The sequence below is a fragment of the Lygodium microphyllum genome, chromosome 1 (genome assembly GCF_053477565.2).
Source record: "Lygodium microphyllum isolate KBCC chromosome 1, Lygodium_microphyllum_v1.1.10, whole genome shotgun sequence".
Classification (NCBI taxonomy): Eukaryota; Viridiplantae; Streptophyta; class Polypodiopsida; order Schizaeales; family Lygodiaceae; genus Lygodium; species Lygodium microphyllum.
The window spans coordinates 177,490,906-177,562,994 of record NC_141135.1 but is presented as its reverse complement, the minus strand read 5'-3'; the positions used below and the strand labels follow the sequence as shown (position 1 = coordinate 177,562,994).

Below are 72,089 nucleotides of genomic sequence, written 5' to 3'. Positions count from 1 at the left end.
TAAATGGAAGTAGAGAAAGAAATGGGATTTTCATTTATGATACAATCTTATTGTATGTTGATTTAGCAAACTAATGTCTCCAAACGGGCCTTCATTCCGAAGCGCTGTAGGCTTGGTCCGGCATGCCCGGACATGAAATTTATTTGGCTGGCATTACGGTTTTCACGCCCTTCGGGTGGATGGAGTCGAGTTGACTTAATTAGGCTAATGGATCATAATGTGCTCCATTAACTTTTTTGCGAAACCGTCGCACCTAGCCTTGTCTATTCACAAGGACTTGATTTTCCATTCAAAAATTACATGTCAGCGAATAGAATCATCAGTAATGATATTGTGCTTAAAAAGGCAAATAAATGAAACTACTTAAGACAGAAATAAGAACCCAATAAAGAAAATGGAAAGTAATTTGTACGGATAAAAGGAAAAATACCTATAAATTTCTTTGATTGTGCAGAAAAAAGGCTGGACAGGTACATGTTAATCTAAATCGTTGGTACTTTGAGATAAAAAGAAAAAAACCCATACCTACTAAAGATATGGCGTTGTGGCTTAAGACATTGATTTATGAGTCAAATAATTAAGTTGTCTTGCTCCGAAACAAATTAAATACACATCATTATCGCCAATACAAAAATCAGAATTGCCATGAAATATAGAGCTTCAGTTAAGGATATTGCTCATATTTACTATGTTTACCTGATAACAGTAAAAGCATTAAAGAAAGCAGCTTTAGGAGTTTAGATTCAATTTATTCCTTTATGGGTAATCATTTGTTTTGGCATGAAAGACCTCCTTTCAACCATATTTTCTTTAGCCTTTGATATAAGTCCTATAATGATTCCTTGGGAAACTGAAATATTTGATAATTTCTTTTTCGAGGATAGGGTTGTCTACCTTTTTTCAATTATTAGACCCCATCATTTCTAATAATTGGGTAGAGGCACAAAAACAAAATCTTTCTTTATATATGAGAATACTCTATCTCATAACTAGGCTTACACCTATGAAACTGCGGAGAGTAAATCTAAGCCCGAGGGACCGTAGAATTTTGCGTTATAGATTTAACGTGTAAACTAAACGATTTCAATACTGCACTAATGGTTACATCAAATAACCAACTTAGTGAGAATGTACGTTATCATGGCGCCGGGAAACCATTGAAGCCATAGATGGAATGGCCTACTATTACCACTGTCCTTATTTGTAGCGATGCTGTAGCTCAAGGGAGGACCCCTTCCCATTGCCAAGGAGATCCTTCCACCCACACCAATAGCTTAATAAGGAGAGCACCTGTTGATGGTTAAGAGTTTGAATCTCTTTTGGTGGGCAAAAACACGTAGCAACAGTGACAATCTGAAGCTGATGGCTAATTGCTATGAGAATTCAATTTATTTACATTGTGTAATATAAGACTAGTGGCATGGCATGATTTATGACTGTCCATATGACTGTTTAAGCTTCTATTTCAATTTGCCATTGTCGTAGCTTATCTAATTCATAGTTAATCAGGCCATATGATCCCTGCTCGCGGCATTCTTAATTATTCAGTTAGCATAGATGTTGAGTGTTGAAATGACTTGTTGTTTGGCTGATTTTTGTTGTTTTTGAGAGCTGAATGGTTGATTTTATGAGATGATTGATTGATTTGGAAGTGGTTTGAGAGTGTTTTGGATGATATTGATTGTGTTTTGGAAGTTCATGATGTTTGTTGATGGTTCTGTGATGTTCTGATAGGTTCTGAATGGTTCTGTATACCTTCTGTTTTGTTCTGTTTTGTTCTGTTTTGGTCTGTTTTTGTTCTGATTGTCTTCTGTAAGGAGGGATGGAGTATAGATTGATGAAGAATGAGATATTGTGAAAGCTTAGTGAATGTTTTGTGAGAGTTTTGAAATGGTTTGAGAGTGAGTTATGAAGTTTTGATGACCTTCTGTAACCTTCTGTAGGTCTTCTGTAGAGCTTCTGCTTCTGTTCTGCTTCTGTTCTGTTTCTGTACTGTAACTGTTCTGGTACTGTTCTGTAGACTGTTCTATAAGTGTTCTGTGGAATGTATGTGTGATTTTGGGAAAGTTTTCTAGCCTTGGAAAGAGGTGAATACAAGTGCAAAAGAGCTGAAGGAAGTGGAAGAAGTAGCTGCTGAAGACTCAAGAGAAGACTAGAGTGAAGTGACAGTAGTGAGCTGTGAAGAGACACTGTAGTGGCTCTGGTGACCTTTCATATCAGACATACCTCTTGGGAGGGGTATCCACGACCTAAGAGTGATTATTGAGAGTAATTTTTGAGAGATTGTAGTGAGGATATGATGTATTATTGATGGAGTGTGTGAGAGAGAGTCAGAGATAGCCAATTCTATTGAAACAAAGTGATTGTATATGAGAGATTGAGAGAGAAGACTATGAAGATATTGAAGATGAATACTATGTGATGTATTTCCATTCAAAGATGGTGTACTTCTTTGCTTTCTTTGTGATATTGATGGATTTTATGAAGATGTTGAAGAATATGGTTGATTCTATTAAAAACCGTGGGAGATTTACATGATGCTGCATGAAGATTTGTTGTGCCTGGTGTTCTTTTCTTCATTGTGATCATATGAAACATGAAAAACAAGCTTGTTGATGTTACAAGATAGACTTTCTTGCAAGAGAATTCCCTTTTCCTTGGTGTTTCTCTCGGGGCTCCATGTTTTTGGTGCGCAGCCGGGGAAACTTGCCATCAACAAGCACCAAAAGAGGCTGAAAATGAAGGAATTGGCATTGCCAAGAAGAGAAGAATTCAATGGATGTTTGTAAAGTTCCTTCTTCCACTGAAGAGTTGGAATTCCTCATAATCAAAGCCACTTTTCACAAGAAGTTCATCCCACAATGGCGGAAACACATCACCATCATGATGCATGCTCTATGTAGTGGACAGTTTCCTCTTCCTATTGAAGCAGCAGAAACTTGCATCTTGGTGGCAAACTGTTTGGGAACAAACTGAAGAGCAGAAACAGAGAGAATGACCATCCATGGAAGATTTGGCATTCATTGAGAAGTTTCCAGACAACATCAAGTGGGAGATTGTGAAGAAGCTTCAGGAGTCTTGGTCTGTAGAGGTTCACAGGGACAAGAAGGAAAAGAGTTGGAATTTGTTCGTGGATGCTCAACAGCAAGATACATGGGATGCTTGGTGTACTGATAATCTTCTGTTTGTTCAATTAGCAACCCACTGGAAGTTGGTAGACAGAGTGTTTTTCACAACATACACTGTTGAAACCATCAGAAGCTGGCATTACTATGATGATGGCACCACCACAATGCTCAGACGTATGCATTTTGACACCTTTAGAACCGAATACCTTCCTCTGTGCAGTGGCATGAAAGCAGAATTCAGGGACGTTGAAAAGAAAGAAGTAGAAGAAATGTTGGCAAGAGAGTCCTCCAGAGACTGAAGCCTTCTGTTAATCCTCTGTGGAGCACTAACAACATAGTGGAGCCAACCCCCTGATGAATGACGCAATAAAAAGGCAAGCGTTAGAACGAGTCCAGAGGTACGTGAGAAGAGAGAAAGTAAGAATCAGAGCCGAGAGCGAGCTCGCAGCAGAAGCCGCCTTTGACGCCCTTGCGGAACTCTTTACAGAAGTCCCAATGGCACATCAAGCCCTTCCTCCTCCTGCTGGAGGTCCACTTCCAAGCCAGATCCGTCCTGGAAATATTGATGACAGACCAGCGAATGTAGTCCCATTGCCAGTGTTTAAGGGAGAATACAATGAAGACCCCGATCTTCATGTAGCAGAGTTTATGGTAGCATGTGTGGCTAACAATGCCAGAACCCCTGAGCATTGGTTAGCAATATTCCCCGCCACTTTCAAGGGCGCGGCGTTTCAGTGGTATGAGAGACAAGCAGCAGGAACTTTTGGCACATGGGATGACCTGAAGTTGGCCTTCCTCACTAAATTCAGGCGTGAAGGTTTTGAAGAGCGGATGAGAGAGGAATTCATGAACCTAAGTCAGTCCTCTGGAGAAAGAGTAGAAGCCTATGTCTCACGAATGGAATCCATCTTGAAGAGATGGACTAACCATAATCTAGATGATGGCATTCAGAAGGGAGTGTTTCTCAGAGGATTACAACCAGAAGTCCGTAAGTTTGTGGAGCTACAAAGACCAGCCACCCTGCAAGCTGCAACAGAAGGTGCAAGACTGTACGATGAAGTGGAAGCTAGATTAGCAATGAATACAGGAAGAGGAGTCCTACCTCCTCTGGTGCCAGGAATGATGTATCCACCAAATGCAGTCCCAGGGATTGTTCCCTATCCCTACCAACAGATGCCCCCGGTATCACAGTACAGTGCACCAAATCCACAGTGGCCACAATCCATGCCTCAAATGATGGTTCAACCACAAAAACAGTGGTCTCAACCAATTTCCTCAATGACAAATCAACAGCAACAGTGGAACCCTACCAACTGGAGTCAACAGTCAACAGTTCAAACAGGAGCCCTGAATCAGAACCAGAACAGAGACCCCTCTGTACCAGCCCCACCAGTTTATGCAGTGATTACAGAGACTCCTCAAAACCCTCCTGCCAGTACGTCAGGAGGAGAAAGCTTGAAGGATTATTTATCCAACTCAGTTGCAAACATCAAAAAGGAGTTGATGGATGTGATTACAGAACAACTACAGACGCTGAAAGTGAATACCGCTAGCATATCCAACGTTGCAGGAGCAGGAAGAGATGTGATGCGGTCAAATACTTGGTGTGGTAAGTGTCATCAAGCAGGCCATTTAGCCACTGAATGTACACGAAAACCAACCATCCCTGGAGCCTTCTGTTCCTACTGTTTGCGGAAGAACCATACAGAGGACATTTGCTCCCTGAAGGAGATGCATGATAGGAGAAGAAAGGAAGAAGACGCAAGATTTAACTTGCTGGAATCCAAAATGACAACACAAGATATTGGACCCAAGCCTAGAGAGTTTGGTCCTAATTTCGGACCCAGAAGATTTCCTTCCCAAAGTTACAGAGGAAGACAGTCTGGCGTTGGTCAGAGATCAGAAGTGGAGTGTTACAGATGCGGAGAAAAGGGACACATCTCACCAAATTGTCCAAATCCTCGAAGGTCAGTGGATTACAAGCCCTTATGCAGTCGTTGCAAAGGAGAAGGCCACACTGCAAAAGACTGTCCAAGCCCAGCCCCAGTGAAAAACAGTGCTACTGATAGTCCGTCTAAGGCCCAAGAGCCTACCTCTAATTTGGTGGAATTGGAAGTTGCTGCCATCACGCGTGCAAAGCAGAAGGAACCACCTATCCAGAAAGAAAATAACCCTCCTGCCAGAACAGTGAAGTTCAATCTTCCACCAGAAGAACAGAACAGAACAGAGCCTAACAGTGCCGTACAGAGCCCTACAGTGCCACAGAGAGTTACAGAGACAGTTACAGAGGCAGGACCAGAGGTCCAGGATACAGAAGAGGAGGAAGTGCCCCAATTGGCAGAAGAAGTTCCTGTAATTCCTCTGTTGGAAGAAAGAGGGAAAATGAAAATGGGTGTTGCCCCATTCCCTAACCGATTAGAAAAGCCAGTGGATCCTATTAAGGAATACGATCTGGTCAGAGATCTAGATACCTTTAAACCAAACCTCACATTCCGACAATTATTGATGTTGTCTCCCAGTTGCCGGAAAAGATTCAAAAGTATACTGACGAAAAGACGTGGTTTAAGGATTGCTCCCTCAACAGTGACAAAGTCCAACAAGGTTCCAGAGCCTGTAAAAGAAGTGGATGTGGCTAATGCTTTCCTAGATCCAGGTACCCCAGAGACTGGCGTATGGATAGAAGGTTGCTTCATTGCAAATGCACTGATTGATGGTGGTTCATCCGTGAACATTATGACGGATGTGACGATGAAGGATCTAGGCCTACAAGGTGTGCAACCAACCCAATGGCTCATCAGACTGGCGGATCAGAGTAGAATCAAGACTTTGGGCATTCTTCCATATGTGAAGACTACAGTGGTTGGAAAAGATTATTGGCTAACCTATCTGGTGGTGAAGCCAAACTCTTATGGTACATCCTATCCTCTGTTACTGGGCAGACCATGGCTTTTTGAAGCCAGAGCAAGGACGGATTGGTTTAAAGGAACTTTGACCCTGGGTCGAGGACCCAACAAAGTGGTGCTGAAACTGTATGGTTCTCAAAAAGGACATGCTGGGTCGAGGACCCAACAAAGTGGTGCTGAAACTGTATGGTTCTCAAAAAGGACATGGCTCCACCTCCTTGGAATTATCTTCTGATTCCCCTAACGAGGCTACAGATGGAACGTCAGCAGACGAAGATGCTGTCAAACAGATCCTTCCTAAGAAAACAGTGGCACATTCTTTAACAGTGGATACTGTAAGCCGACTTCCAAAAGATGCAAAGCCATTATCAATGGGTGAATACTTCTTGCCTGAACCAGGAATGTCTTCTGAAATCACTTCTGACAGTGAGATAGAAGCATGGATGTACTGCTCTCCCTGTTACATGGTCACAGCAGAAGCAGAAGCAGAAGCAGAGACAGCGGCAGGAGAGGAACCCGAGAATCTGTTCTTCTGTTACAGAGCTCCTACAGAGACAGAAGCAGAAGCAGAAGCAGACGCAGAAGCAGAGACAGAGACAGAAGAGGATGAATATGATATGGACGAAGAGAATGATGAAAGCGAGCCAGAGGGGTCTATCCCACCTGAAGAGGATACATTTGGGGAAGAAGTTCCAGAAGCATCAGAAGCCGATGAGCTCATGCTATGGGACAGAATGGCGATGGTACCATTTGGTCTGGTAAATGGATCTTCTCATATGCAAAACCTTTATAAGAAATGGATGAAGAAGAACAAGCCGTCTTTCAAGTGTGGCTCCTGCCGTCCTAACCCATCCTTGCCAAAGAAAGATGATGATGATGCACCGTGCCAACAAGCACCAGTCCCACCAACCCAACAAGCATCAGAGGGTCCCTGTTATGTGACGTTCCTGGATGTATCATCAGAAGATGAGTCTTCAAGTCAAGACGTAATTAATCTTGAAACCAAACCCGAAACGACGCTTATCCCATTCCAACGTCTTAAGGAGCAACCTAAGTCTCCACCAAAAGAGGAAGTTGGTTCTAGTGGGACATCAGAAGAGGACACCACTCCCTTGAAGGAGTCGGAATTGTATCCAGAAGTAGTCCGCGGGACCTTCATCCGTGAAGTAGAAGGTGAAAGGCAGTTAACCTTTGTGGATTTAGAAGGCACTGAACGCCACTTGAAGGTGGGTAGCAGTCTCCCAGAAGAGGAGTTGTCAACCTTGTACCACTTGTTGAAAGAAAATTTGGACGTGTTTGCATGGTCTTACAAAGACCTAAAGGGGATTGATCCCACAATATGTCAACATCATATTGACTTGGAGCCTGATGCCAAGCCAGTACGGCAACGACAGAGGCGAATGAACCCGAATTATTCCACATTGGTGAAAGCAGAGCTGCTGAAGCTTCTGGAAGCCGAGTTCATCTATCCAGTGGCAAACAGTGAATGGGTTTCACCCATCGTGGTTGTACCCAAGAAGAATGGAAAATTGCGAATATGTGTGGATTTCCGAAAGCTTAATTCCAAGACGAAGAAGGATCACTTTCCAATCCCTTTCACAGACCAACTGTTGGACACAGTGGCAGGACATGAGCTTTATTCTCTTCTGGATGGGTTCAGTGGATACAACCAAGTGCAGATCGCAGAAGAAGACCAGTCCAAAACAACCTTCACCACAGAATGGGGGACCTACGCTTACCGAGTGATGCCATTTGGGCTCTGCAATGCCCCTGCTACTTTCCAACGAGTCATGATGGCTGCATTTCAAAATCATCTGCACGACTTTATTGAGGTATATTTGGATGACTTCTGTGTCTATAGTTTGATCAGTGAACACTGGGACCACCTGGAACAATGCTTTGATCGATGCCGGGAGTATGGGATTTCCCTTAACCCCGACAAATGCATCTTTGGGGTCTCTTCTGGAGTCTTGTTGGGCCACATTGTCTCAGCACAAGGGATATCAACAGACCCTGCAAAGATCGAAAAGATTGCAGCTCTGACAGCACCCACCAACCTCAAACAGTTGAGGGGATTCCTAGGCCATGTGGGTTACTACAGAAGGTTCATAGCCCATTTTGCGACAAAGGCAACTTCCTTGCATAAGCTCCTAAGGAAAGATGCAGAGTTTACTTGGACAGAAGAATGTGACAAAGCCTTCCACACTCTGAAGCAGTGTCTGATAGAGGCACCCATTCTGCAACCTCCTGATTGGACGAAAGAGTTCCATGTACACACTGATGCATCAATTGAAGGCTTAGGTGCTGTCCTCTGCCAAAAGGGCTCCTCAAAGTTGGATCAACCGATCTATTATGCAAGCCGAAAAGTCACTGATAGGGAACGGAACTATACAGTGACCGAGCTGGAGTGCTTGGCCATGGTGTTTGCCCTGGAGAAGTTTCGCCATTACCTCCTATCCACCCACTTTAAATTTTATGTGGATCATGAGGCCCTGTCCTTCTTGATGAACAAAGCAGATGTGAAAGGACGAATGATGAGATGGCTCCTTTTATTCCAAGAGTTCGACTTTGAGGTGATTACTAAGCCTGGTCGTTCCCATGTCCTGGCTGATCATCTGTCGCGTATCCCACAAACTGCAGACGAGGAACGAGATGATCCAGACCTCCCTGATGCTTCCCTATTCTTGGTAGAAACTGTAACTCCCTGGTATGCAGACATTGCCAATCTACTGGCAACCCAACAATACCCTCCTGGTATTTCTAGTCGGGAAAGGAAGAAGCTCATGCTAGAATCAGCCCCATACACCCTGCTAGGTGGTGCACTGTACAAGAAAGGCAAAGATGAAGTACTCAGAAGATGTGTTGCAGGAGAAGAGATTGGGATTGTTTTGAAGGCTTGCCATGACGAGCCATGTGGAGGTCACTTTGCAGGAGAAGCTACAGCCAGGAAGGCTCTGCTAGCAGGATATTGGTGGCCTACCATTCACAAAGATGCCTATGATTACTGTAAAAGATGTGATGCTTGTCAAAGAGTGGGGAAACCCACGAAGACAAGTGCCATGCCATTGCAACCTATCCTTCCTTTAAAGCCGTTTGAGAAGTGGGGCGTTGACTTCGTCGGTCCAATCGATCCTCCTACCAGAAGGAAACAGAACAGATACATCCTCGTATGTACAGATTATGTCACAAAGTGGTGTGAAGCTAAAGCCCTCAAGCGGGACGATGGTAACAGCGTGGCCCTGTTCATGTATGAGAATATCATCACCCGTTTTGGCAGTCCCTTAGAGCTGGTAAGTGACAGAGGCACGCATTTCCTTAACAAAGTCATGGAGGAGTTGACAGAATTGTATAAGATCCGCCATCGCAAGTCCACTCCTTATTACCCCAGAGCCAACGGCCAAGTCGAAGTTACCAATCGCATCCTCTGCTCGATTCTGACAAGAACAATTGCTGCACATCGTCGTGATTGGGATGATCGACTTACAGAGGCCCTCTGGGCGTACAGAACCTCCCATAAAGTAGCAACGGGACAGACACCTTTCCAGCTGGTGTATGGTACAGAAGCAGTTTTCCCTGTTGAACTGGAGCTACCCTCGTTGAGAGTGGCTATCAAAGAGCGTTTGGGGGATGACGATTCACTGCAACGCCGTCTCCTGCACTTGGAATGTTTGGACGAAATTCGTAGGATGGCTCTACAGTGCATGGAAGCCATGCAAGCTCGACGTAAGGCTTACCATGACAGTTTCATCAGGCATAAGGAGTTCAAAGAAGGTGATTTGGTCCTAGCTTATGATTCACGCTTTGGCAAGTTTCCTGGCAAGCTCCAACAGCGGTGGATGGGCCCCTATAAGGTACTTGCCGTCAACCCTAATGGTTCTGTCCAAATACAGACCGTTGATGCCTCTGATGATCCCTTTCTGATCAATGGATATCGCCTAAAGAAGTACTTCCCTCCTTGGGGATCTTGACAATTACGGTCACTTGATCTTTTCCCTCATTGGCGCAGCACTGTACTTCTTATGATGCTACTTCTGATAGCCGTTCTTCAATCACTCCTGATGAAGTGGACGCAACCCTCTGTCCCCTCCAAACCCCCTTCCAGCCTTGATCTCTTATCCTCTATTTTCCACCAGCGACAGTGGCGAGGTGGGTTCTGACACATGGTCTTTCTACCATTCCCTTGTTCAATTTGAAGAAAAGAGAAAAAGAAAGAAAGAAAAAAAAAACGAAAAAAAAAACAAAACATATCGGTCATGGGAGAAAAGGACTTAGGTCCCTGTCATGCCGACCTATTCTTCGAGAAAAGGTGGAAACACCCTCGGGAATAGGGGAAAATAAGAAAAAAAAAAAATCAAAGAGAAAAAAAAAACAAAACAAATCTGTTATGAGAGAAAAGGAAGCAATTCCCTGTCATAGCGGGCCTCGTTTCAAGGAAAGGTGGTAAACACCCTTGGGCGAGAAGCTGGCTGTGGAAAAGGTGGTAACACCCAGCAGTCCAGAAAGTGGATTCATTGATTGATATCCCTAGGATCCAATTCCGAAGCTGCCTCCCTTGGTACGCTGGGTCTTGGGTCTCTTTGCAAAATGACTAACTGTCCTCTAGCAGACGACATATTCCTATCCACCACAATGTTCGAATTTGATGGCTACCTCCCTGGGTACGCCTCCTCAACAACTGATGACGCGATCTTCATCGACAACCCCTTGAGTGATGTGAGCTTTCATCCTAACCGGATGAGGAAGTGAGTATGGTTGCCCTCTGTATCTATCAACAGAGCGTGAGACAGAGGGTGGGGCGAGAGACCAGTCTTTTCCCTTCAAATCAAATGAGAGGTGCGAAGTATGAATGAAGTGTTGCACGCACGGGATGGGCCTCTCAATGCACAAAGCACGATTTGTTTCTGTGCACTGCACCATAAGGCTCCCTGGCCTTCCTTCTCGCACCGTATGCCGGCACAGGGCGGGATGCACTGTTGCACCATCAAATGCGCACAAGGCATACAACCTTTGCACAAGTGACTGTGAGGATTACATCAATGGGTTTCAGGAAAAGGCTGCCCTTCTGTATCTATCAACAGAGAGTGAGACAGAGGGTGGGTTGAGTGTGACTGGAGTTTCTTCAATCAAATACCGAGAGGTGAAGATTGAGGGACGTTACGACACTTGGAGTCAGGTAGGTTCCCGTTTCCCTATGCACCCACGGGATGGGTTTTTGCCATCATCACAAGACACATCACCCTGTTCTGTACACGGCACCATAAGGCTCCCTTGCCTTCCTCCTTGCACCTATGCCAGACGGGTTGGACGCACTAATGCACCATCAACCGTGCACCCTGGCATACTCCTTTTGCACCATTCCCCCTTGTCGATTCCTCCACCGGGTATGAGATATAGGTTTTAATCATTCTTCCTCGAGTGATATTAGTCATGGGGCGAGTGACTGTTCTTTCATTTCGTTTGAGTGACTGTGAGTTGAGTGCAATATCCCTCATCATCGACGGATTTCTTGCGATTCCTTCCATCAGCTACCTCCCTGGGTGCTGTGGCGTGGTCCCTGCCATGATGAACGTGTGCCAAGAAGATGCCTTGGTCCCTCCAGCGCCGACAACAACACTGGACGTGCCATCGATATTCAACCTTGATTCTTGACGCACCGGGCCAAGTTTTTCTAACCCTACAACTTCTGTCTCTTAGTGATGTTCATGTTTTAAGTGTGGGGAAGTTAGTGGATGGTCTGTGGCATGGTCCTAGGTCCTTGTTGATCGGTTAACCCTATCCGTTAAGGTTTTAAGTGTGGGGACGCGTCCCTGCGCGTCTACATTGCATACCCTTCTGCATATGCCTTATCTTGCTCATGCATGAATGCCTTGACTTGCTTTTACCCTCCTGGGGTCCCTTTCCACCCACCCTTGGGGCTGTTCCTTTGCAGTTTTCCTTCATTCCCTGATTTTGCGGTCCTGCCCTGTGAATGCATCCTACGTTCACCAAAGTCCAAATCCAACCTCATAGCCCTGTTCCTCCTGTTGAACTGACCATTTTTCCTTTTTACCTACCCCTGTTCCGGTGCACGGTTTTTGAGTTATTAATTTTTGACGCATTTTCCGCAATTTAGCCGGTTTTCCATATGAACGCGCTTTTCTTGCTTCAGAACCGTGATTTGACCTCATAGCCCTGACCAAATCTTTTCCCCTGACATTTTTTTCTTTTTATTCCACATCATTCTGATACACGGTTTGTCCGTTCTTAATTTTCCGGGTTTTTAAGCCTTTTTCGTGCGTATTTTTGACATTTTTCTATGTGAACTTGCCCTATTGGCATCGGACTTCCAATTTGATTTGACAGTCGTGTCCGCTGTGCCTTCCCCTACCTTTTTCCTTTTTCCTCCATCCTTTTTCGACTTCCGGATTTTTACTTATTAATTTTAAATGAGTTTTCGGGAGTCTTTTTGGAGTTTTTCACATGTTAACCCCTCCTATTTCTGTCGGAACTACGTTTTAACGTGATAACCCTGTGCCACTCCTTCCTGCACACATTTTTGCTTCTTACTGTATGTCATTCCGGTGACCGGTTCGTCCGATATTAATTTCCGATCCCATTTTCGGGTTTGTTTTTTGGGTTTTTCCCATGTGAACGCGTCTTACCTCAGTCGGAATTATGTTTTGACATGATAGGATTGTCGGACACAACTTTCTGCACCGTTTTCCTTTTTTCTGCACTTCCTTCCGATGCACGGATCTTTCGATATTAATTTTTAAATTGCGTTTTTGGTTCGTTTTTTGTGTTTTTTGCACGTAACTACCCTTAACTCTTCCCGGAACCCCCGTTCCGTATTTTCCTTGTTTCCCCCGTGTCGTCCTGCCCACTTTTCGTTTTTACGGTATTTCGTTTTGACATCCGGATTGGGAGTTATTAATTTTTCTGTATTTTTGTGTTTTTTCTCTCGCGCTCGTTTTGCGCGTGAACGCGCCCGTTTTCGATTTAACGCGTCTCCACGCGCCCCGGTCGTGTCCGCGTACCCCGTACCGTCCTCCCCGCGTCCTTTCCATCCCGTCACGGCAAATTTTTTTTTCCCGCCCCGCGCACGTGCGCGGGACGGGGATCCGTCCCCTCTTGACCCCGCCCATCCTCCCTAGCCCTTGCTCACCCCCTCCTGCCCGCCCACCCATTTTCTTATTTTTATTATTATTATTTATTTTCTTTTTATTTTTGTTAAAAAAAAAAAAACAAAAAAACAACCCCCCTCCCGCCTCAACCGTCTCTCTCTCTCTCTCTTTCTTTCTCTCTCTCTCTCTCCCTCTCTGCACGTCTTCTTCCTCTCTCCCTTCTTCTTTCTTCTCTCTCCTCTCCCTTCTCTCTCCTTCTTCTCTCCTGCCACCATCGCCTTTCCTTCTTCTTCCCTCTCCCTTCTTCTTTCTTCTCTCCCCTCTCTTCTCTCTCCTTTCTTCTTTCTTCTCTTTCCTCTCCTTTCTCTCTCCTCCTTCTCCCTCCCTGCCCGCCATTGCTCCTCCCTTCCCTCTTCCTTCTTCTTCCTCCCCTTCTTCTTCCTCCCCTTCTCCTTCCTCCCTCCGTCGCCGCCGCCCGCAGCACCTACGTCGTCGTCGCCCGGCCGTCGTCGCCGCCGCCTGACGCCATTCGCCCGCCCCGCCACGTCGCAGTCGAATCCCGCCACGTCGCAGTCGTACGCCGCCCGCAACGCCGTCGTCGCCCGGCCGTCGTCACCGCCGCCGTCGTCGTCAGCTGCAGCACCGACGCCGCGTCCACCCCGCCGACTCCACCTCCCTTCTCCCCTCCAGCCTCCACCTCCTACCCCACCTCCTTAGGTTAGATACTAACCTAAGTTAACCATTAATTAACTAACCTAAGTTAACCATTAATTAACTAACCTAAGTTAACCACTAACTTAACTAGACTTAAGTTAACTAACTTAACTAGACTTAAGTTAACTAACCTACCTGACTTAGGTAAACACTAACCTAACTGACTTAGGTAGACTTCACCTAACTGACTTAGGTAGTGTAGACTTAACTGATTAGCTTGACTTACGTGACTAATGTGACTTGTTACTTATGTGACTTATGTGATTTATGTGATCAATGTGACTTACTTAATCACAATATTCATTTTTTCATAAAAAAATTTCAAAAAATTTCAAAAAATTCCTTCTGCCAGTTGCCAATTTTTGGACCTTTGTCTGCTAGGAATTGCCTTTCCTATAATTTTAGAAAAATCCATCTTTCCTAAAATTACCCTTAAATTGCCAAAAAAATAGGAAAAATCATTTAAAAAATTGTAAAAAATTCTAACAAATTCTAAAAACCTTCTAAAAAAATTTCCCTCACCTCCCTTACTCATTTTCCATTTATTCAAACATAACAAAATTACAACTAAAAATAAAATAAAATACATAAAACTAAAAACCCAACATAAATCAAATTAACACATCTGCTAAGGTGTTATTTGTTGTTTCATCAGTGCTTTTTGCTTTTCCTTTCCTGGGACTCTTCCGTGCGCATTCCTGCATTTCATACACACCCTGCCAGGTATTTATTTTCTGTTATTTATTTATTTATTTTCCCCCTTAATCACAATTAATTGTTAAAATAAACCCTTTAATCCACCCACCGTTTCCACGCGCATTCGCGCTAAACACACATCCTTTTTTAATTAAAATAAACCAGCCGTTCACTTAGCACGCGCTACGTGCGCTACAGAGGCACTCTAAATTTTTAATTAAAATCAACCAGCCGTCACATGAGCACGCGCTGGCAAAAAAGCGCTCCACATCACTTTAATTATAATCAATGAATTGCATTTAGAGACCCAGTCGGGAATCGAAGTCTGGGACTCGTGTAACTGCACCGGTTTAACCTAATAATTGGTAAATACATTTGTAATAAGGAACCGCCGTTTTCTTATTAAGGTTTATCACCTAATAACACTTCACCCATTTTTAATAATTGATTAAAATCCACCCTTCATTAAATTCAATCCCCCCTCACTGCACTTAATCCCCTTTTTAATGAACCGTTTCGAGGGATGGGTCTACGCAGTTCTTAAATGTTATTTTCCATGGTCCAGTCTTGGTTCTATCATAGATGTCGTATTGATATGTGTTGGATATGGTATGGTTTTGGTTTCATGTCTTTGTTACGGTTACGGGTCCGGTATGTAGTTTTTTTCTTTTATTGCCTGATACGGGGTTCAGGGTGTTTGTCTGATGCATCGCATGAAGCTTTCGGTCGCATTTGTCTCGAGGTCATGTCAAATTTTTTCTAGGATGTGGTTTGCTTGGGGTTAGTAGGTCGTGTCACGTTTTATTTGGTAATCCTCTTATCCTTGGTTTTTGTCTGTTGCTTTGCAGGCATTCACCTTGATTGTCTGTGTTTGTGGTGTGTGTGTAACCATCTGAATGGCGCCTTCTCATGCTCCTCCCCCTATCCAGTACGTCCCACTAGTTAGTAGGGATTACTCGTCCCTACTTACTTTTGAGCCCCTCACGAAGGCAGGACTTGCTGCTTTTGTGGCCACTCCTTTTCCATTACTTCCAGAGGATCCGTCCGTATGTGATGAGTTCCTGGCCTCTTACAGCAAGAAGACAGGAGTAGTCCAAGGCATGTCTATGACATTGACGTCTCGAGGCTTAGGGAAGGCTTTGTCCTTACCCTCCAAAGGGGAACCTTTTGTAACCACTCGACAGCTCTTCTCTAATGAAGAGATTCTCAAACTGTTGCAGAAGCAGACAAGGGAGGTCCTTGATGTTAAGAAAGTGATAAACTCTTCAGGAGTTTCGTTTTCTATGATTACTGATCCCGTCTGGAAGACGATGTGCCAGTTCCTTCAGGACAGGTTCATGCCTGCCAAAACGCCATCCCACTATTTGTCCAAAGAGCTTTTCACAGCTTCCAGGATGGTGCTAAAAGGAGTTGCCATTGATTGGAGCACATACCTCCTTACTAAGATGGATCAGCATTTTGTTAAAGTCACGAGGGGTAATGTTACCAATGTTACCTATGGATCCTATTTGTCTGCCTTCTTGACCTATTCAGGTTTACAGAAGACTGTGCCTCCACCTCCTCCATCAGATCCAGTACCACCTCCTCCACCTTCAGAAGAGTCAGCACCTATTGACATTGAGGATGATGATTCTCCGCCTCCCCTGGTCATACAGCGCAAACGCTTGAAGAGGGTAGCGGACAAAGCCCCTGCTGTACTTCCCTCAGTGCCTATCCCTGCTACTTCTGGTAGTGACCTCCCTGGGTATCTCACTTGCAATAATCTATTCCGGGCACATAGAGAAGGATCCTTGGAGATCTCCGTTCCTTCCCTGAACAGTCTCGTTTCAGGAGATGCCATTCCTTTCCTCTGCAAGGATATTCAAAGTTCCATTGAGTTGTCAGTGACAGCCTGTGTTCAACAGTTGTACGCATCTTTCTATGAGGAGCTCATGCAGTCCAAAGACCAGTTGCATAAAGCAACATCTGAGTTAGCATCTGCTAAGGATACCCTAGCAGATTTATTTAAGCAAATGGAACAGCAAACCCAACTGGTTGCCACCCAAAGTGATGAGATTTCTTCATTGAAGACCCAGTTATTCGAGGCTCAATCCCAGGTTACTAGCCTTTCAGCAGAGAAGGAGAGGATGTCCAACGAAGCGAAAGAATTCCAAGTTCAATTAGATGACACGCTTTCAGCTTTACAAATGGCTAATGACACAGTGGCCAACCAAGCCTCCCAAATCCAGCAGTTGCAAGATCAGCTTGCAAAGTCCCGCTCTGTTCCTCCAAGCCCTCCTGTTTCATTAATTCCTTCTCTTTCACAGCAGGACTTGGCTGCATTACAGAGACAGGCTACTTTGTGCCCTCTCTTCCAAGACAAAGTGGAAAGATTGCAGTCCAGAATGGACTTGTTATGGTCTACCTTTGAGCAATTTCAGGACTTTGTCTTACCTGACCATTCTTTCTTTGTCCACTACCACTTGCAGAAGCTGGTCTTCTATATGAAGCTTTCCACGATGGATTTACCTTTTCCAGAGGATGGCTGGAGTGGGGCTTGGTCTGCTGAGTTGTTGACAGAGGTAGTCAGAATGCTCTTTGAAGATTCTGTCACGCCAGACACCATGCTGATGGCATACATGTATCTCCGAGGAGATTTGTTAATTCCAGATGAGGTAAATATGGCATGGTATGTGGGGGATGTGGTCTTACAGGCTGTTCTCTATGTCAATCATTTGGAGTTGCGCATAGCTGAAATGTTTCAAAGTTATTCCTCCAAAGTGGCTGATTGTCAGGATAATTCGTGGCATCCGATGATTGATTCGGTGGTCCTCAATCAAAGACAAAACACAGCTCCTACCTTTGTACAGAGTACTAACCAACTGAGGATGGATCTCTTAACCTATCTTTCCAAACATAATCCATTTGATGCTACCTTCTTTGATGCCTATCATAGACGATCTCTTTTAGGACCTTCTGTTCCTACCCTCCTTTATTACCAACAATTGGCTCACCGCTATGCTATATATTTTTCCCTTTGTCAAACAAATTCCACAGTAATTTTACCACTTCTTTTCCAACCTTCATCTTCCCCTCAAATTCCTATTTTCACCTATTGTTCCTTTATTGAGGATAGGGTATTTTCCCCTTCTCCACCTTGTCCTTCACCCCTCATTAATGTGCCCTCCACGTTTCCTATTTATCAATTAACACCGTTCCTTAGTGATTCCTTCCAAATTTCTGCCACTCCTTCTTTAACCTTTTCTTCCTTTTATGATTTTTCCTATCCTTCCCTACATCCACTTTCTCTTATTCCATTACCCTCTCCTAGCACTTCCATATCTCAACCACCTCAGTTGGTTAGTGACTGTGCTGGTTTTGATACTCAGATTTCCAGAAGAAGGGGATGGAGTTCGGATGATTGCCTTACAGGACCGCAGATTAATTGGCCAATAATTCCAGGGGAATGGACAGTTTCAAGTCAAGCTTATCAAAACTATGTTCATTTTGCCCAACAATATTCACAGTCTGCAGATCCCTCAGTGAGATTAACTGCTCACTTTGCTTGGTACCTGGCGTATATGCATAGGCACTCTCATACTGATTCAAAGCCTATCCCAAAGTTGTGCATGAATGTCAATGTTAGCATTGATTCTCAACAGCTGGAGATATTGTATTTTCATGCCCTCTGTTTGCCTAGCAGATACCTAGTCCTGTTGGAAAGGATGTGCTGTCTCCAATTTTTTCAAAATCCTCCTAAAAACTTTGTAGATGAATCCTTATCTATGGATCGATTCAGACAACATCAATCTTTTAAGAGGGATCATCTTCATTGATGCCTTTCCAATGTATGGTGCAAGCTTTTTAATGCCAAACTCTCTTTTTGAGGAAGTCATTCAGATGGTTGTGTTGTGTATTAGTGTTTGTGTTGTGAGTTCATTTATGTCAAACGAACGTGGTGGTTTCCTATTGGATCTTGTGTACGAACTATGTTTTGGAGATTTGTAGAGATGGGGTCGTGGTTGGAGAGTTGAAGCAAATGAAGATGATGAAGACGAAGCAAACTCTTATATCCTTTACAAATTTGTTGTGATTTTTAGTTTGATAAGAGGTGTTAATGTGTGAAAGAGTTTTCCTTTCTTTGTATTTTTATATCAGAAACAGGTTATAAGATGGGGTCGTGGTGGATGGATTCTTTGTAAGAAGATATTGAAGATCAAAGTGAAGCTTTTCTATGAACTTGTATTCCCTTTTTCCTAGTTCGCGAGGACGCTTCCTTATTAAGTGTGGGGATATGTTGAGTGTTGAAATGACTTGTTGTTTGGCTGATTTTTGTTGTTTTTGAGAGCTGAATGGTTGATTTTATGAGATGATTGATTGATTTGGAAGTGGTTTGAGAGTGTTTTGGATGATATTGATTGTGTTTTGGAAGTTCATGATGTTTGTTGATGGTTCTGTGATGTTCTGATAGGTTCTGAATGGTTCTGTATACCTTCTGTTTTGTTCTGTTTTGTTCTGTTTTGGTCTGTTTTTGTTCTGATTGTCTTCTGTAAGGAGGGATGGAGTATAGATTGATGAAGAATGAGATATTGTGAAAGCTTAGTGAATGTTTTGTGAGAGTTTTGAAATGGTTTGAGAGTGAGTTATGAAGTTTTGATGACCTTCTGTAACCTTCTGTAGGTCTTCTGTAGAGCTTCTGCTTCTGTTCTGCTTCTGTTCTGTTTCTGTACTGTAACTGTTCTGGTACTGTTCTGTAGACTGTTCTGTAAGTGTTCTGTGGAATGTATGTGTGATTTTGGGAAAGTTTTCTAGCCTTGGAAAGAGGTGAATACAAGTGCAAAAGAGCTGAAGGAAGTGGAAGAAGTAGCTGCTGAAGACTCAAGAGAAGACTAGAGTGAAGTGACAGTAGTGAGCTGTGAAGAGACACTGTAGTGGCTCTGGTGACCTTTCATATCAGACATACCTCTTGGGAGGGGTATCCACGACCTAAGAGTGATTATTGAGAGTAATTTTTGAGAGATTGTAGTGAGGATATGATGTATTATTGATGGAGTGTGTGAGAGAGAGTCAGAGATAGCCAATTCTATTGAAACAAAGTGATTGTATATGAGAGATTGAGAGAGAAGACTATGAAGATATTGAAGATGAATACTATGTGATGTATTTCCATTCAAAGATGGTGTACTTCTTTGCTTTCTTTGTGATATTGATGGATTTTATGAAGATGTTGAAGAATATGGTTGATTCTATTAAAAACCGTGGGAGATTTACATGATGCTGCATGAAGATTTGTTGTGCCTGGTGTTCTTTTCTTCATTGTGATCATATGAAACATGAAAAACAAGCTTGTTGATGTTACAAGATAGACTTTCTTGCAAGAGAATTCCCTTTTCCTTGGTGTTCCTCTCGGGGCTCCAATAGAAAAGAACTGCCATGAATACTGCCTGCCAGTGTAAAGCACCAAGGAAAGGGATTCGATGGAAGAGAAAGGAAACGAGATTATTTAAAGCGTTCATTTTCTTATTTTTCTGACACTGAGAGACAAAAGCTAGGGGAGCGAATGGGATTAGATACCCCAGTAGTCCTAGCCGTAAATAATGGATACTAAGCGCTACGCGTATCGACCCGTGCAGTGCTGTAGCGTTAGCGTTAAGTATCCGAGAGTACTTAAGTGGCTAGGGATGAATCAGAAAGCTACGACTCTGTTCCTTTATTGAAGTCTGAAGGGCCATAAGAACCTATAGGCGGGAAAAGGAGTTCTCTTTCGCCCCACAAGCATGCGACCATCTTGAAACTGATCCAGGTCCCAATACACCCAGTGCCAGATAACAGCAAGAAACAACAAGCCAGATAGTATGATAGCTACACCTCGTAACTCCAGATACCCAGTGCATCAGTTACGGTATCTCCGGTAAAGCTTCAACTGCCCCATGACTTCGTTACTCCAATGCGAGTCATAAATGGAATAACAAACATGCCTTGCCGGGAGGAAAGCCCTGAATAGAGGCCTTTTATGATGAAATGTTTCGGCTACAAGCCAGTGGACATGCAGGACAGCCGGAGCGGCTTTGGAGGCTCAAACCATTCGGACCCGTAATGGCTAAAACGAGATATTTTTGCATTTAGTTAAAAGTTTAACCTGGTCAGGTTAAAAAACTCCTTTAAGCAAAGTCAATGGTTCTTCACTATATGATATGTCATAGGCCTTTAGTTGTCTTAGCTAAACCAATTAATTAATGCAGTAAATCATTAAGTCCATCCAAATGCAAGGAAATAGTCATTAGACTTTTGACTTTCTTTGGCATTTCTAAATGGCCCATTCCTTAATCCAGCTACCCGTAAGTTAGGTACTAAGGCAAAGTAAATTGAAAATATATTGATGGCCACCCGGCTCTCGTCTTTCAGTCCAAATAACTATCCTTATCCCAACCCTTAGCTCATGGGCCTCCTTTAGGCCAGAGAGTTGCAAATTGCTTTGGAAAGTCTCATTTGTGGAAGGCTTTACTGTCATTAAAATAAACATTCGCATAGGACGGCTTCGCTTGCCTTCTTTTTCACAGGCAGCCTGAAAGCTCTTTGTTTGTTGGTTTTGCCGATTTTGTTTCTTTACGAAAAGAAAAATAAGGTGAAGCAACAAATGTAATGAATCTCGCAAGCAAACCCAAAAAGAAAATTCCGTGCACAAAAGTAAGCCACGTTTGCAAATAAGCTAGTTCATACAAAGCAAACCTTTGGTCCTGAGCTTTTTGTGCTTACGCACATGATTTCCATATGCTTCTAGGGGACATTATAAAAGTAAATGTCAATGCCATGAATATGAGTTTTTTAGGATTCGAATAGGGACTTACTTTAAGCGCCACACTCAAAACGTACCAAATTGTTCAGATATGGAAGAGGCAAAAGGAAGGGTTGCGAAAAAAGCTTAAATTGTACGTCAAGGTTAAGTCATATTTTATTAAAGAAAATCATATGGGCATCTAACAAGTACATATGGGATCAAAACTATGAAAGCTTTATGCTAAACATGAACCAAAACGAATGCCCTATAAAGCCATTTGTCAAGATATAACCCTTTCTGATCGGATATCAGGGTATTGTTGGTGTCAAGCTAAGCGTGTTAATGTGGGTCCCTGGTTCTTGTTTCTTTCTTCCTTCTTTGTGTTTGATGTGCCTACATGGCATGTGGTGTTGCTAGTGCAAATTGCAGTCTGTGCTGCCCTTGTGTGTGTGTGCTATTGATGTAGTGGTTTATTGTCATGAAGTGATGGCTTTGTTGTCCTTGTGCACCATCTCATGTTTGTATTTTGAGGTCTTCTAATGTCTCTTCTAGTTGTGCAAGTTGTTGCTCGAAGTTTTGTACTACGCTTTTGTGGATGGCCTTTGTTGATTTATGTTGTTTGCTACATATGATCTGAAGAAGGGTTTGTGTCTCTAAACATGAGCCATTATTATTATACCTTTCTTGAGGTGCTTCATCCAATATGTGTACTTCCTTAATTTTTCTTATACTTCAAAGGGATCCAATGATGGATGAAGGATTGAGATAATCCTGGCTTTCTGGTTGGACAATGGACACTAATGAGTTGTCCTTGATGGTATTCTTTGTGGCTATGTGTTGAGTCATGAATTCTTTTCTAATCGTTTTGTGCTTGCTGTGGATTTCTATGTATTATGGAGCATAGTGTGGGTTAATATGTTGACATGTTTGCATACCAATCTACCACATCACTATGCTTTGGTTGGATTTGGACTATACTAAGTTAGGTGGAAAGATTGGGTCACACCCATCTAGTTCTTTGAAGGGGCTGATTTTTGTTGATGCTTGCATGAATGTTTGGTATGCTTTTGTTACAAAGAGTAGCATGTCATCCCAATTTTGGTGTAATGGATATATGTACATGGCTAACAGATTCTATTTTATTGTCTTGTTTAATCTTTTAGTAAGCCCGTTCATCTACGGGTGGTATGGAGAGGTGAATATTTATTGAATGCCCATGCTCTATGCTAGTACTTTCATAACTTCACTTTTAAATTATTGGGCCTAATCTAATGAGATGTTTTGTGGGAAAGAGCACTACAAGATGATCTTCTTCAACATGACATCTACAATTGTTGATGTTGTATTGCCTAGTAAAGCCTGTGTCTCACACCATCTAGTTATATAATTTGTTGCTACCACAAATTATTTATTTCTAGCTATGATTCTAGGAAGAGAACTATGAGGTCCGATTCGATGATTTCAAGGGGGGTTGCTACTATTATTGGCTACATTTTTTCCTATTTCATTGGTGGGAATTTGTATCATTGACATGTGATGCATGCCCGTACATATTCTGGTATGCTTTTCCTCATTATAGGCCAATAGTATTTAGTTCTCAAATTTTCTAGTAGCTTTGAAAGCCTAAGTGGCCAAATATTGGGGGTTAGTGTGATAGTATTCCATGTTTGTATTGGTTAATGCAACTAGCACATCCTCGGGTAAGTTACTATGTATTAAAATGTGCATCATGCAAGTTCAAAATAAGGGAATATTAAAAAAGATAATCTTACAGATATACATTCACAGAAGGAAATATTTTAAAATGCATAAATTTATTCATAAAAGGAGTATCTATATTCCATATGTGTATTTTTTACATAAGGGTATTATTAATTCATAAAACTAGCCCAGATTTTCTTACCAAAAAGGGGTTTCGAATAATGCCTTCCACTTACGTAGTGATGGAGTTGTCAGTTGTAGACAGTAGAACTGCTTAGATGTAATGGGAGCCAATAATTATAGGTAGGGGCCATTGGAGCTCTAAGGTTGGAGCATCTTTCATTATGAATAACCAAACCTAAATGAACAAAAAGAACTTTAGAACTGGTCAAATTTTATCTAAACTTTGAGGCACTAGTCAATACAAGAAAGCATTTCACACATTTTATGAAGCACAATCTGTTCAGGGTTTCTCCAAGGAGAGGAGAGAGGATATGCGCATTTGAGAGAGAGAGAGAGAGAGAGAGAGAGAGAGAGAGAGAGAGAGAGAGAGAGAGAGAGAGAGAGAGAGAGAGAGAGAGAGAGAGAGAGAGAGAGAGAGAGAGAGAGAGAGAGAGAGAGAGAGAGAGAGAGAGAGGGGGGGAGGGGGAGAGGGAGAGGGAGAGGGAGAGGGAGAGGGGGAGGGGGAGGGGGAGGGGGAGGGGGAGGGGGAGGGGGAGAGGGAGAGGGAGAGGAAGAGAGAGAGAGAGAGAGAGAGAGAGAGAGAGAGAGAGAGAGAGAGAGAGAGAGAGAGAGAGAGAGAGAGAGAGAGAGAGAGAGAGAGAGAGAGAGAGAGAGAGAGAGAGAGAGAGAGAGAGAGAGAGAGAGAGAGAGAGAGAGAGAGGCTCAAGGGGATGATCTTAGTCTACAACTTGAAGCTTCATTATTTATAGAGGTTTGAAACTTTAGGCAGCTTGGTGCATGTTTAGTGGGAGAGTGATAGAGATGCCATGGTGATTTTAGGCTTCAAGTATGGTGGGAGAGAGAGAGGAGCATGAAAATATTTGTGTTTCAATCTCACTTTAATTAGGGAGAAAGAATGTTGTAATTACAAAATAATGGAAAAGGTATTAGGGCCAAGACACATGTAGGTCAATTTACCTATGCAAGTTGCAAAAGTGCCCATTGACATGCACATGTCCAATAACTCTCTAAACTTTAACCCCACAAAATAAGGAACGTCAGCTAGTGGGTTTACTCTATTGACTCTCCAAACGTGAAAGTTTGTTGAGCATTGGATTTGTCTCTCTCTCCTTTGATTGTGATTTCTCTCTCATCTATGTAGCACATCAAGCTCCACATCCACTATTATCAACTCTACCTACATGTGGTTGTTGCCTCGCTGTTGTGCTCCACGTTCAATCGCATTCTCAGCTTAAGTCATGAACTTATGGGTGGTGCAACTCTTAGGAGCCATCCCATACACATGTCAAATCAACTTGTGGAGATATTGAAGAGCATGTGGTCTCATGTGGTCACCGTTTGGCTATATTCCAAGGATCTTTTACAGGAAATCTTCACTTGCAAAAGGCCATGTCAGTGAAGATGACTTACCTCTAGGATTTGAAGGGATTATTGTTATACGTGCTAAATTTAATGCACTTGCCTATGTACCAACAACAACACACATACCTTGGCTTTGTATTGACAAGGTCATCTAATGAAGTAAGCTTAGATTTGGTTTAATGCATTCACTTTTTTATTCTGCAGCTTCTAGATCTACATTTATGGGTATTTTAGAGTATTTATGACTCTCACAACAAGTTGTTGTGGGAGGTGAAAGTACTAAAGTGTCTATGCAGTGGTAGACAGAAGTGAGAGTATTGGAAGTTGTGTATCTATGCATTTTGTAATCCCTCAAAGGTGATATTTCTTGTCTGCTATGAAATTGCATATGAAACATCAAATGTGATGTAATGATACTGTGTTGTGTAGTCTTGCAGAACCCAAGGAAGTGTTAACAAATGTTGAGGATAACTTGGTTCCTTTTATAGCTTTGACATGTGTTGAAGATGATGATGGAGTTGAGGAAGGCAGTATGCCAGATAAAGTGTGGCAATGCATCTTGGTTGGGATCTTGTATACTTTGCAATGTGCATATTTGATTGTTCAATTGTTTTTTTAGTTTTAGTATTATAATTTTTGGTGTGCCTCTTCAGAGATCCCACCAATATGTACAAAGATTTATATCTCTCATCTTATTAAAATGTGTGTATCTGAGACTAGATGTTAGGTGATATTTTATGTAACAATGTGTCTCTAGTGTAGACGTAAGTGATTCTCTCTCTCTCTCTCTCTCTCTCAAGATGGCAATGGCATCTCAATAGTTGGATGAATAGGAAGAAAGGAGGAAGCACAATCAACAAGAAGGGTTGAGTTTATGCTAGGCTATTTGCCCTTGACATAGTTATAGCCTTTACTAGCCTTAACCCTCAACATTGACCTCTCCTTTGTCCTCCACACACTACATCCCCTATCCTCATTGATTTGATCCCTCCTAAATTGGCACTTGTCTCATCTCTTTGATGTTTGCATCGATCAATGGTATGGCCCTCCAATTAGTAAGCTCCAATTGTATGGCCTATGGTTGAACTTCATCAATATTGGAGACTCTCTTGGCCTATTGCATTGCCCACCTAACAGTGTCATAAGCATGCCTTGATGATGACAACCATGGTTGCTAAGTCCTTTCCTATAGTGGTTGTTATTTTCATGTATTGCAATGGCTATACAAAAGAAAGGACTTACCACAGATTGCCAATATGAGGTAGTTGTTCACTTCTTATTCATTGGTTTTAATTGACCAATATGTTCTTGTGAGCCACAACTTGAAATATTTTTTGACACACATTATGTAAGTAAATCTTTTGATGAGCTCTATAGCTTCCACAAGCATCCATGGGGGGCACTTTTTGTGCAAGTTGCACAAGGAAATATGTTTGAGGGGGATTCCAAAGGAAGGTAAGGCATCCAACAATAATAGGATGGGCGAGAAAAAGCTTTCTCTTATAATGTTTTTGCAGCAATCACTACAAGATATAGGCTTTATATCGACGTTAAAAGCAACGAAATTGTTAATAAAGAAATTTGCCCCTGTCATCGCAAAAAGCATCGTTATTGGCGACGCCATAGAACAGTTGGTATTAGCATCGTTATCACCATCGCTATTTGCGTGGGCATTTGCGACGCTGATACCAACGCAAATAGTGACGCTGATAACGACGCTTTGCGACATATTTTGCGATACTAATAGCGATGCGTGCAATAAATTTGCGATGCTAATAGCGATAGTAACAGGGAAAAAGAAAATTTTGTGGCAGGGCAGATATAGCACTACATGCTTTATTTGGGCCATACAAAATAGTTTTAGAAAAGTGTACAATGCTCGTGTAAATAAAAACAAAGTGTACTTAAATCATAACACTGATACATGAAATAAATACATGATCGCATAATGAAAGCAATCGGTACAATCATGGCAAGATACTACTACTACATAGAAAATGTCTACATAGATCACATGACCAAAAAAGAAGGGTGTGTGAGCTCCAAGGATCCAAGGGCGAGCTATAGATCATCGCCATCCGAAACCTCGTCCCGTTGCAAAGGAGCATCGAACGGACTCTGCAAAAAAAGAAACAACTACACATTAGTCCACCATACAATAATGCATTTTAATTAAACATGGTAACTACGGACAAGAAAGATGAGTGACTTACAGGGCCACTGCGTCCATACAATCAGTCGATCAATGCAGTGAGACCGTGCCTCTCTGCATATTGAGTCTCAAGGCCAGTGGGATCGTGATTTGTAATGAAGTGTTGTAAAGAAAACAAAATACAACTATTAGAAACACGATTGTCAGTACAAAGGATATTGCAAAAACATAAGCAAGCAAAACAAAAGAAAAACTTACAAAGTCCTACAGATATATCCTATGGCTTCCACTCCCAAAATGATGGACCACTCCAGCCTCTAATTGTGCCCTCGCCACCTCGCACTACTATCTCCAACGTCCTAGAGAATCTGTAGCCTTCTCCCTGATTTGGCGCTAGTCGTTCGTGTCTAGCCACTCGAGCTTTGTAGCCCCACTCTTGAGTGCCTTGAGTGCGTCCGATGGTTTATGTGACATATATGCAAGCATACACTCCATCATCCAGCTCGTAGAAAATCTATCGGTTGGGACTGGTACCGGAAACTCCTCATGCAAGGATGCTACTATGTAGTCCTTGCTCCCCTCCAGTATGTTCTTCTAATGATCCAAGACGTTGTGCCGAAAAACTTGTTGACACAACTCTCTCATGTGAGCCATCACCCTCCTCCCCTCATCATTCATGATGATGGCTCCTGACCTAGGCATACCCCTTTGGGGTATGCCTAAGATGGGTCCTCTCCCACCTGCAACCATGCTCCTGGGCATATCCAGGAGACCCCTGTACATTTGGTGTACCAACTGGGGTAGTATCTATCGGAGTAGCATGCATAGGGGTGCCACCTGCGGATGACTGAGCAAAAGCTGGAGTGAGTGGAGTAGACTTCCCCATAGGTGTGATAAATCCCGGAGGTGATGCAACTCTAGCAGAACGACGAGACAAAGACACCACGTCCATGCCTCCACAACAAATCACCTGAGCCACGCTCTTTGGAACCGCCATGAGAGCAAGGGAGTAGCACCTGTATCCTGAGCTGACCACGGGCTCACTACATCCGGATCTCTGCAACATCCCCCTGAACCACTCCCTCCATCTGGCCCAAGTCTGGAGCATCGACCTCGTCTGCTTGAAACTGAAGCGTCAGATTACACCAAAGTAGATCTAATAGAGCGGCATGACGGTGTTCGAGTTCTCTGAATCTCACCATTTAATTTGGAGATATGCGTGTGAAGATCTCTTGCAGCTCCTCATCACTCATCCCTCGACTCATCCTGATGATCTAAATATCCACAAAGGTCACCTGTACAGATAAAAAATGATGTTAGCATAATCAATTTAAATCATACAAAGCACAATAATATAAATATTAAAAAAATAATCTTACTTAAAATGCATATCTTATGTATCCTTATAAGCGATTCATCAATGAATTAAGTAGGTGGATGCTCCAAGTATGAAGTATCCTATGGTCCCATGTCAATCTCTGGATACAACTCGGCATACACTGGAAGGTCGATAGACATGTCACCACAAAAGGATGAGCCCACCTCGTTCTCAAAGAATTCTTGGACTCCCATATTTCCATCATTGTTACTCGATGCTGGCTCCTCTATATGCTCCAAGCTTTCGGTGGCCTCCACCCCTTGTAATATCGACCCCTCTATTTGCATATTGTCCTCATCTATGCTCAGAACATTGCTTTGATCATATACTCTCACACTTCAGGGAGATGAAGGTATATCATACCACCATCGAGGTTGTCGGGGGTTTGGATAGAAGATTACCTGTTCACAATCATGTACAAGAGAGATTTAACTATTGTGACATGTACCATGTCGTAATACAATTAAAAAAATGAGTTCATGCACCTGTTTACAATGGGCCAGGAATACAAAGGTGTCGCGCAAATCTGTCCATTTTTTTTCGGAATCTATTTTGAGAAATCCATATGGACCTTGTTGAACTGTTGCTTCAGCTCCTTCAAGTACCACTTTGAACCACTGTACATAGAATAGTATTATGGAGAAGCTACGGTAATCCACCGGAACAATACTTTGCAATTTTCCAAAATACTCCATCTCATCTATAGCCATGTTTGGATTCGTTGCTCGTCGTCGGCTCTCTTGCTCGAACCTTGCCATGATACCACAATCTGTTGTGGAGCGCATTTTATCAATACGCTCCACGGGGAAATGCCGTCCGCGTGACCACGTTGCACTATATATTTTGTACTGTACATTGAAACACTCAATTAGTTATCGCATATAAAATATAGATACGACAAACCCTAAACACATCATCACCTTTGAACTACATCCCCTCGAGAATTTCCACTCCTCAATTGAGACCTCCGCTCCTTCGCAAGACGCTGCAGTCAAAGCTCCATGCAATCATCATGTTGACATAAACTGCAGCATCTCCTCCATGCCCTCGGGATATCGAATCGGTCGATGGCGCATACTATGTCGAAATTCAGATCGTGCTTCCTATTGATCTTTCCTAGCTTGTTGGTACCTAGTGAGCCACGTCTCCATAGAGGCATGGTGCAACATACAAAAGCGATTCACATTCTTCTCCACTGTAGTATCCATTCTTTTTTCTACCCCATTTCCAACCACCACATCTCCGGTCAGTCTATCATCATCCTTCAACGACCATAGCATACTGTTGTCTAAATCCACCATTGGTAGCCATTGTGAAATATGCACTAGCGCCTCAGACACCAACCGACCTTCAACCATGCTACCTTCTAGCCAAGCTCGTTGTCACACAAAGCCTTTCAGGGTTTTCATGAAGCGCTCCAAGAAGAACATCCCTCGCGTATGGACAGGTCCAGTAATCTCCACTTCATCTACAAGATGCACAAGAAGGTGGATTTGTATTGTGAGCATGCTGGTAGGCAGGTATTTCTCAAAGAGACAGATCGTCTCCACTGCTCCCCGCCTTGCGGATTCAATAAAGGACGTCTTAATCTCCTTCTGTGAGATCCATTGTACTAAAGTCGATAACCTGTAAATTGTCCCGCGTATTTCTCGAGTAAGGCATCTTGCGATCGCGATTTGTAGTACAAACTGCCACAAATGAGAAAGCATTATGAACAATGACTACACTCCAAATAGCAAAATACGCAGGCCACTTACAATCCATTGGTAGTACAAACCTGACATATCTTATGCCAATCATGGGATTTTAGCCCTGATAATTGGTCGTCTTTAGAAAACGCAGACCTAAGAGAACACATCATACCCGTTGGAGTGCAGATAGACTTGACTATTTGCTTCACAATGCGCTCTTCTTTAGTGGACAAAACCCAAGGAGTGCGAGGTAGCTGCAAGCGACCATCAGCACTCAACTACGGCCAAAGCACCTCCATCTTGCCTATCTCCTTCAAATCCGTTCGTGCCCCTATAGTGTCTCTCTTTCCTATGATGTGGCCCCATAGCAAGCTGCCCACATTCTTGAAAATATGTATGGGATCCAACAAGTGGTTGATATGTAAGTGGGTCCAATATGGCAACTCGTAGAAAACTTAGAACTGTTGCATTCCATTTGGATGTGACTCCGTGTGGACCATTTTCAGCTCGTACAAGCTTTGGGCATTCATACGTGTTGGAGGTCGTCCAAGAAATCCTTCCCTGAGTTCATGACCCTCTGGCAAGAAAGCGGTGTGTCCTTGATATACCATCTTCTTCATGGTTCGTGACCTTCGGGAGTCTAACTGTGGCCCGCACAATGGACATGCATGATAACCTGAGGTAATCAGACATGTCCCAATACTTCTATCTAGTGAATACAAACTTGAAAGAGCTATAATAGATATTACAAATGAGAACAGAAGCCTACTTACCTGAGCACTCTCCGAATCCCGAAAAGTCATGCATCGTCCACATAAGAATGGCTTGAATATTGGTGGACCGTCGACCATCGCGCTTGCTCATATCTTGCACGGTGAACCCCTCCTCCCACAAAATCTTTAGGTCATCGACTAATAGACAAAGATACACGTCCATATTTTTGACTTTGTAGCGGCCGAGAACGAGTAAGCTAAGGATGAGATGTCCTTTCTTTATAGAAATCCATGGAGGGATATTGTAGTTGACAAGGACTATAGGCCACACACTGTAAGAAGTTGAGCGTAGACCAAATGGGTTCATGCCATCCATTGCAAGACCGAGCCGAAGATTCCTTGGCTCTCGGACGACAAAGCCTCGGAAGGTAGAGTCAATGTGGTTCCATGTGCATGAATCCGCTGATATTCATTGAACTCCATCTGTGGGCCTATTCTACGTATGCCACGTTGTCAAGCTCACCATGCCGGACATACAAAACATGTGATTTATGCGGGGGATAAGCGGAAAGTGTCTAAGAGCTTTTTGAGGGATGGTTTGTCCTTGCAAGTCCTGTCGATACCTATGAGAACCACACTTTGGACATGTCTCCATGGTCTCGTATTCTCCTCGAAACAGTATGCAATCGTTGATACATGCATGGATACTATTGTAGTCCATGCTAAGCTTTCGTAAAACATGTCATGCATCATCACAAGACTCAGGCATGGTATTTGCAAGTGGTAATATATGATACTTCAGTAACCTGAAAAAAATCATAAAACACCTTGAAAAAGCACAAATATTTTTAATGATAGTGCCAAAAGAAATCAATGAAGCGTATGTACAAGGTACCTGATCAACTCAGTCACACTCGCATCGCTCCACCCGTATTTGCAAGCAATGTCTTTAGGCGAGATACTTGACACCCATCATATAATGGTATGGATGCTTCCTATATAAGCGGATCAGAAGTCTCGACATCTATGGGAATCAATGCATCGATCATTGCCTCCATCTCAAGCTCCAAGATTGTAGGTAAGTCTCGAAGGCTGCATGTCTTCTCTGGTATTGACGGTATAGATTGGGTAGTACCTTCCAAGTGGTGGATTGGCTCAGGCACTCCATCCATTGCACGTCCACGAACTCTTCTAATTGGCCGCAAAGGGTGCACTCCTCATTGGGATGAGACGTCACCTCCCTGGATAGAAAATTTGCCAGCCACACCCAATATTTTTGTATATGGTATTCAAGTAGCTTGCGAATACAATGCATGATTGATATAAACTTTTCTTACCGTTTGCTGAAAATCTAAGATCGCCTGATTAGTGATCTCAGATTGAAACTCATCGTGTTCTATAGACAATCGACGTTTTCGTCTAATTGCCAGCTTACATTGAGAGCAAGGACATGGGACACGCTGATTAAGATACGCCTTGCGATCTTGAACATCACGACCTTCATCGTTTTCCATTTGGTCTACGTTACGACAAACAATTTATTTTTGTTATCATTCTTTTTTTCTTTCTTAAATTGTTTGAGAAGGGATTTTTTCTCTTGTAACTCAGTAAAAATTAACGTATATAATAAAGTCTCCACCCACCCACAAATTAACATATGTCGGAGTGTTTCCCGTCTCGTAGTATGGCACCAGACCTTGCCACCACTCTCTCTTTGTTTTTTATCCATTCATTCTCTCCTCTCCTTCCATCTCTCTCTCTTTTTCTCTTTCTTTATTATGCTGTATGTTTATTCCCTCTCCTTCGTTAAGGTTCCTTTTTCTCTTCCTCCCTCTCTCTCATTTCCTTTAACAAAACATATCTCTCTCTCTACTACCAATTTCCTTTAACAAAACATCTTTCTCTCTCTATCACTACCATTACTACTACTACTACAATAAACAAGAAAATAAGAAAAAACAACAACAACAACTACTACCACTATTACTATTACAACAATAACAACAAACAAGAAAAGAAGAAAAAACTACTACTACTACCACTACAACAACAACAACAACAAACAAGAAAACTAAACAACAATAAACAAGAAAACAAAAAAAAACTATTACTACTACAACAACAACAACAAACAAGAAAACTAAACAACAATAAATAAGAAAAAAAAAAACTATTACTACTACAACATCAATAATAAACAAGAAAACTAAACAACAATAAACAAGAAAACAAAAAAAACTATTACAACAACAACAATAACAACAACAACAACAACAACAAACAAGAAAACCACCACTACTACTACAACCACGACTATGACGACTGCAACTACGTCTATGACCACGACTATGACTACAACAAACCACTACCACTACCACTACCACTACCACTACCACTACCACTATAATAAACAAGAAAAGAAGAAAAAACAACAACAACAACAACAACACAACTGCTACTACTGCTACTACAATAACAATAAACAAGAAAAGAAGAAAAAACTACTACTACTACTACTACAAAAAACAAGAAAACTAAACAACAATAAACAAGAAAAGAAGAAAAACTAATACTACTACAACAACAAGAAGCAAGAAAACTACTATTACTACTACTAGTACTAGTACTATAATCACGACTACGACGACTATGACCACAACTACAACCACCACAATAACTCTCTCTCTCTACTACTACCACTACCACTACCACTACCACTACCACTACAATAAACAAGAATAGAAAAAAAATCAACAACAACAGCAACAACAACAACAATAATAACAACAACAAAAAACAAGAAAAGAAGAAAAAACTACTACTACTACCACTACTACAACAACAACAAACAAGAAAACTAAACAACAATAAACAAGAAAAGAAAAGAAAAGAAAAGAAAAAAAACAACAACAACAAACAAGAAAGCCACCACCACCACTACTACTACTACAACCATGACTATGACTACTACGACTACGACTATGACTACCACAACAACAAACCACTACCACTACAATAAACAAGAAAAGAAGAAAAAACAACAACAACAACAACTACTACTACAATAACAACAAACAAGAAAAGAAGAAAAAACAACAACAACAACAACAACAAACAAGAAAACTAAACAACAATAAACAAGAAAAGAAAAAAAACTACTACTACTACTACAAACAAGCAAACTACTAGTACTACTACTACAATCACGACTACGACGACTACGACCACGACTACGACTACCACAACAACAACAAACTAGAAGAGAAGAAATTAAATAACAACTACTACTATCACTACCACTACCATTACTATTAGTACGACTACCACAACAACAATAAATAAGAAAATAAGAAATTAAACAACAACTACCACTACCACTACCACTACCACTACCACTACCACTACCACTACTACTATGACAACCACAAAAACAACAAATAAGAAAATAAAAAATTAAACAACAACTACCACTACTACTACCGCTACCGCTACCGCTACCACCACAACAACAACAAACAATAAAAAAAGAAAAGAAGAAATAAAACAACAACAATAACAACAACCTCTCCCTCCTTCTCTCTCTCCCTCCCTCTCCCTCTCCCTCTCCCTCTCTTTCTCTCTTTCCCTATTATGTTTAATGTTTTATTCCTCTCTCTCTCGTTCCTTCTTTCCTTTTCTCTCTTTCTCTCCCTCCCTCTCTCTCTCTCCCTCTCTTTCTGTCTTTCCCTATTATGTTCAATGTTTTCTCCCTCTCTCCCTCGTTCCTTCTTTCCTTTTCTCTCTTCATCTCCCTCTCTCAATACACATGATTTTTAACAAAAACAAGTAAAAGAAAAAGAGAAAGCACAAAAACAAAGCAAGAAGGAACAACGCACTCACTGTAAAGGCCCCAGGATGGATTCGGTGGCTTCTCTTTGCCCTCCGTACACTTCCTCCTCTTCTTCGTGAATGGCGGCAACGGTGGCGAGAAGCTTTCCTTCTCCCTCTTTCTCTCTTTCTCTCCCTCTCCCTCTCAAATGCAAGATGGAGTTCGCTCTCCCTTTCACTCTCTCTTTCATGTACTCGTGTAAAATAACGTGCTCGAGTTTTGGCCCGCATTTTTTTCGTCTGAGCACCGTCACTATTTGCGATGCTAATAGCGACGCAAATAGCGACGCCGCTATTTTGCATCAGAAAGCGCCGTCGCTATGTCTCCGTATCCTTGTAGTGAATTTATCCTACTTACTTCAAATTGGGGATGGGTGAAAAAAGAAAAGCCAAGTACGCATTTTCCTCTTCTCGCAGTCCACCGGCTATGGTGTCCACTAGCAATAGTAGTAGTATAAAATAGAAACACAAAAGACTTCCAGCGCAATAGATAGAGAGGGAGATACAGAAAAAGACAAGCCTTCGGAGTCCATGCCACTTGAAGATAGCTGCAAAAAGGGGTCGGAAGATGAGGAGTCCACATCCAAGCTGAGATCCTTGTCCCTCTTTAAAGAGGCCTCCAAAGATGAAGAGGCCTCTAAAGACCAAACCTTCACATGTGATGATGTTGACACTCCCGAGGTCAACTTGAAGTTAGGCAAGCTCAATGAATTCTTGGAACCGTCAGAAGCTTTCATTAAAGCTATAAGCCATCCTCATTTTCTTGCTGTAGTTGTGTTAAAATTAGGCTTTTTAGGAATATGTTTATCTCACAATAGAGAATCATTGACTCAAGACAACGATCTCGGATTCAATGCCAAACGATGGATTGACCTGGACTTTAAGGACAAAATGTGTTGTCGTATCTCTACTAAGTTAGGTTTTTCACTGGTTATTGATACGTGTTAGGTCCTGCGAGACAAAAATACAATTTATGCTTTTGCAAATACATTCAAGGATCTAAACCTATCACGCAAGTTCCTGCAGGTGCTCTACTCTGAGATGAACTTTGTGAGACCTAGTAAAATCCAATCAATTACTCTGCCTATGATCCTAACTCCACCATATCACCACCTTATTGCATAGGCTCACAATGGGTCTGGCAAGACTACATGTTTCATCCTCAGAATGCTAAAAAGGGTCAATCTTTCTTTGAAAGCACCTCAGGTAATCTATTTTTGTCCAACCAAAGAATCTGACCATATTGTCTGATTGGTGTGATTTATTGGTAGAATGATGAGGTGCTTCAAAAGATGGCCAAATTTTTGGGCACTTTTGTTCATGCCGTCTCCTCATATTCTGCCAACAACAACTCTTCTTCAAGAGCAAAGAATGAGTAGATTGTGGATTGAGTTGTGATTGGTACACTAGGAGCCATTAAAAAAGGGACGACTATAAAAATCATGAGCACCAACCACATAATAGTGTTGGTTTTTGATGAAGCTGGTCATATGCTTGCACAGGTCTACTTTATTCTATATATGATTCCTTCTTTTCTGCACTTATTGATCAAATATTTCCTGCTGATGTTGAAAAGTTTGGACATGCAATTATTTTTGTCAAAACTCGAAGTAGCACAAGGCAATGATAGACTAGCAACAGTGAGACAACATGCACATCCATTCATGGTGGCATGTCTTTTGAGGATCGTGACCTCGTCCATAAATGAATTTAGGTCTGGAGTGACATTTATTTTGATAATAACAAATTTTCTCACTTGAGGTTTTGATCAAGCACAAGTAACTGTAGGTTCCTTTTAGTTGTACATATTTGTTTGTTGTGTATAAACCATTAGGTACAAGATTCCTGAAAATGGACCAACATGTTTTTTTTTGTGTAACTTTATTTGGCTTTATTAGTATTGTTTGGTTTTTTAATTGTGGGTCCTTTTTGTGGTGGGATCTTAGGTCATTCTCGTGGTCAACTATGATCTACCAATAAAAAAATGAATATTCCCATGAGCCAGAGTATGAATTGTACATGCACAAAATTGGAAGGAGTGGTCAATTTGGCAGAAAAGGTATGTAGTAATTTTCTTCAATCAAGCTGATTTAGATTATATGGGGAGGACTATATTGAGTGAAAATTTCTTGCATGTGTTGCTTTCAATCTCTTCGCAAACAAAAGAGACGAAGAAAATTTGAAGAAGATAGAAAGATACTTCAATCGATCTATTCCTAAGGTGCAACATCTCAATGGCTACATTTTTTTCCCTTGTTTTAGTAAGGTGATTGTTGTCATGCTAGATGAACAATGGCATATTTGTCATGGGATCATATAAAGTTGCAAGTTTTTAAAAAAAAGCTAGTCATGTGTGAAGTTGGTGTTGCAGCTTTAATAGCAACATACTATTCATGTGCAAATGTGAGTGAATAACAAGCAATTTGTGTCACCTTCCATCTTGAGACTTGTTTTGTAGTCTAAAAAACAAACCCAATCTAGGGCAAAGATTGCTTTGCAAGTGGTGATTTGTTATGGTTTGCAAGTGTAGATGCACACATATGGGAGGGTCATAAGGGTTAGGGTGGGAATCACTTTAAAATGGCGGGGCTTGTGTTGGTTCAATATGACCAAGGAAGTTGTATGGAAGTAGGTAAAGTTGCAACAATTGAGAGTGGTTTGCCATGTCACCCTCTTCCATCCCATTTGGCATCAGTTGGTCCCGGATCTTGTCTCGGCCCCAAGAACCTACTAGGCCTTCACAAGACGATAAACAATAGCTCAATGATTTTTCTTTCTTTCGTTTTCTATTTTTATAAGGGTTAGAACCGCTTTTTACACACCTCCATATATTCAGAAATTGGCTTTCAGATCTTTAGGGTCTTGCCTCTTTCCATCATTATTTTAGTAGGCTTCTTTAACTGCCTCACAACTAGCAGGAACTCCTAGAATGGTCGCCTAACAGGTGATCACGACAGGGTCACTAGGATTGCCTTCTAAAATAGGTCTTTCAATGCTTGACAATGCCTTTGCAGGAGGCAATGACTACTCAGACCTTCCCCAGACATACAGAGCCTAAACGTGGGACTTCATGCCTCAAGTGCTAGTACCCAACAAACAAAAGAAAATAACCCTTACCCGCACATATATCACTAATTGCTTAAGGGCAAAAACTCGGAAAGGGGACGAAACCACCTAGAATGGCCACAAGTAGCTCCTTCGCAGCAAAGCCTCCCTCCAGCGACTTCGTCAACCTGTATGGTGCAATCACTAAAACAACAAAGCATTAAACGTACCTGCACCAAACAGAGATAGGGCCCTCTTGGCCTAAAGAAATAGCACATTTCACTACAAACTAACTGGTCCTCTTGGCCTAAGGAGACAAACAAACCAACCTTGGAAAAAGGCAGATATACGCAAATACGCTCCATTCCAAGGGAAAAAATAGGGCTCTCAGCCCTAAACTAAATGTATCAATTTATGGCCCATACCTCCTGCATATATAACAAGAGGCGTACGCATAACATGCCGTCGGATCAACCGATGGGTCGAAGATAATAGTGGTAGATGGGTCTCGGCCACTCTTCTCATTACCCATATCAACCAACGCCTGCCATATAACACGTGGTTTGATAATATTCCCCACAAGCGACCATGTCCTATCTCATTATCAATAGCAATATCCGGACTAGGACCACAGTTGAAGAAGAGGTCCTTTTCATAAGCAAAATTAGCTAAGGAATCCGCAAACTGATTCCAATAACGTGGAATGAGCTGAAGAGATATGCTCTCAAATTCATCAAGTAGGGTTATAGCAGTTCAATGATACATACAAAGGAGAGGATTCCGGAATGTATATGTCCCATTGAGTTGATTTAAGATCAGTTGGGAATCCCCTTTTACTAACAATTTCCGAATACCACCTTTCTTAGCAATATTCAATCCCATAATCAGGGCTTTATACTCTGCCATGTTGTTAGTAAATCCTACCCCGAGATAAGCAGCTAATTTCATTGTAACTCTACGTCGGGGATCTCGGATAACTACTCCAACAATTCCTTTTCTATTAGGGCCCCTGGACGCTCCATCAAAGTATAATGTATACGTCCATAATGGTTTACACACCCAGCCATCAAGAACTCCCCTATTCATAATTATGATAATCAAAGTTCAACATATTTAGAGGATGAACTGACGGCTCCATCGCACCTTCTTCATTAAACTCAACAGGGATGCTTGTCAAGATTTGTAAATAGTGATGGTAGAAAACTTTAATCTCCCACACAAAGGTGTCGTCTTCTTGCTCGATCACTTTATATCCCTTGCTCCACCAAATAAGCCTCCCCTGATAATATCTTTGCTCAAGATATGGGTGCTCCAAATAAGGGATTAACTGTCCCATCAACGAATTTAAGCTCCCCTGCAGGTCTCAAATCAACCCCATCATAGACCTACAATGCATTTAGCACGTTAGCATATTTAGAAATAATAAGGTTTAATCTTATTAAGATTAATCTTATTCTTAAATTCCACTCATTGTCGATAAGCTAATAAAACCGTGGACTTATTTTTACCTATCCGAACTATCTTGTAAGGGCCATCCCATTGAGGTTCCAGCTTTCCTGAAAATAGCTCCCTACGTGCATCGTAATATAGAACTAACTGCCCTTTCTTAAAGGTATACCTCTTCGCTTTTAGATCATGCAACTGCTTCATCCGACATTTAGCCACCTCTTGGTGCAACAGACTCTACAGTTTAAGTTTATCCAAGTGGGCTATAGTCGTAAACTGCTCAAATAGGGCATCTTCATCACCCAAAGAATAATTGAATGCGAATCTTATGGTCGGCAACTCAATTTCTAAGGGTAAGACACACTCCTCCCCATAAACTAATTTGAATGGGATGTGGCCAGTAGCTCGTTTGAACGTTGTGTTATACACCCAAACTGCCATATATAATTTTGTATCCCAGTCCCGCTTCTTTTCGGAGACTATCTTGGATAGGATATCCAGAAGCTGCTTATTGGTACTTTCGACTTGTCCATTAGCTTGTAGATTATAGGGGGTCGTCTTGTTATGCTTAATTTTCCATCTTCAATCAAGCTTCTAATTACCTTGTTTAAAAAATGGGTTCCACAGTCTGATATTATTTCCTTTGGCGGACCAAAATGGCAGATGATTTGCTCAAGTAGGAAACTGGCAGTCTCTTTTTCATTGTCCTACCTCGTCGCCCATGCTTCTGACCACTTTGTAAAGTAATCAGTTGCTACTATAATGTATATTTTCTGAGCTGTAGACAATGGGGTAATCGGTCTCACAAAATTGATGTCCCATTTCTCAAACGAAAGGGTAGCCATAATTGGCGTAAGTGGACGCTTCCTATTCTCTCGACTATCATGTCTTTGACATGTATCACATCTCTTGACATAGTCAAATGAATCCTCGAAGATGGACGGCCACCAATAACCAGCTCGTAAAGCCTTCTGTGCCGTTAACCACCCAACAAAGTGCCCTCCACAAGCGGAGTCATGGCACTCTTCCACCAGTATAAATGGAACCTCGTCGGGCATCACACATCGGCGATAAATATCATCAACACCCTGCCGATATAATATTCTTGCGATCAAGGAAAATTTCAATGGCTGCTGTTTAATTTTCATCTTCTCCGATTTTGATAAAGTAGCTCCAGTCTCTCCCATAGAAAGATAGTGCGTTATAGCAGCATACCATGAGGGAATAGACATCTATCAATCTTGAACAAAGTTTCCATGTCACTTCCTTCAGCCAAGTCCTCTTTTGGTTGTCCGAAATCCACAAGACACTCTACAATGCCCTGAAGCTTCGACGGCTTGCTCTTAATCTCATAATCAAATTCCTGCAAAGTGATTAACCACTTTGCTAAATGATCAGGTGACTGTAATTTATTCAACAATAGTTGAAGCCCTTCCGCCTTTGTATAAAAAACTACCCTCTTGTAAAGAATGTAGTGCTTGAACTTTTTGGTTGCAAATACCATCGCAAGGCACAACTTCTCCATATAGGTGTAGTTAATTTTCGATACTGAAGCCCCAAGAGAAACACCAAGGAAAAGGGGATTCTACTGCAAGAAAATCTATCTTGTAACATCAACAAGCTTTTATTTCATTCTTTTGATCATCAAAACAAAGAAAATAGCAATTCTTCACGCAGCATCATAGTAGATATCTCCCACGGATTTGATAGAATCAACCATAATCTTCAACATCTTCATAGAATCCATCAATAGAACAATGAGCATAAAAGAATACACCATCTTTGAATGGAAATCAATCACATAGTATTCATCTTAAATGCCTTCATAGTTCTCTCTCTCCATCTCTCATATACAGTTACATTGTTTTGATAGAATTGACTATCTCTGGCTCTCTCTCTTTCACTCTATCAATAGTACATCATCTCCTCACTACAATACTCTCATAATAACTCTCAATAATCCTTCTTAAGTCGTGGATGCACCTCCCAAGAGGTATGTCTGATATGAAGAGGCACCAGAGCCACTACAGTGTCTCTTCACAGCTCATTACTATCACTGTCACTCCAGTCTTCTCTTCAGTCTTCAGCAGCCGCTTCTTCCATTTGTTTTAGCTCTTTTGAAATTAGATTCATCATTTTCAAAAGTTAGAAAACTTTCCCAAAGTCACACATACTTTCTATAGAACACTTACTAAAGATCTACAGAACAATACAATATAGTACCAGAGCAAATACAGAACATTTACAGAGCAGAGACAGAGCAGAGACAGAGGCTCTATAGAAGGTTTACAAAGGGTTACAAAAGGTCATTAGAACCTCATAACTCATACTCAAACCATTCCAAACTATCAAAAACTATTCAATAAGCTTCCAAAAGATCTCAATCTTCATCAATCATCAATCCATACTTCATATAGAAGACAATCAGAACAAAACAGAAGCTATACAGAAGGTATACAGAACCAATTAGAACCTCAACAGAACCCATTAGAACATCAGTGAGCTTCATATTTTCATTGAGAATCATCATGATCTTCCAAAACATAATCAATATCATCCAAAACACTCTCAAACACTTCCATTATCAACCATACATCACTCTAAATCCATAAAAAATCAATCATTCAGACCTCAAAAACAACAAAAATGAGTCAAAAATTTAGTCTTTTTCCACTCTCAACATATCCCCACACTTAGAAAGGAAGCATCCTCGCGACCTAAGGAAAAGAAGAATATAAGTTCACTAAAGAGCTCAAATTTATCTTCCGAAGGATCTACAATAATCTCGCCAAACCACAACCCCAACTTATCACCTGTATTTCTAAAAAAAATACTAAAGGAAAACTTCGTTATTCATTAACTCATCTGATAATCATTTAAAAGTCATAACAAATTTGTAAAGGATATAAGAGGTTTTTCTTTAGCTTTCCACTATAGGCTTTCCATCCACCATCAATAGTTTGAAAAGAGCTCTCGAACAAATTATTCTCAATCATCACGAACTCATCACATACAATTATTACAACACACACACAAACACTAACACAACCATCTGAATGACACCTCCAAAAAGAGAGATATTTATATAATTAAGAATGATCCAAAATACATTGAAAAGGCATCAATGAAGGTGATCCCTTTTGAAGGCTTGGTGGTTTCGAAAACGATCCATGGAGAAGGACGCATCTACAAATATCTTTGGAGGATTTTGAAAGAACTGCAGGCAGCACATCCTTTCTAGCAAAACAAGGTATCTGCTAGGTAGACATAGGGCATGAAAATATAGGACATCCAACTGTTGGGAGTCAATGTTCACATTGACATTCATACAAAGCTTTGGAATGGCCTTTTGATCATTATGGGAATGCCTATGCATGTATGCTAGATACCAAGCAAAATGAGCTGTCAATCTCACTGAAGGATCTAGAGATTGTGAATATTGGTGAGCAAAATGGAGGTAATTCTAGTATGCTTGACTAGCCGTAGTCCAGTCCCCTGGAATTATTGGCAAGTTAATCTGTGGTCCCGTAAGAGAATCAATCGAGCTCCATCCTCTTCTTCTGGGAATCTGTTGATCAAATCCATCGTACTCACTAACCAACTGAGGGGGTTGAGAAATAGAAGTGGCAGGAGATGGAAGTGGAATAAGTAAAAGAGGATGAAGAGATGGGTAGGCAAAATCATAAAAGGAGAAATAAGCTAAAGCAGGAGTGGCTGAAAATTGAAGTGAATCAGTCAGGAAAGATGTCAATTGATAAGCAGGAAAAGTAGAAGGTATATGGATATATGGTGAAGGGTATGGTAGAGAAGGGGAAAATACTCTATCTTCGATGAAAGAACAATAGGTAAATATAGGAATTTGAGGAAAACCTTGAGGTTGAAAAAGAAGAGGTAAGATAGCTGCTGAATTGGTTTGATAACAGGAAAGATAGGTATCATAGCAATGAGCCATTTGTTGGTAGTACAATAGGCTAGGAATAGAGGCACTGGAACATGTCTTCTATCCTCAACTCCAAATAGTTGACATACAAAACGGCTTGCAAAACCACGTCTCCCACATACCAGGCCAGATCTACATCATTTGAAATCAACAGATCACCTCGTAGATACATGTAAGACAGCAACATGGTATCCATCATCACAGAAACTTCAAACACCATACGGACCACTTCCGCCAGCAAATCAGGAGACCAAGCCCACTCCAACCATCCTCTGGAAGAGGAAGATCTATCGTTGAAAGCTTCATATAGAAGGCCAACTTCTGCAATTGATAGTGGACAAAGAAAAAATGGTCTAGAGGAACATATTCCTGAAAGTGCTCAAATGTAGACCATAACAAATCCATCCTGGATTGCAATCTTTCCACTTTATCTTGAAACAATGGACACAATGTGGCCTATCTCTGGAGAATTGCCAAGTCCTGCTTAAACATGGAAGGAATAATAGAAACATTGGGGCTTGGAGGAACGGACCGTGAGTGTGCCAGTTGGTCTTGCAACTACTTAATCTGGGAAGCTTGTGATTCCACTGTATTATGAGCAGTTTGTAAATCTGACAGTTTTGCATCTAAAAGAGTCTGAAACTCTTGAGCTTCTTTGGACATCCTCTCTTTCTCCTCCAAGACTCTAGTGACCTTTGACTGAGCTTCTGCTAACTGAAACTTCAAAGAAGATATTTCTTCTCTCTGGGTCTCAATCATTTGGGTTTGTTGCTCCATCTACTTAAATAGATTTGCAAGAGTGTCTTTAGTAGAGGCTAACTCTATGGTTGCCTTATGCAATTGGTCTTTGGACTGCATCAGTTCTTCATAGAAAGAAGCATACAGTTGTTGAACACGAGCTGTCACTGAAAGTTCAATCGAACTCTGGATGTCATTACAAAGGAATGGAATAGCATCTCCTGACACTAAACTGTGTAGTGAAGGGACTGATATTTCCAAAGAACCCTCTCTATGTGCCCTGAATAAATTGTTACATGTGAGGTAAGCAGGGAGGTCACTGTTAGATGTAGCAGGAATTGTTACTGAAGGAATGACTGAGGGAGTTTTATCTGCCACACGCTTCAAGCGCTTCCGCTGAATAACCAATGGAGGAGGGGAATCAAGATCCTCTATGTCAATAGGTTCTGACTCTTTTGAAGGTGGAGGGGGAGGTACTGGATCAGATGGAGGAGGTGGTAGCACACCCTTCTTAAGGCCTGAGTATGTCAAAAAAGCATATAAGTAGGAACCATAAGTGACATTTGTGGCATTCCCTCTGGTTACTTTGACAAAATGTTGGTCCATCTTTGTAAGCAGGTAAGTACTCCAATCAATCGCCACCCCTTTTAACACCATCCTGGAAGCTGTGAAGAGCTCTTTGGACAAATAATGGGATGGTGTTTTGGTAGGCATAAATTTGTCTTGGAGAAACTGGCAAACTAACTTCCAAAGAGGATCAGTGATCATGGGAAAAGATACTCCTGAAGTGTTAATCACTTTCTTGACATCTAGAATCTCTTTGGTCTGCTTCTGTAATAGCTTGAAAATCTCATCATTGGAGAATAATTGTCTAGCTGTGACAAAGGGCTCTCCTTTGTAGGGAAGAGACAAAGCCTTCCCTAAACCTCAGGGTGTCAAAACCATGGAAGCACCATGAACCAGGCCTGACTTCTTATTGTATGATGCAAGAAACTCATCACACAGGGATGGATCATCTGGAATCAATGGAAATGAAGTAGCCACGAAAGTCGCAAGTCCTACTTTCACTATAGGCTCAAAAGCCAGTAGGGAAGAATAATCCCTACTGATCAACGGGACATACTGGATAGGAGGAGGAGTGTGAGACGCCATTTAGATGGAAAACACACACATCACAACACAGACAATCACAAAGAATGCCTGCAAAACAACAAAAATAGCTATAAAAAAGAAATCAATCAAAAGAAGCACACACACATAGATGTAACTAACCAATTTACCACCCCAAACAACCCACATCCTAGAAAAAATTCTGCATGACCTCTACACATATGCGACCGAAAACTTCATGTGATGAACAAGCAGGCACCCAAAACCCCGTATCAGGCAAGAAAGAAAAAAACTTCAAACCGTACCCGTAATCGTAGCACATAAACAAACCATAATGCCATAAAAATCTAAATCAGGACCTGACCATAACTTTTAACCAACATTTTCAACTAAGAGGACTTTACGCGCCCATCCCACGAAGCGTGTTTATTAAAAAGGGAGAAAAAAGTATAGTGAGAGAAAATAATTTTAATGAAGGGTTCATTTTAAGAAATTATTAACAATGGGTGACATTTTATTAAGTTATAAACCTTAATAAGAAAACGGTGGTTCCTTCTTAAAATTTTAATTACAACTTATTAGGGTGAAAATTGTGCATTATCGAAACCCGGACTGCGATTCCCAGACTGGGGTCTCTAAATGCAAATTCATTAATTAGAAATTAATGGTGATGTGGTGCGCTTTTTTTTTCTAGCGCGTTCTTTTTTATGACGCCTGGTTCATTTTTATTAAAAATTAAGGTGCCTCTTAAGCGCACGTAGCGCATGCAAAATGAATGGCTGGTTGATTTTAAATTATTAGAAACTGTGTGTTTAGCGCGAATGCACGTGAAAAAGTGGGTGAATATAGTTTATTTTAGCAATTAATTGTGGTTAAGGGATAATAAAAATGAATAAAGCTCAAAAAATAAATACCTGGTAGGGGTGTGTAAGCAATAGATGGAAGGCGCACTGAGTAGTCCCCAAATGCAAGGAATCCAATAAAAAAAAACAAACACCACTGATTGGAAAAAATAAAGCATCTTAATGTTTTTGTTTTATTTGGATTTTATTTTTATTTATTTATTTTTATTTATGGATTTTTTTCATCTTTGAATTTTAGGCATGTTTGTATTGTGTATAGTGTGTTGATTTTTTTTTCTTTGTGATAATTTTTTTTAATTTTTTAAAAAGATTAAAACGGGATATAGGACACATGAATATGTTGTGAAGTGTAAGGGTGGAATTTCAGCAATCCAACAAGTGTCAACAATGTGTTTGAATTTATCCATGATTTTTTAGTCGATTTTTGGAATTTAAAATGAATTTCCATGAGGTGAAGTATTAAATTTTAGGATTTTGACTTCAAATAATATTTTGGCCATTTATGGAAATATTTTCTATTGAGAAATTATTGACAAAATGTGCAAGGGAGTTTGTGGAAAATTTTTTGGATATTTTTTGAATTTTTACTAATTTTTAATGAATTTTACTCATTTTGCATGTATTTTTGAAGAAATTTTCAAATTTTGATTTTTTTGTAATTTATTTTTTTAAATTTTCACTTTTAAAAATTTTCCAAATGATTTCAGTAATATTAAAATTTTTAAAAGGAAATTTTATGTAATTTTTTTGGATTTTAAATGAATTGTAATGAATTTTTGGAAATTTTTGGTGTTTTATGTTTATTTTTATTTGCTTTTATGTATTTTTCGGGTTTGGAAATTAAAAGGTGGTACTCGAGCTGCATGTGAACAACAAAGGATGATTGCGTGTGAACGACTGATTGCAACACTCCACCGTACGGACAAGTCGGAAGCACGTCCTCGCGCGTGAACGCCCGCTAGCACACCCGTACACCGAGAACGGCTACACAATGGGAAGACAACGAAGAGGAAGGGGCAGAAACGGGGGTTGTAAGGGGGTAACCTAAGTGTATTAGGTGAGTGAGTAGGTTAAGTTAATTAGGTTAGCTTAGTCTGGGAAAGTCAATTAAGTTAGTTTAGTGTGTTAAATCAAGTAGGTTAGTTAGGTTAGTCTGTTTAAGTAATGTAAGTAATGTTAGTCAATGTTAGTTAGTTTAAGTAATGTTAGTTAGTTTAAACTAAGGTTAGTTAGTTTAAGCTAAGGTTAGTTAATTTTATAACTAAGGTTAGGTAGTTTTAACTACGGTTAGTTAGTGATAACTAAGGTTAGTTAATGATAACTAACCAGGGTGGAGAGAGGGGAAACGCCGCTGGAGGAGGAGGAGGAGGAGGAGGAGGAGGAGGAGTGGGAGGAGGGCGGTCGCGCAGGGCTGCCGGCGGAGGAGAGCGTAGAGGAGGAGGAGGAAGAGGAAGAAGAGGAATGGGAGGAGGAGTGGGAGGAGGCGGAAGAGGAGGAGTGGGAGGATGATGGGGTGGGCCAGCGGCGAGTTGGAGAGGAGGGAAAGGAGGAACGAGGCGAGGGGAGTGGGGGCTGTCGACGGAAGGGTTGGAGAGGAGGGGGAGGAGGAACGAGGCGAGGGGAGTGGGGGCTGTCGACGGAAGGGTGGGAGAGGAGGGGGAGGAGGAACGAAAGGAACGAGGCGAGGCGCGTGGCAGTTGAAGGGCGAGTTGGAGAGGAGGATGCGAGACAGCACGTCGCAGGTAAGCAGTTGTGTTTTTTTTTAAAAAAATTGTGTTAATTTAGAAATGTTTAACTTTAGTTGTTTTTTTTTTCGTGTCAATTAATGTTTTGTGGTGTGGCTTTTTGTTAGTTTTTTTTTTCTCTTTCCCTTTTTTTTCTTCTTTGGTGTGTTTGTTTCTTTTGTTTTTCTTGTTTTGGTGGGTTTGTGTGTTAGTTGTTTTTTTTTAATAATAATAATAATTATTTTTTAATTTTGTGTTTTTGGTTTGTTGTGTGTTTGATTTTTTTTTATTATTTGTTATTGTTTTTTGTTTGTTTATTTTTTTAATAAAAATAAATTGAATATAGGTGTGCAAAAGAACGCACCCCCGTCCCATGCACATGCACGGGGTAGGGGTTTAAATTTTTTTTTGAAATGACGGGATCAAACAGGGCAAGGACGGCGATGCGCGAACCACAGACGTCACAAGGGCATCTCGAGGCGCGTAAAACCAAAAACAAGCGCGTTCACGCGCGACACGAGAAACGCGGCCACACGGCAAAAAGGAATAAAAATTAATAAAACTCAAACCATACGTCGGATCAAAAAACCGTAAGAAGGAAAAAGGTGCTGGAAGATGGAAACATGCGACATAGGTTCCGAGGTAAAATTAGGGTGTTCACAAAGGAAAAACGCAAAAAACAAGCCCGAAAACACATGCGGGTATTAATATCAGAAAATTCATGCATCGGAACGAAGTGCGCAAAGAAGGAAAAATGTGAAAAACAAGGTGTCCAACAACCCTATCTCGGCAAAACACAGTTCCGATCAAGATAGGATGTGTTCACATGGGAAAAATCCAAAAAACAGACCCGTAAATGGACTCAAAAATTAATACGGGAAGAACTGTGCACCGAAATAGAGGACAATAAACAAGAAAAATGTCCAAAAGAAAGGGATTCACAGGGCTGATGCATCAAAACTCAGTTGGAAAGGAACTAGGAGAGGTGCATGTGGTAAAAAACACAAAAAACACATTCGAAAACACTCGAAAAAAGTAATAACTAAAAATTCGACAGTTGGAAAAGGGGGGAGGAAAAAGGAAAAAGTGGGGGAAAGGCTGGCAAGGCACGACTGTCAAATTAAACTGGAATTCCGATGCAAATAGGAAAGGTTCGCATGAAAAAATGTGAAAAATAGGTATGAAAAATAACCCGAAAACCTATAAAAATTAATAACGGATGAACCGTGCATCGGAATGATGCAGAGTAAGAAGGAAAAATGTCAAGAGGAATGGTAGGACAGGGCTGGTACATCAGATCAGGGTTCCGAAACAATAAATACACGTTCACATGGAAAACCGTCTATTTTATGGAAATTGCTTCAAAAATTAATAACTTTAGAACCGTCCGTCGGAACAGGAGATGGTAAAAAGGAAAAATCGTCAGCTTGAAGGGACGAACACGGCTATAAGGTTGGATGTGAGTTTCAGTGAACCTAGGGTGCGTTCATATGGAAAAATCACAAAACAAAGGATAAAGGTAAACGATCAAGAAACGGCTCCGGAGGACAGGGTGAAATAGAACGGAAGAGTGGGGAAGGGACCCATTATGTTAAAATGAAGTCATGGCATAGATGCATGATCATAACAGGATATATGCATGGGGGTATACATCATAGATGCGCAGGGACGCGTCCCCACAATTAAAACCTTAGCAGGAAGGGTAAACCGAACAAGAAGGACCTAGGACCACACATCAGACCAACCACGAACGTCCCAACACTTAAGACATGACCGTCACGGAGAAACAGAAGGTGTAGGGTTAGAAAAACTTGGCCCATATTGCCGATGAGGAATGTCAATGATCGAGATTGTGTCTTGTATCGTTGTCGCCTACAAGAGGTACCAAGGTGTCTTCATAGCACACGTCTTGCGTCGCAGGGACCACGCGGCAGCACCCAGGGAGATAGCTGGTTGAGGGAATCACAGGAAATTCGTCGATGACAAGGGATATTGCACTCAACTCACGATCACTCAAATGGATTGAAAGAGCAGTCACCCACCCCATTACTAACATCACTCGAGAAAATAATGATGAAAACCCAGAGCTCACACCCGATTTAGGAATCGACAAGGGGATGGTGTAGAAAGAGTATGCCAGTGTGCACAATTGATGGTGCATCAGTGCATTTCGCCCATCTGGCATAGGTGTAAGGAGAAAGGCCAGGGAGCCTTGTAGTGCAGTATACAGAACAGAGTGACGTGTCCTATGTTGTGTTAGATATGATCAATGCCCCACCCTCATTAGATGCTACCAATGATCCATGGTGCTCAAAATTGTAAGGCCCCCATTATGAGGAGAAGCCAAATGTGAGCCCGGACATTGGTTGAGTCTTGACTTGTATATTAGATGAGGTCTATGTGACCGGATGGCAAAAAGGTGACCGTTGTGGGTCTAATCTTTGGGTTAGACGGAGTGGTTAAGCTGGTAGCAACTCGAGGCGCATTGTATCGAGTTGCGGGGTAAGGGAGTTAAAAGGGGCCCCTATTTTGGGGTCCGGGGGCCACGGAAGCGGCCCCTGGCTGGGGGGTCCCAGAGGGGCCGTTGGCCCCCCTGACGGGGGTCGGGGGGCAATATCCCCAGCCTGATGGTAAAGGAAATATTCCCTGGCCGACTAGTGGAGGCTCATATGGTAGGTCGGTCAGGCCGACCTAACAGCCTTCGCGGGCTATAAAAGCTAAACCCCTTCATAGCCATCTATCATTCATCTTTCACCCGATCAGAGTTGTTGTTCCAGCTAGCCTTAAGCTCTTCACCTATCTTCTGTCTAGATCGCCATCTAAGCTTCACACGGTGGAAGCGCACGGGTGGACAGAGCCATCTTTGTATCAGTTGTTTGGAGCTAAAGAATTTACTGATTCTCCTCTTATCTATTGTGTACTCTCTATCTCTTTCTCAGATTCTGTTCACTGCACCGTGTAATATTTTACACATTGATGGCAGAGACCCATCCTGTGGGTGCATAGGAAAACAGAAACGTACCTGACTCCAATTTTCATAACGTCCCTTAATCCTTACCTCTTGATAATTGATCGAAGAAACATCAGTCACACTCAGCCCACCCTCTGTCTCACGCTATGTTGATAGATATAGAGGGCAACCCATTCCTGAAACCCATTGATGTAATCCTCACGGTCACTTGTGCAGAGGTTGTATGCCTTGTGCGCATTTGATGGTGCAACTGTGTATCCCACCCTGTGCCGGCATACAGTGCAAGAAGGAAGGCCAGGAAGCCTGATGGTGCAGTGCACATGAACAGATCGTGCTTTGTGCATTGAGAGGCCCATCCCATGCGTGCAACACTCCGTTCACACATCTCACCTCTCATGTGATTAGAAGGGAAAGACTGGTCACTCACCCCACCCTCTGTCTCACGCTCTGATAGATACAAAGGGTAGCCCATTCGCACGTCCCCATCCTATCAGGATGAAGCTCACATCACTCAAGGGGTTGGTGATGAAGATCATGGCGGCTGTTGTTGTCATCAGGATCTTGAGGAGGAGGCATACCCAGGGAGACGGCCTACAAATCTTATACTTCAATAACTTGTAAGAAGAGTCGTCTATTAAGAAGGGTAGATGGACCGATATTACAGAGATAGCACACCAAGGGAGGTGGCTTCAAATTACTTACTGGAAAGGTTCTGCTGGTGATGAGTCAGCTATCCTAAACTGCGGGGTGTTACCACCTTTTCCACATTTAGCTTCTCGCCCAAGGGTGTTTCCACGTTTTCTTGGAACGAGGCCTGTTATCATAGGGAATTTCTTCCTTTTCTCCCATAACAATTTCGTTTGTTTTGTTTTGTTTTTTTTCTTTTCCTTTTCTTCTTTTTTCTTTTTTCTTTTTTCTTTTTTTTGTTCTGTGAAAAAGAGAATGGTAGAAATACCATATGTCAGGACCAACCTCGCCACCGTTGTTGGATCAGATGAGAAGAGAACAAGGTCGGGTGGAGAGGTATCTATGAGGGGTTAGCAGAACGAGACCGCCTCATGAGGAGAATCATAAGGGCTATCAGAAGCACGACAAGAAGGATAGTGCGACGTCCAAAAGGGAGAGAGTAGGTCGATTGTGATTGTCAAGATCCCTAGGGAGGGAAGTACTTTTTTAGATGATAGCCATTGATCATGAAGGGATCATCAGAGGCATCAACGATCTGCACCTGAACAGAGCCATTAGGATTGACAGCAAGTAGCTTGTACGGGCCTATCCACCGTTGTTGAAGCTTGCCAAACCTCGAATCATAGGCCAGGACAAGATCACCTTCTTTGAACTCCTTGTGCTTGATGAAATTGTCATGATAGGCCTTGCATCACGCCTGAGTGGTTTCCATGCACTGTAGGGCTATCCGCCGTATCTCATCCAAGCATTCCAAGTGCAGGAGGCGACGTTACAGTAACTCATTATCTCCTAAGCGTTCTTTAACTGCCACTTGCAAAGAGGGCAATTCCAGCTCAACAGGGAAGACGACTTCTGTCCCATACACTAGCTGGAAAGGGGTCTGTCTTGTAGGTGCCTTATGGGAGGTTCTGTATGCCCAGAGGGCCTCTGTAAGTCGATCGTCCCAATCGCGACGATGTGCGGCAATCGTTCTTGTGAGAATCGAGTAGAGGATGCGATTGGTGACTTTAACTTGGCCATTGGCTCTGGGGTAATAGGGAGTGGACTTGCGATGGCGGATCTTATACAGCTCCGAAAACTCCTCCATGATTTTGTTAAGGAAATGAGTACTTATGTCACTTACCAGCTCAAGGGGACTGCCAAAATGGGTGATAATATTCTCGTACATGAACAGGGCTACGTTGTTACCATCGTCCCGCTTCAGAGCTTTAGCTTCACACCACTTTGTGACATAATCCGTATATACTAAGATGTATCTGTTCTGCTTTCGTCTGGTGGGTGGATCAATGGGATCCACAAAATCGATCCCCCACTTCTCAAATGGCTTTAGGGGAAGAATGGGTTACAGTGGCATGGGACTTGTTTTGGTGGGTTTCCCCATTTGTTGACAAGCATAACATCTTTTGCAGTAGTCGTATGCATCCTTGTGGAGGGTCGGCCACCAGTATCCTGCTAACAGAGCCTTCTTGGCTGTTGCTTCTCCTGACCACAGGGTTCGTCATGGCATGCTTTCAATACTATGCCGATTTCATCCCCTGCAACACATCTTCGCAGCACTTCATCTTTGCCTCTCTTGTACAGTGCACCACCTAGCAAAGTGTAGGGGGCTGATTCTAACAGAAGCTTCTTCTTCTCACGGCTTGAGATGCTAGGAGAATACTGTTGAGTTGCTAGGAGGTTGGCTATGTCTGCATACTAGGGAGTGACTATTTCAACTAGAAACAAGGAAGTATCAGGAAGGTCAGGATCATCCTATTCCTCTTCTGCAGTTTGAGGGATCCGTGATAGATGATCGGCTAGGACATGGGAACGGCCAGGCTTAGTGACTACTTCGAAATCAAACTCTTGGAAGAGGAGTAACCATCTCATCAATCATCCTTTAACATATGCTTTGTTCATCAGGAAGGACAAGGCTTCATGATCCACATAGAACTTGAAATGCGTTGAGAATAGATAGTGTCAAAACTTCTCCAGTGCAAACACCATTGCTAAGCATTCAAGCTCTCTCACTGTGCAGTTCCGTTCCCTATTAGTGACCTTTTGACTTGCATAATATATGGGTTGATCTAATTTAGAGGAGCCCTTTTGACATAGGACAACACTTCAACTGATGCATCTATGTGCACATAGAACTCCTTCATCCAGTCAGAAGGCTGCAAGATAGGTGCTTGGATCAGGCACTGTTTTAGGGTATTAAAGGCTTCTTCACAATCATTGGTCCAAAGGAAATCCACATCTTTCCTTAGAAGCTTGTGCAGAGGGGCTGCCTTGGTTGCAAAATGTGCAATAAATCTTCTGTAGTAGCCCACATGGCCAAGAAATCCTCTTAATTGCTTGTGGTTTGTTGGTGTTGTTAAGGCGGCAATCTTTTCAATCTTTTCCGGGTCTGTTGCAATCCCTTGTGCGGAGACAATATGGCCCAAAAGAACTCCTGATGAGACACCAAAAACACATTTGTCAGGGTTGAGAGAAATCCCATACTCTCAACATCTGTCAAAACATTGCTCTAGGTGTCCCCAATGCTCTCGAATCAAACTATAGACTCAAAAGTCATCAAGATACACCTTAATAAAATCATGTAAATGATTCTGGAAGGCAGCCATCATTACTCGTTGGAAGATGGCAGAGCTCGAATGGCATCACTCTATAGGTATAAGTCCCGCATTCTATGGTGAAGGTTGTTTTAGATTGGTCCTCTTCTGCAATTTGGACTTGGTTATATCCGCTGAATCCATCCAAGAGGGAAGACATCTCATGGCTTGCCACTGTGTCCAACAGTTGGTTCTGTAAAAGGGATAGGGAAATGATCCTTCTTTGTCTTCGAATTCAGCTTCTAGAAGTCGATACATATTCGAAGTTTCCCGTTCTTCTTGGGTACTACCACAATGGGCGAAACCCATTCACTGTTAGCCACGGGATAAATGAACTCTGCTTCAAGAAGTTTCAATAATTTAGCCTTCATCAGAGCAGAATAATTAGGATTCATGTGCCTTTGTCTTTGCCTTATAGGTTTGGCATCAGGCTCTAGGTCAATATGATGTTGGCATATTGTGGGATCAATCCCTTTTAGATCTTTATATGACTAAGCAAACACGTCTAAGTTCTCTTTGAGTAGGTCTCACAGGATCACTAGTTCTTCTTCTGGAAGATTGAGACCCACTTTCAGGTGACATTCAGTACCGTCAGTATCTAGCAATGTTACTTGCCTTTCACCTTGCACTTCATGGATAAATGTCCCACGAATTGCTTCTGGATAGAGATCTGACTCTTTCAAGAGAGTAGTATCCTCGTCTGATGTTTCGCTAGAACCAGTGTCCTCCTTCTGAACAGATGACTCATTTGTCTGTTGAGGTTGTTTGGAAGGGTATCAGAGCTTTGTTTGCTTCTGTGTGAGTGGTGACCTCTTCAGGACTCAAGGATTCATCTTCAAAGGATGCGTCCAGGAATGTCACAAAGCACCGTGGGCTGTGGCTCTGAGAGCTTTGGCTTCTGTTGGCAAGGGGCATCATCATCATCTTTTCTATGGACTGAACGGTCAGGGCAACAGGAGCCACTGGTGAACTTAATTTTATGCTTTTAATCCATTGCTTATACAGATTCTGCATACTTTGTGGTCCATTGATCAACCCAAATGGAACCATGGTCATTCCATCTGGCATCCTGAGATCTTCGGCCTCTGAGGTCTCTGTAGGGATATCAACAAGATCATCCATTATCAGAGAAAATTCTTCATTTTCACTTTCATAACCTGCTTCATTTTCTTCCTCATCATTTTTATCCTCTTCATCTGGAGGCTCTGTCTCTGCTTCTATAGAGACTCTGTAAGAGAAGAATAGATTTTCTGCCTCTGCATCTGCTTCTGCTTCTGTCACAGCTTCTGACTCTGCTTCTGCCTCTGGCTCTAGCTCTGTGTTTGTTACTGTCTCTGTGACTGTCTCTGTATCCGCTTTGTCTCTGTTTTGCCTCTACTCTGTCTCTGTATCTGTTACTGCTCTGTATCTATTCTACCTCTGCTCTGTCTCTGTATCTGACTGCTCTGTATCTGTTCTGCCTCTGCTCTATCTCTGCGTCTGTCATGTAACAGTGAGAACAGTACATCCATGCTTCTATTTCACTGTCAAAGGTGATTTCAGAAGTTAATTCTAGTTGAGACAGGAGGTATTCTCCCATGGACAAGGATTTTGCTTCCCTTGGCAGTTGACTTACAGTGTCCACTATTAGGGACTGTGCCTCTGTTTTCTTGGGAAAGATCTACTTAACGGCCTCTTCGTCTCCTGATGTACCATCTGTTACCTCGTTGGAGGAGTTAGTTATGACTTCGATGGATGTGGATCCATTGCCTTTTTGCGATCCATACAACTTCAACACCACTTTGTTGGGTCCTCTGCCTAGGGTTAGGGTTCCTTTGAACCAGTCCGTCCTGGCTCTTGCTTCAAAAAGCCAAGGTCTTCCCAACAATAGAGGGTATGAGGTCCCATAAGAATTTGGTTTGATCACCAGATATGTCAACCAATAGTCTCTTCTTGCAAGGGTTGTTTTTACATATGGAAGGATTCCCAACGGTTTAATTCTGCTTTGGTCTACCAATCTGATAAGCCACTGTGTAGGTTGAATTCCTTGCAACCCTAAGTCCTTCATTGTCACATCCATCATTATGTATACTGATGAGCCTCCATCAATCAATGCATCTGAAATAAAGCATTCTTCTATCCATACACTAATCTCTGGGGTTCCAGGATCTAGGAAGGCGTTAGCCACATCTACTTTCTTTACATGCTCTGGGCCTTATTAGTCTTGGTCGCTGTTGAAGGAGCGATCCTTAGTCCATGTCTTCTTGTCAAGATGCTTTTGAATTTCTTTTGGTAGCTGGGAGATAGAATCAGCAACTGTCGGAATGTTAGGTTTGGCTTAAAGGTGTCTAGGTCTTTGACCAAGTCATAATCTTTGATAGGATCCACAGGCTTCTCCAATCGGCTGGGGAATGGGGCTACACCCATTTTCATATTTCATTTTTCTTCTAATAATTGCAGTATCGGCACTTCCTCTATTTTTGAAAATGCTTTTATCTCTTCTATCTTCTGGGCCTCTGGTCTTGTTTCTAGGACTGTCTCTGTAACTCTCTATAACACTACAGTGCTCTGTACTGTACTACTCTGTCCCTCTATTGGCAGGTTGAACTTCACAGTCTTGGCAAGAGAATTATTTTCATTTTGAACAATTGGTTCCTTCTTCTTGGTGCGTATAACAGCGGCAACTTCCAACTCTACCAAATTAGAGGCAGGCTCTTATACCTTCTGTTGGCTATCAGTGCCATTAGCCTTTACAGGGCTGGGCTTGGACAGTCCTTTGCAGTGTGGCCTTCTCCTTTACATCGGCTGCATAAGGGCTTGTAATCCACAGATCGTCTAGGGTTTGGACAATTTGGGGAGATATGTCTCTTTTCTCCACACCTGTAACATTCCACTTCTGATCTCTAACCACGGCCAGGCTGTCGGCCTCTGTAACTTTGAGAGGGAAACCTCCTTGGACCGAAATTAGGACCAAAATCCCTAGGTTTTGGTCCAATATCCTGTGTTGTCATTTTGGACTCTAGCAAGTTGAATCTTGCATTTTCATCCTTCTGTCTTCGTTCATGCATCTCTTTCAGAGAGCAAATATCCTCTGTATGGTTCTTCTGCAAACAATAGGAATAGAAGGCTCCAAGAATGGTTGGTTTTCGGGTATATTTAGTGGCTAAATGTCCTACTTGATGACACTTTCTGCACCATGTATTAGAGCGCATCACATCTCTTGCAGGAGTAGATATATTGGCGGTATTCACCAGCGTCTGTAGCTACTCTGTAATCACATCCAGAAGCTCTTTCTTGATACTTGCAACTGAGTTGGATAAGTAGTCCTTTAGATTTTCACCTCTTGAAGTACTTGTGGTATATCCACTCCAGCTCTCGCAGGAGTGGATATATTGGCGGTATTCACCATCAGCGTCTGTAGCTACTCTGTAATCACATCCAGCAGCTCTTTCTTGATACTTGCAACTGAGTTGGATAAGTAGTCCTTCAGATTTTCACCTCCTGAAGTACTTGTGGTAGGGTTTTGGGAAGCTTCTGTAATTATTGCATACACTGGTTGGGTTGATCCAGAAGGTCCTCTGTTCTGGTTCTGATTCAGAGCTCCTGCTGAGACTTGGGGTTGTTGATTCTAGTTGGTAGGGTTCCACTGTTGTTGAGATGCCATTGGATGAACTGTTTGAGGCCACTGTTGTTGTGGTTGAACCATCATTTGAGGCGCTGTTGTCTGTGGTGACCACTGTGGATTAGGTGCATTATATTGTGGCACTGTTTGCATCTGGGGATAGGGGTAGGGAACTGTCCCTGGGACTGCATTTGGTGGGTATACCATTCCTGGCATGGGAGGAGGTAAAACTCCTCTTCTTGGAGTCATTGACAGCCTTGCTTCAACTTCGTCATACAATCTTGCACCTTCCACTGCAGCTTGCAGATTGACTAGTCTTCTCAATTCCACGAACTTGTGAACTTCTAGTTGTAGGCCCCTAAGAAACACTCCTTTCTGGATACCTTCGTCCAAATGATGGTTAGTCCATCTCTTTAGGATGGATTCCATTCGCAAGACATAAGCTCCTACTCTTTCTCCAAAGGACTAACTTAGGTTCATGAACTCCTCTCGCATCCGCTCTTCGAAACCTTCACACTTGAATTTAGTGAGGAAGGCCAACTTCAGATCATCCCATGTGCCACAATTTCTTGCTACTTGTCTCTCATACCATTGAAATGCCGTGCCCTTGAAAGTGGCGAGGAATATCGCTAACTGATGCTCAGGGGTTCTGGCATTGTTAGCCACACATGCTACCATAAATTCTGCTACATGAAGATCAGGGTCTTCATTGTACTCTCCCTTAAAAATTGGCAATGGGACTACATTTGCTGGCCTATCATCAATATTTCCAGGATGAATCTGACTAGGAAGGGGACCTTGAGTTGCCATGGGGACTTCTGTAAAGAGTGCTTTTAGGGCGTCAAAGGAGGCTTCTGCTGCTAGCTTGTTCTTAGCTTTGATTTTTGCCTTCTCTCTTCTCACGTACCTTTGGACTCATTCTAACGCTTGCCTCTTGATTGCATCATTCATCGGGGGGTTGGCTCCAACCAGTTGGTCTGTACTCAACAGGATAGTATCAGAGAGGGCTTCAGTATCTGGAGGATTCTCTGGTCAACATCTCCTCTACTTCCTTCTTTTCAACATCTCTGAATTTGACTTTCAAACCACTACAAAGGGGGAGATATTCCATTCTGAAAGTATCAAAACTCATTCTTCTTAGGATTGTTGTTGTGCCATTATAATAATGCCAGCTTCTGATGGTTTCAATAGTGTATGTTGTGAAAAACACTCTATCTACTAACTTCCAGTGGGTTGCTCATTGGACAAACAGAAGATTATCAGTGCACCAAGCATCCCACGAATCCTGCTGTTGAGCATCCACGAACAAATTCCAACTCTTTTCCTTCTTGTTTTCATGAACCTCCACAGACCATGACTCCTGAAGCTTCTTCACAATTTTCCACTTGATGATGTCTGGAAACTTCTCAATGAATGCCAAATCTTCCATGGATGGTCATTCTCTATGTTCCTGCTCTTCAGTTTGTTCCCAAACAGTCTACCACCAAGATGCAAGTTTCTGCTGCTTCAACAGGAAGAGGAAACAGTCCACCACATAGAGCATGCATCATGATGGTGATATGTTTCCACCATTGTGAGATGAACTTCTTGTGGAAAGTGGATTTGATGATGAGAATCTCCAACTCTTTAGTGGAAGAAGGAACTTTGCAAACTTCCATTAAATTCTCCTCTTCTCGACAATGCCATTTCCTTCATTTATGATACTTGTTGATGGCAAGTTTCCCCGGCTTCACACCAAAAACATGGACCCCCAAGACGAACACCAAGGAAAAGGGGATTTTACTGCAATAAAATCTATCTTGTAATATCAAAAAGCTTTTATTTCATTCTTTTGATCATCAAAACAAAGAAAATAGCAATTCTTCACGCAGCACCATAGTAGATATCTCCCACGGATTTGATAGAATCAACCATAATCTTCAACATCTTCATAGAATCCATCAATAGAACAATGAACATAAAAGAATACACCATCTTTGAATGGAAATCAATCACATAGTATTCATCTTCAATGTCTTCATAGTTCTCTCTCTCCATCTCTCATATACAGTTACATTGTTTTGATAGAATTGACTATCTCTAGCTCTCTCTCTTTCACTCTATCAATAGTACATCATCTCCTCACTACAATACTCTACTCTCAATAATCCTTCTTAGGTCGTGGATGCACCTCCCAAGAGGTATGTCTGATATGAAAAGGCACCAAAGCCACTACAGTGTCTCTTCACAGCTCACTACTGTCACTGTCACTCCAATCTTCTCTTCAGTCTTCAGCACAGCTGCTTCTTCCATTTTTTTTAGCTCTTTTGAACTTAGATTCATCCTTTCCAAAAGTTAGAAAACTTTCCCAAAGTCACACACACTTTCTACAGAACACTTACAAAAGATCTACAGAACAGTACAGTATAGTACCAGAGCAGATACAGAACAGTTACAGAGCAGAGACAGAGCAGAGACAGAGGCTCTATAGAAGGTTTACAGAGGGTTACAGAAGGTCATCAGAACCTCATAACTCATACTCAAACCATTCCAAACTATCAAAAACTATTCAATAAGCTTCCAAAATATCTCAATCTTCATCAATCATCAATCCATACTTCATACAGAAGACAATCAGAACAAAACAGAAGCTATACAGAAGGTATATAGAACCAATCAGAACCTCAACAGAACTTATCAGAACATCACAGAGCTTCATATTTCCACTGAGAATCATCATGATCTTCCAAAACATAATCAATATCATCCAAAACACTCTCAAACACTTCCATTATCAACCATACATCACTTTAAATCCATAAAAAATCAATCATTCAGACCTAAAAAACAACAAAAATTAGTCAAAATTTCAGTCTTTTTCCACTCTCAACAAATACGCCCAACTTCCAACTAGCAAAAGCTATCGGATGGTGGTGTTGAGATATCGAGCTCCACTCGTGATACGCCAGGGTGACCGTTGTGTATTTATGTCACCGACTTGTCAGTTGCAGACGCGGTTGGTACACCACCCATGAATAATAGCTACATGACAGCTATCCTTATCTACGCTAGTTCGTGGCTCAGTTAGTATGCCACCTTAGTTAGTTGAGTTTGGTTTGAGACCCATATATAGGGTTATTCTATTTCTTTGTATGAGAGTTCTTTTGGCTTACACAACTAAGAAGAGGAAAACTGTTTTCAGCCTCCACCCTTGTGTGTATTCCCCCATTGTGCAAGCAAGAAAGCTACAAGTGAGACTCCTTCCTTCTCTCCCACAATCTTGACATGGTATCAGAGCCTTGTTCGTGGTAAGGAGCTCAAGAAAGCAAGCCAAGCTCACGGTGTTCTGGTAAGAGGAGCAGTGTTGCTTTCATTTTCTGTTTTGGGAGCAGATCTCTGCAGGTAGCACAGCTGGAAAGTGCAGGAGTGCATTGTCTTAGGTTGAGACGCCCTTCGCGACGACCTTGTTTTTTTTATTTGAGGCCATTTCGGGGCCTGTTTTGGAGGCGGAAGTTTTCTGCACGCACTCAGGAAAAGGCCCAGTTTTATGCTGTGCAGCCACTGTTCTACAGGTCGGTGAAAAGTTACTGTAGAAATTGCATCGTATGCTTGTGCGCAGAGACATTGGGAGTCACAGAATCATCCCTGTTGCCTGTTGATGCAAAATCGTCACTAGGAAGTGACTGTGTGGTCAAATACCACTCTTGTCAGTTTTGCAGATTTACCTTTGTGAGGCTGAAGCTGTGTTCTTTGCAGTGACAGAATTTTTTGCAGTGTCCTGTAATGGCGTCTGATTCTCTCTCATAGATTGTCACTGAAAAGCTTGACAAGAACAACTTCCAAGCATGGAAGTTTAGAATGACGAATTTCCTTATGGGAAAAGGATATTGGGAATTTGTTGCAGGAAATGAAGAAGAACCAGTTCTTCCTGATGTTCCCAATCAACAGCAAATGCAGGCATTTAAAGCATGGCATGAGAGAGCCAGGAAAGTTATGTACTGACTGTCTATCAGCATTTCAGACTCTATGATTGTGCATATTCAAGATGCAAGTACGCCAAAGGAGGCATGGGATACTTTGTCAAAAATGTATAGCACAAATACGCAAGCCAAGAAAATGCAGCTCAAGCAAGAGTTGCACAATGTGCAAAGAGAAAGTATGAGCATCAATGACTACCACATGAAGGTGAAGAAGATTGCAGATGTACTTGCTTCCATTGGGTCGCCAGTGGAAGATGATGATTTAGTCTCAGTGACCTTGAATGGTCTAGGAAAGGACTATGCACAGTTCCGAACATCCATTTCCATCCGTGAAAGATTTCCTGATTTTGAGGAGTTGATTGCTCTTCTAATTTCTGAGGAGCAGAGAAATGGTGGTGCATCTTCTTTAGGAGGAACTTCAAAAGAAGTTGTCTTCTACTCAAATGCTGGAAGAGGTAGAGGCAGAGGTAGAGGAGGCCGATATGGAGGCCGTGGTAGAAATCAGAATATGCAGCAAACTCAAGAAAACCAGTCCTATGGAGGAGGATGTGGTAACTCTAGAGGCAAGGGGAGCCAAAGAGGTCGTGGTGGATGGCAAAGAGGCCAATATGCAAACAGTAATGTTGAATGCTACTACTGTGGTAAAATGGGTCATATGGCTAAAGACTCCTATAAAAAGCAAAATGACATCATGAATGAAAAACTGCAACAAGGGAATTATGCATCTTCTAGTAGACAGGGTGATGACAGAAATGAGCATTTGTTTATGGTGCAGCACATGAACAATTCTGTGACAAGTGCAGAAGAAAGCAATGATGTATGGTATGTTGACTCAGGTGCATCAAACCACATGACAGGTCATGCAGAATGGATGGAGGATGCAAGGAAAATGGAAAAACCAGGATTTGTGGAGACTGGTGATGATACTGCACATCCTATTGTGCAGATTGGAAAAATTCCTTTGTCTATGCAGGATGGGAAAAAGAAATACCTGTCCGATGTATTTCATGTCCCGAATATCACCAAGAATCTGATTTCTGTTGGTCAAATGGTTGAGTAGGGCTTGCAGGTCAGATTTAATCCTCATGGATGCTTTGTTGAGGATTTGAAAAATAAAGGTCGCTTGATAGCAAAAGGAAAGAAGAAGGGCAGAATGTTTACATTGGATGCAGACATGCCTGAATTGAGTGCAGCAATGTTTGCACATGGGACCGGTGTAGTTGTAGATATTGATATCTGGCATAAACGCATTGGTCATGTTAATGTACAGCGACTTAAATCAATGCAGGCCCAAAATATTATTGCAGGATTGCCCAAATTCAAGGTTGCAGAAATGCATAAGGTATGTGAAGCCTGTCAGTTTGGAAAACAGGCAAGGAAACCATTTCCTAGACATGTTCAAGAGAGTGAGAAGCCATTGGAATTAATCCACTCTGATGTGTGGACTACTAAAGCTGCATCTCTTGGAGGCTGTCATTATTTTGTCACTTTTATTGATGACTATAGTAGAAAAGTTTGGGTGTATTTTATGAAAAAGAAAAGTGAAGTTTTTGGGCACTTCAAAACTCTTAAAGTTATGGTTGAAAAAGAAACATGCATGCAGATAAAATGCCTAAGGTCAGATGGAGGGGGAGAGTACCTCTCAAATGAGTTTGCAAGTTTCTTGCAGGAGCATGGCATAAAGCAGCAATATTCATGCAGTCATACCCCACAACAAAATGGAATTGCAGAAAGGAAAAACAGGCATATTGGAGAGGTATCTCGTGCCATGCTCAATGAAAAAGACTTGCCAGATTTTTATTGGGCTGAAGCAGTTGCTACAGGAGTCTACATAATGAACATGACTCCCACTGCAGCAATACATGGAATGACTCCAGAGGAGAGGTATACTAGTAGGAAACCAGATATTTCTCATTTGAAAATTTTTGGTTGCATTGCCTATGTACATGTGCCAGATGAGTTGAGATCCAAGTTGGATCCAAAAGCTGAGAAGTGCATCTTTATTGGTTACTCTCTGCAGCAAAAAGGGTATAGATGCTATAACCCTTCTACTCGTAAGTTTACAGTGAGCAGAGATGTTGTTTTTGATAAGATGAGTAGTTGCAGTAAATGTGATTGATGATGTAGATGCACAAAATGGTAATGCTGCATAGAATTCACAGCAGCAGTCACAAAATATTAGTGGACCTGGAGCGTCCTCTAGCAGTGGTTCACATTCTTCGCCATGGACAGGCAGATTGAGATCAGGAGAATCTTCTCAAAGTAATGCAGATAGTGGTATGCAGGTATCATGAAAAGGAAAAGAGAAGGTTGATCAGCCCATGTTTGATGTGAATGCAGGTCACTCTTATGTGGATGGTGAATCCAGTGGCTCAGAACAGAGCATTGATGATGAGTTGGGTATTCCTTCTATTGTTACACCTGGAGTAAGGAAGACCAAGGATGTTTTGAGAGCACCTGGGAGTGAACCTACTTTGCGCAGGTCTACGAGAGCTAGGTATCCTGTGGATAGGCTGAAATATGATGGATTTACAACCATTCACTATGCATATATGGTCAAAGTGATATAGGAACCAGAACCCACTTCTTTTGAGCAAGCCATGGGAAAATAAAAATGGGAGAAAGCCATGGATGAAGAAATGGATGCCTTGGAAGCAAATGCTACATGGGAATTGGTACCTTTGCCTAAAGGTAAAAATGCAATTGGCTGTAAGTGGGTTTATAAGGTGAAGCACAATGCAGATGGTTCTGTGAACAGATACAAGGCAAGATTAGTAGTCAAGGGGTATGCACAAACATATGGCATTGACTATGAAGAAACATTCAGTCCGGTTGCAAGGATGGCAACCGTAAGAGCAGTCATTGCTATGGCTGCATCAAAGGGATGGTCTTTACATCAGATGGATGTAAAGAATTCCTTCTTGCATGGTGATTTGCAAGAAGAGGTCTATATGGAGCAGCCACCAGGTTATGTGCATGCTGTTCATCCTGAGTTTGTTTGCAGGTTGAAGAAAGCCTTGTATGGCTTGAAGCAAGCACCTAGAGCATGGTCTGACAAGATAGGACAATATCTTGTCACTATTGGCTTTCAGATTTCCAAGGCAGATTTCTCACTTTATGTGAGAAAAACAGAGAAAGGTATTATGCTACTTGTCATTTATGTTGATGATTTGATTATGACAGGTGACAGTGATGAAGATATCCTTCATGTGAAAATGCTATTGAAGCAGAAGTTTGAGATGAAGGATTTGGGAGAGCTGCGTTATTTCTTGGGCATTGAGGTGATTAGATCACCAAGTGGGATACAGCTCTTGCAGAGGCAGTATGGATTGGACATGCTATCCAAATATGGGATGGCAGGCTGTAAGCCTATTTCAGTTCCTTTGGAGCAGAATGTGAAGCTGAGCACAGATGCAGGTGGGCTTCTAGAAGACCCTACTATGTATAGACGCATAGTAGGAAGTTTGATTTATATGATTATTACCAGGCCAGATTTGAGCTATGTTGTTGGATTGGTAAGTCAGTTTATGCAGGCTCCAAGGAAACCACATTTGGATGCGGCTAGACGCATACTCAGGTATGTGAAGTCCACATTGCAGTATGGACTATTTTATGAGACTGGGGTTCAGATACAGTTGCATGGATACACTGATGCTGATTGGGCTGGTAGTATTTCTGATAGACGATCTACCAGTGGATATGTGTTCTCTTTTGGGAGTGCTGCAGTCACTTGGAGCAGCAAGAAACAGCCTACAGTTGCCTTGTCGAGCACAGAGGCTAAGTACAGGGGTGCAGCAATGGCTGCATGTGAGGTAGCTTGGTTGCATAAGCTACTTTATGATATGCATCAATCTACAGATGGGCCAGTTGTCATTTATTATGACAACATGAATAGTATACACTTGGTAAATAACCCAGTCTATCATGCTAGAACAAAGCACATTGAGGTGCATTATCACTATGTGCGAGAGAGGGTTTTACTAGGTCTTATTGATCTAGTTTATATCAGCACAGAGGATCAGGTAGCTGACATATTCACGAAGGCATTGGGCGCAGAGAAGCTGCGCAAGTTCAGAGACCTGCTTGGTGTGCAGGAATTGGGATTGAGCTCGAGGGGGAGTGTTGAGATATCGAGCTCCACTCGTGATACGCCAGGGTGACCGTTATGTATTTATGTCACCGACTTGTCAGTTGCAGACGCGGTTGGTACACCGCCCATGACTAATACTACATGACAGCTATCCTTATCTACGCTAGTTCGTGGCTCAGTTAGTATGCCACCTTAGTTAGTTGAGTTTGGTTTGAGACCCATATATAGGGTTCTTCTATTTCTTTGTATGAGAGTTCTTTTGGCTTATACAACTAAGAAGAGGAAAACTGTTTTCAGCCTCCACCCTTGTGTGTATTCCCCCATTGTGCAAGCAAGAAAGCTACAAGTGAGACTCCTTCCTTCTCTCCCACAATCTTGACAGGTGGTACCACTTTTCCTCCCAAATTTGGGATAAGCAGCAGTAGCTGATACTATACATGATTGCTACTAAAAATATATAGTACATTTTGCCCCTTTTAGGTGCTTTTAAAACAGATGCTTTGGCAAGCTCCTGCTTCACATCGTCAAAAGATACTTTGCAAGCATCACTCCATATAAACTGACAGTTAAAGGACAATAGGTTCGTTAGTGGCAACGTTCTTTCTGCCAAGGCATTGATAAACCTCCGATAATACCCTACTGATGATAGAAAGCTATGCACTTCCTTTGGAGTACGTGGCGGACTCATGGCAACTATGACCTTGATCTTTTCAGGATTAGTCGCAATCCCTATAGAACTGACCACATGGCCTAACAAGAGCCCATAAGGGACTTCGAAGACGTACTTCCGTGGGTTAAGAGCTATGCAAAATTGTCTACAATGCTCAAAAAACTTCCAAAAAATGATCAACTGTCTATCCCTTATGGTGGCTACCCCCAGATTGTCAATGAATACTTTTAGCTCCTCTGGGGAGATGTCACCAAAGGTCTTGTCGGTTGTTCTTTGCCACGAACCAGGGATATTACACAACCCAAATGCCATCACATGGTATGCAAAATACCAAAGACTATAATAATCGTTGTTTTTAGCTTGTCTTGCTTAGCGATCGCCATTTGGTTATACCCTACAAAGTAGTCCATAAACGAATAGATTTCCCTACTCGCTAGTTGATTCAAATTTTGGTCAATAAACGACAATGGGTAGTAATCTTTAACAATTTTCTTATTCAACTCTCTAAAATCTACACAAAGACAGATTTGATTATTCTTCTTCTTCCTGATCACAACTGGTGAGCACCATTCAGTATGCTGAGCAGGGAAGATCAAACCCGCTTTTCGCAACTTCTATAGTTCCTCAACAACCAGTCCCTTAATTCAAAAGGTATACGCCTTACTTTCTGACGTACAGGGCGGGTACCTTCCTTTATAGGAATAGTATGCACAACTAGACTGGGAGGAATACCCCTAAGTTCATCATAGCTCCAAGCAAAGATATCACGAAACTCTTGAATCAAGGACACATAGTCCTCTCTTTCGTCTGAACTGAGCATAGAACCTAATTTGATTGGCCGCGAATCATTAGGCATACCAAGGTCCAGCTCAATAACATCCGCGTCTCTTATTTGATCATGAGACTCTATCCGCTCATTCAAGGTTGTTTGATAAATATCCTCTGTAGTGTACCCTTCCTTAGATCCATCGCTCGATGACATCTTACTACCAGATGGATCATCTATTGTTTCTAGTTTAGTGGAGGATAGTGGAGCTCTCTCACTCTGAGGAGACTCAGGGTAAGCATCCACTATTACACTATGGGCACCTCGACCTAGAATCACTCGACCAGCGGGTATATCGACTTGACAGTCTGTCTGTAGAATCCATGGCCTGCCTAGCAAAACTCGATAGCTAGGACGTCCTGCAAACCTTATCACCCTAAAGTCCAGATAGCATTCCACGCTCGCAACTGTAACTGGACCTTAGTAATGCAACCTTCTGGTTGTCTTAGACTATCATCAGCCATCCTAAGAAGTGTGGAGCCATCTTTTTGGATCTCTAGACCTAACCTCTCCATCAAGTCTGAACTTATGATATTGATGACGGAGGATCCAGTGTCCACGATAGCATGCTCCACTAATATTCCATCCACATATGCTGGAACCCTAGGGCAATGCTTTTCAGCATGATCAAACCAATCTTCTCCCACTCTAGCTATGCCCAAAGGTTCTACAATATACCCTATACGCAAGATTTTCTTGAATTTCTTGTGTACTCTTGGAGACAGTTTAATCAATTGTAGGAGATTCACATCTGGTTTGACTTCGCAAAGGGAACTTGCTAGATCAAAGTCGTGGTAATTAGCCAATGTTCTCTTCTCGCGCCAAACTATTCTCTCCTTTGGTCTTTCAATCGGCTTTGGTGCCTCTTTTTTAGCCTTTACCTTCTTTCTTGGCAATCCTTTATCCTCCTCAGGATCGACTTTACTACCAACAAGTCTTAACGATCCACCTTCCATATCAGGATTCAGGACTGGCTTTTCCCTAGCATCTTTCTTAGGGCTTCCCTCGACACGTTTTACAATTCCTTTGTCCCCCTCTTTAATCTTTTGACCTCTTGTTATGGCTCATAGATTAGAAGTTTCGATATCATTGACACGTACAGTCTCAATAAGGCTGACTCCACTACCATGAGGTAACTCCTCTACAACAGCCTTTCCTCTTTGCAGTATTTGCCTTGGTCCATCGTCTTGCTGGAGATTATTCCCTTGTGCACGATGGTTAACTGGACCTGGTTGTTTACTCCCTTGTTGGAGAGAACTGATCTTACTCCAACAGGTAGCAGCTAAGTGGCTAGACTTTTCGCAAATATCACATTTGACATTCAGGCAATTTCCTAGGGAAATGTTGGCCACCACACCACTTACAGCTGAATCTTGAGGGGCCACCCTCTTCAGGGCATCAACTCCCTATCAAATTCTATTGCTTCTTAAGGAAATTGATATCCACAACTATTTGTCGATACTGTTTAAAGATCATATCGGTGTAGTGCTTCATCATGTCCTTAACTTCACTAAGGACATTAGAAGCACTCGACTCATAGCCGCAATCGTCAGTCTGTCGTCCCATGGGCCTAACCACTTGATTAGGAAGTGGCCACTGACCAACTAGGACAACATTAGGATTCATTGTTTGGTTTCCACCACTATTTAGTGAGGCCGCCTGACTAGCCATATGCATAGTCATGTGAGGAGGAGCTGGTAACATAGGCAAATTTGACATAATACTCCCTTTGCCACTCGTATTCGACATGGGGGCCCCTTGACTCCCATTGGTCAAGGCCAATTTATTACCATTCCAATTTATCCTTGCTACATAAGCCGCTTGCAAGCGCGTCTCTACTCCTTCTGCTTGGATAATGGCTGTGTCAATATCGGCCAAAGCAACACTACTCAGCTGCACCTGGATATTAAAATCCAATCCATGTAAGAAATATTGCAACTGTGCAGCCACTGGAATGGGAATATAAGTGTTAAGTTTGCGAAGAACTTGCTTTAGTTTCTTGGCATATGCCTGGACATTCTCATTTGGCTCTTGGCGTGTTACATTCAGAACACGCAATCAATATTGTCCGCCCTTCTCAGGGGCAAACTCTCTATGGAAAGCCATAAAGAATTGGGCCTTGCAGGGCATGGAAAGTGATCCGCAACCATGATGTCATCTTTCATGAGGACAAAATGCATATGCAGCCTGAGAAAGTGGTTGAGGTACGCAGAGTTATCTTTCAAGAGGAGCCACTTGCTCCTATTCAGCCCGCTCCATGGCTAGCTAGACAGCGTGAAGCATCACCTGATGCTCACATTTTGCACCCTCTATGGATTATATACTGGTTACAAATGCAGAAGAGCCTCTTACTTATGATGAGGCTATGCGCAGGGATGATTGTCACTCTTGGGAGAGGGCTATGCACTTTGAGCTTGACTCATTGCATAAAAATAAGACTTGGGATTTTGTTTCCTACCCTCAGGGTAAGAAGGCTTTGCCATGCAAGTGGGTGCACAAGCTGAAAAGTACCCCTAGACACCCCAAGCCGGCATACAAGTCTTTTCTCATGTGGTCAAGATGACCAGCCTACGCTTAGTCTTGGCCTTGGTTGCACAACTTGACCTGGACTTGTACCAGATGGATGTCAAGACGACTTTTTTACATTAAGACTTGCATGATGAGATTTACATGGAGCAGTCTAAGGGCTTTGTAGACCCTGGCAGGGAATACCTAGTTGCAAGCTAAAGAAGAGTCTACATGGCTTAAAGCAGGAACCTAGGGAATGGTACCATAAGTTTGATGCATTCATGCAGTCACAGGGCTACAGCTGCAGTGCTATGGATCCGTGCTTGCACACGAAGAAAGCCCATGATGGTTCTTTACTGATTTTGGTACTCTATGTGGATGACATTCTTTTAGCAGGGACAGCTCATGAGGAGCTCGATGCTCTTAAGGCTAAGCTCAAGAGGAGCAGTCCGGCTACCTTCTCCTCTTGGGCTACTCTCCACTCTTTCCCTCTACTCTTCTTCCTCTCTTCCATTGTTGGGATGGGTACATTCTCTTAGTCGTCCTCCTCCGTGTGGTCATGGGGAGCCGCGCCTCAGCTTTTGGGGTTGTCAATGCGGGGAAGCCGTGTTTCACCTTTGGGTGGTGGTTATGCCATGGGGAAGGCACGTCACATCTCTATATGGTGGATGTTGTCGGTGTCACTATGTCAAGGGTCCTCACACCGGGGTCAATGTGACAGGGGTTGACGTGATGTGGGGCGTCGTGATGTGGGGCAACATGACGTGGGTCATTTCGGCTCGTTCTCTTTGGGGCATTGGATCTTCTCTCTTGCTTCCATGAGCACTCCACTCCGAGAAGAGTTGCTCCGATACCAAGTGTGATGCACTTGCACTCGTCATTCACTCAACATGGCACAGAAAGGTAACACGATATGTGAGAGCAAGGTATACTCTTGTATTATTCAATCCAAGAAATGGTACAACATAGGCACATCCCAAGTCTACACCCTCGTGATGCCCCACATAAGAGGGTTCACCATTGGGTATAAGGAATCACATGTAGAGTGGAAACCAAGCCAGGCTCAAACAAGCTACTACTCCCTATATAGGTATTTTTGGTACAATATAGGCACATCCCAGGACTACACCCTCGTGATGCCGCACATAAGAGGGTTCACCACTAGGTATAAGGAATCACATGTAGAGTGGAAACCAAGCCAATCTCAAACAAGCTACTACTCCCTATATAGGTATTTTTGGTAGCAATGCCATATAGCTAAAAAGCCCTTACACCTCCCCCCACATTTTGTTATTGTGTTGATGTATGAGGTTGGTGCAACAACGCTCTCTCTCTCTCTCTCTCTCTCTCTCTCTCTCTCTCATTTTATTTACATAGTGTGATGCATTAGATACGTTTGATGATTTAATATTTGAATATGAAACAGAGAGTAAGGAAAGTAGATCTCTCCAACATTTTCTCTCTAACACTTTAAGATAGAAATGTTTCCAACATTTAGTTTATATTAGTGTGATGCTGTTTGAGTTTTACACACACACACACACTCTCTCTCTCTCTCTCTCTCTCTCTCTCTCTTCTCTCTCTCTCTCTCTCTCTCTCTCTCTCTCTCTCTCTCTCTCTCTCTCTCTCTCTCTCTCTCTCTCTCTCTCTCTCTCTCTCTCTCTCTCTCTCGTATACCTATCTATAGAAGATAGTTAGCATACAGAATATAGCTTAATATATCATATACATTTAATTTCATAGTTTTTTGAGATTGAGAGGAAAAAGTTCACACACACACACACTCTCTCTCTCTCCATCTCTCTCTTTATTTAGAACACAACACACACATACACACATATGAGTGGTTTAACACAAAAAGATTTTTGTTATATACATTTAATTTAGTTTAACATTTGAATGTTAAGGATAGAATAAGGATCACACACACACACACACACACACACACACACACATGTATACGTATACAATATAGTTAAATATATATTGTGCACATTCAATTTTATATTTTTATAAGATTGAGAGGAGTTCACATGCATGCACACGCACGTACACACACACACACACACACTCTCTCTCTCTCTCTCTCTCTCTCTCTCTCTCTCTCTCTCCACAACATTTTAAAATAGAAAGGTCTACATTAGATATATGTAATTTCAAGTTTGAATATTAGAGAGAAAAAGAGTAAAGGTAATAGATCTCTCAATAAAACATATTAAAAATATAGGATAGTAGATCTCTCTCTCTCTTACTAGAGAAAAACCTAGGATTTATTGAAGAAAGACTAACTCTCAAAAACAAAAGTTGACTTACTCTTGCTCAATTTAGGATCTAGGGTTGCATATGAGAGTTATGAGATCTCTTTATTAAAAATATGATATTCCTTTAAAATTTTTGTGTAGTGATTAAACGAAGCTAAGGTATGAAAGATATTCCAAATATAGTAATTTTGATTCCATTGAGTAGAATGAATCTAATGGATTTCTCTCTCTTGTTATTTCTGTCTCTCTTTGGACACCTGAATGCCCACCATAAGGGAGGGTCCTTCCCCCAAATATCAGCCATGTGAGGCATCTTCTTAAGATACTGTGAATAATCCCAAGCCAAGTGATCCAAGGGCGGAAGCAATGTTATTCATAAGCTATAACCTCAATGAATATAAATTTGTTGTGTGACCCCTACTTTTTAAGAGCTCTCATATGTGTGTGTGTGTGTGTGTGTGTGTGTGTGTGTGTGTGTAGAGAGAGAGAGAATATAAAGTTTGCAATGCATTAGACACTTACTTTTATAAAAGACATGTAAATTCACCATGTTGACACACATCTAAGTATGGATTTGTTTTACTACATTCTAAATTGACTTTACTTTTAAATAAAGTAGAGAAAGGAGGGTAGTAAGTAGAGGAGAATAGAAAAGTAGAGAGAAGAGAGAGAAGATAGAGTAATAGAGGGGAAAGGAATAGAGAGAGGAGA

General features: G+C 41.9%; 1 pseudogene; it reads left to right on the top strand.

Annotated features, from left to right (window-relative positions):
* The first annotated feature begins 34,879 nt into the window (after window positions 1-34,879).
* On the top strand, window positions 34,880-36,197 carry LOC148042012 (DEAD-box ATP-dependent RNA helicase 38-like; annotated as a pseudogene).
* Window positions 36,198-72,089: the final 35,892 nt, after the last annotated feature.